The following is a 72,089-nucleotide window of genomic DNA, read 5'->3' as shown; positions in this document are numbered from 1 at the left end:
TGTTTGAAATTAAAATTACTCTTCCTGGTGCCAGAACAGAAAGAAAGGTGAATGGCAATTTTAATTATGGGAGCCTGTCACTTGCACAAACGATCAATTGCTTACTTCTTCATGAACTGGATAGTGAAGTATCCAGTTCGTGAAGATAAAAATATGCCATCACTTGCAGTCACGAACCTCTGAAAGAGTCAGAATTCAGTAGAGAATAAAACCACTGCAATCTGATTAACAGTAAGTACATATTGTACAGATTTCCAAATTTTTGAGCTACAGTATGATCCAGATGATGTTGGTGATTGTTTCATAGGGGGGGGTGTGCTGGGAAAAGTTGACCTTCATCGGTAAATGCAGGGCTGTGGCTATTTCTGAGTTGTATGTTCTGTAGTTACACAATGGAATGAAAAAAGTACTTCAGCTCTTTCAGAGTGGCTCAAAACAATCACTGAACATCTGAAGATGAGGACACCGTGCTAGCTGGTGCAAGCTGCTCAGAACTGGAAAGCAATGTTATTTAGAGAATTCCTTAAACACCATTGAGCAGCAGCCTCTGAAAATGTCATCTGGTACAGTGGTGCCTCGACTTACGAATGTCCCGACTTAGGACCATTTTGAGTTGCGACCAGCTCCGGTTGCAAAATTTTGCTTCGACTTGCAGCCAGAGCTTTGAGTTGCAACAGGAAAAAGGCAGGGAAAAAAGGCGGGGAATCGAAATTTGCTAACCATTGGTAGGTGAAAAGGCTGATTTTTTGTAGCTCTTTCACCCCAACGGTTAGAGTGAGCGTGACTGGAGGAGGCTTCGGACTGCCTGGTGCTGCTTTCTGCTCCTGAGTAAGTACATTTACTTTGTTTTCCAGGGTGGGTTTGGGTTTTGGGGGGCTTATGTTTCTGTGCTGTAATTTGTGTGTGTGTTTTTCTCAGCCCCATCACATTTGGGCTGGCTGTGTGTGTGTGTGTGTGTGTGTGTGTGTGTGTGTGTGTGTGTGTGTGTGTGTGTGTGTGTGTGTGTGTGTGTGTGTGTGTGTGTGTGTGTGTGTGTGTGTAGGGGTGTTTTTGCCCCCCCGACAGCCCCATGGCATTCCTCTGGGGCTGGCTTTGTGTGTGTGTGATTTGTAGTTTTTCCCCCAGCCCCATAGTGTTCTGCTGGGGCTGGCTGTTTGTGTGTGTGTGTGTCTGTGTGTGTGTTTTGGCCCCAGCGCGTTCCTATGGGGCTTGCAGTGTTTTGTTTTGTTTTTAATTCCTCAGGCCGGAACGGAATAATGGGCTTTCAATGTATTCTGTGGGAAATGGTGCTTCAATTTACGACCATTTCGAGTCACACCCGTCTTCTGGAACAGATTATGGTCGTAAATCGGGGCACCACTGTACTCACGGAAGATATGGGTACTGTGGCTACATATGGCTGTTCAAGGAAGAAAGGGAAAACAACATGTGCACCATTACTTTATGCTTTCCAGGAAGAACTAAGCAGTGATTCTAGTGTCATGTGAGGCCTGGATGACACAATATGGTACAGACGTCCAGAGTCCATGATAGTATAGGTGGACACATCACCTGGTGGTGTCTGTGTCTGAAGAAGGATGCAGAAAAAGACATAGTACTGGAGATGTTTGAACTGCTTCTCAGGGAAAGCATTCTTTGCTATAAAATCCACTAAACAAAAAGAGAGGCGCTGCTTGGTTCCAGATTGCAGGCTGGCCACAATGTGGTGAGAATATGAGTTGAATTATATTCCCCTTCTGGACAATATATGGTGGGAGACAATTTTGTCACCAGGTTAGAATGGGCAAAGAACTAACATAGATTGGCACCATTCAACAGCAACAAAAGCATACACCCCACCCCACCCATATAACACTTTTGTGCAGTACATAGAAGAACCAACGCAGTGCTCCCTGTGAAGGAAATTTGCTTTCAACAACGATCAAAATAATATGCCCTGATTTTCTCCAGGAGACCTGGTGCAAAAAAACAGGCCTCCATTGGGAAACCTTACCCTCAGAAGGCACTACTTTGTTACTGGGGTAGAAAATCATCCTACATGACTATCAAAATAAGTTGTCTTGGAAATGAATAAAAACAGCTATTTTGTTTTTTCCTGAATTGTGTTTTTTATTATTTTGAACTGGAAAGACCATTAGCAGCATTTTTAAGACACACAATTTGTCTTGGTTGCATTTTGGACAGATATACAGTATTTTAACTGGGATTCCTGCACTGAACAGGGGTTTGGACCCGAAAGCCTTATCAGCTCCTTCTAACTCTATGATTCTGTGAACATCTTCTCCCTCATCTTCTCTCTCTGAATGACAGGAGCAATTTAAACAGTGAGCTTACAATACTGAATTCCATCTCTATGCTGAGTTTCCTACTTTGGCCGTATGAGTTTCCTACTTGGGCCGTCTGTGGGTCACTGCTGTCACCAGAAAAACACCACTGACATGGACTGAGCCAGCAATCTATGGGTGAGGGTCCTCATTTGTATTGTGAATTGCAAAACCAGTTCAGTTGGAGCAGTGAAAGGGGCACTTGTCCTGAGTCTCCTTTTCATAGGAAGAAAAACTTCTGGACCAGTGTTACGTGAGCCATAAAATCCTTTGCTTAACTAAGGAAAGAATTCCTGCAATGCTGGATTTATGCACAACAGAAGCAACCGACAGCTTTGGAACACAGAGTAGAAGGTCGTTCTAAATAATAATTTCACCAAAATACACAAAAGACCTTAATAGAAGAAAAGAAATAAGAGCAAGACTAATATTTTGTTGTTGTTGTTGTTGATCTAGAGAATACTCTGGGACTCTTAAATCTGACATACTGCAAAGCTTAAGTATCCTACCCATTTTGAAGGTCATGCATTTATTATGCCTCAAGACATGGCATGAACATTGAGACATTCATTCATGTTACATATGGGTGATTTGGAACGCATTCCAGGTGATGCGCCTGCCATGCATCCTTTCTCTGCTATGCGGCATTCCTTCTGCATGTGCAGCACATATTTCTCATTTATACCCCAGAACCCTGTTGCTGGTTTTTGCTTGCCCAAGATGCAGCAGTAAATGGCACTCATTAACGAGGGGCATGTGCTTAATCAGACATGTGTCCAGGAGCAGCAGTTCATTCATAAATGGCAATTTGCCACCATGACTTATGGAATGTCCCTTAAATAAGTGTAAACTGCTAATAGGATTCTGGGCACAGTGACATAAAACCTTGGCCTAAAGCAAATCTTTATTCCTGCTATTTTTGCTTGCACAAGTGGTATCCAATGAGGAGTTTTCATGTATACGTAAGTTTCTGACACATGCACATTCTGTGCTGGCGGAAGGATTTACACTATGAATGATTCCATAGGATTTCTAAATAACAACGTTATGTGTGTTGTTACTTTAGTGCCATATTAATTTCACACTTCTGTTGGATAAATTACAGTTCCTTCCACATAACACTGAATTCCACAAAGATATATATATATGAATGATGTGTGTTCTGCGAAGCAAAAGGGCCTTTTCATAAACATATATATATATTGTTTATGAAAAGGCCCTTTTGCTTCGCAGAACACACATCATTTCTGCATGTGGAAATTAAGCTCACATTATAGTCTGGTATGCATTTGAAGATTTCAATGTTAATATTATTTAAACTTGCCCACTCTCCACCTCCTCTGTGCAGGTTATTTACTTAACATAAATCAAATGTATCATATCCACTGTTTTCTTTAGATTGGCAGCCACACAGAAAAATACAGTGAGGCTCTAAAAATCTGGAGAAAATTTATTAAATATGATTTTCACTGTAATAGAATATTAATGGAACCCAATGCTCATTCCCCATTAAGCTGATCTCTTTTTAATACACACATGCTTTTTATTATTTTGCACTCATGCAAAAATTCCACATTCAAAGCATTTCCATCTACTTAGGAATGTCTCAGGCGAAGGGAGAGGAGGAAACACTGAGCTGAGGGGTGAGGTGGGAGGTGGAAGGGACACAAACCAAATGATAAGAGGTGGTACACCATAGATAAAACAGCCCGAGAAGCAGCAGCCAATAACATACGAGTAAAAAGCATTCAGAGCAAGAAGGGAAGCTCTAGAAACAATTATATTTTAAATCCTTCTTTTTTTACTCTGCGACTGCATAGATGAAAATGTTTGATTTGCAACATAAAAGATTCATTAATTACCACTTCAATATTTAAAGCTATTTTGCCGACTAACAGGAGCAGATAAAGCACTGAATTAAACTGCTAATAAAATGGTAAAATACTTCTGTAAAGTTTACCAAGACTATAAATTCCTTGATCAAAACGGCTCTCAATTTCCAACACCCCCCCCAAACACCAAGACTTTTACCATGCATTGGAAATTCTCCAATTACAAATAAACACAAATTTTAAGGGGAAACAATGCCGTCTCTTTTTAAAAAGTTTGCTGCTGTTGGTTTATTGTCTGTTGAAGGCTGACTCTTGTCGGGTTGAGGCTGTGCACAGCTTTTGGTTAACTTAAGTGATTTATTAAGAGGGTTCTACTTGGCTTCCGACCAAGGTTCTTTTCAACACAGACTTGCAACAGGATTTCTCCCAGCCCTACAGGATACTGGTTCTGAAGGCTGAGCTGAGGTGCACTTCATTTCAAAATTGTTCATGATATTTTCAAGCCACTGTTTTATTGAGACACTATATAAAGAAGCCGGCAGCAGTAGTTCTAACCTATAAATAAAACCTTTGAAACTTAAAAGCAGAAAGGATGGATAAAAATCATATGAAAATAATCTGAAATCAGTAAATCACCAACTTAACATGATAACCAGAGTCCCTGCCCTGACTCAGCACAGCTGAGCCTTTGCTTTTTAGTCAATTTGGGATTACCTTACAGGAAAGCCTTCGAGATCTGTTCATATGTGCTTTGGGAAAGGTTCAGTCAAGTCTGGCCTTAACCAGGAATCCTACTTTTAAAAAGTAATTCATTCCCCTGATTCACTGCAGTGCTTGAAGTGTAATTCATTGCTCTCATGCATTATGGTGTGGAATAAAATAATTCACTACTTTACTTGTTCTCGGGCTTCCTGTTTTTCTGTTAATTTCTTCAGTTTCTGGGAAGGTAGAATTTAGGATAACTAAAATAGCAGGATTGTAAAATTCCTGTAAAGAAGGTATTTAAAATTCACTTAAAAAAACCCCTTTGAAAGCGGTAGAAAACACTGCTCATTATACCAATGAAATAATTTCTGTCTTCTCACATTATTTTTGAAATGTCACTGTCACAGCAGTCTCCTTCTCTCATCTTGTCAGTGTTCAGCCTTTAGCAGTATAGCAATTAGCAAGGTGCTACCAGAGGACATGAAGAAGGAGGAAAAAGGGGAGCAGAGAGTTGAGAGGTTGTTTCAGAATTTCAAGGTCAAAAATATGACACTTGAAGAAAATCTTCAGAGCACTATAGAACTTTATAACATACTATGGTAGTCTGAGTCTGTTGTAGTCTGTCACAGCTAACATTTATCCCTCAAAGGGAGTAAATACCAGTGTGAACCAGATAGTCATGACAACTTCACCAAAGTTCAACAAGTTGTAAGGCATTTACTTGATTCTTCCTGGTTCACCAGAAATCTATCTTCCAAACATGGTCCATTTTTCTTCAAAGGGTGAGAATCAACCACCGTTTTCACCCATAGTGAAGTAAACAGAGAAAAATGGGCCAGGAAACAGTAGCTTGTCCGCTGGCTACTACTCACATTGGCTATATATTTCCCTCAGTATCAGCGAAGTCATACAAATTCAGTACAGCCTACAAAAGACTTATGTCCTGCTTTTTTTGGCTTTTGTGTGTAATTGGTAAGAAACATGACCCTGAAGTAGAAAGGTCTTTGGTCTAATCCAACAGGACTCACTAACCAAATATATAAAAATATATTGTACCTAATTATATGCTGATATATTGTACCCTTTCAGGCTAGCCTTCAATGTACGTAGTATTAAACAGGAATGAATCTTAGTAATCATTTAATATGATATTTTAAAAGAAGAAAAGAAAGAACAGAATAGGGAAGGCTATGCAGATCCTGAAGCTGAGGCTCCAATACTTTGGCCATCTCATGAGAAGAGAAGACTCCCTGGAAAAGACCTTGATGTTGGGAAAGTGTGAGGGCAAGAGGAGAAGGGGACGACAGAGGACGAGATGGTTGGACAGTGTCATCGAAGCTACCAACATGAATTTGACCAAACTCTGGGAGGCAGTAGAAGACAGGAGGGCCTGGCGTGCTCTGATCCATGGGGTCACAAAGAGTTGGACAGGACTAAATGACTAAACAACAGCAATCTTATACTGACTTAACTCCCTGGCCTGTCAAGCTCTGAACTCTCATCTCTGAACGGTAATGCTATTTAAGCAAAAGTGATGAGCAAATGGTAGGTAGCTATGTAGTTGAAGCCTATCCAAGTGCAGGGGGAAAACGAAGCACCACGTAGCAGCTCCTCCCTCCCAATCTACACTCAGTCAACCCAATCACAACCTTCTGGGATCCTAGAAAAATAATAATAAAAAAAGAACAAATCTCCAGCTGCACGTGGACAAAAGGTACCTGCGATACTTCATGGCTTTACCTTGTCTGTTGGTTTCAAGGAAAGTTTCTGAGAAGCAAGATCTCTTGGGAAGGGTAGTTTCAGATCTCATCTGTTTCAGAAACGACCCTTCCCACCAAACATTGCTTCTTGGAGCCTCCCTTGGAAACCAGCACTCAGAGAATAGTGAGGTGCTCGGGAAGAAAGTGATTCTCTCGGGAAGAAAATGATTCTCTCTCTCTGTCTGTCTCTCTCTCCCTCTCTCTCCCTCTCCCCAGATGCATGCAAGGAGGATGGTTGAGAATAACCGGAGAGAAGGTAACACATGGGACTTTATTTCTTGTTGCAGAGGGACAGGTTTAGGCTATGTGGCTGCTGAGCTTGGAACTGATGTGTTTCCACATTGACCACAGTTTGTCAGGTTTGGGCAAAGCAGCAAAATGAAGTGAAAACAAAACAGAAACAAAAGCTTCTAAAACTCTTCACTGTGTGTGGGCAGGGGGAGAATCCAAACTTGAAACCCAGTACAGTCTATTCTTGTCATTCAAGCTACGGATAAAATGCAGTCACTTTAGACAATATCAAGTTTTTCTACTTTGGCCTTGTTTTCTAGCAAAGTGCCTTGTTTCTAGCTGAAGTCTTTCTCCACTCAACATCCAGCCTTTGGCACACGGTTTTATTTCCAGGAAACCTGGGACATTCCATGTGTCTGGCCAAACATCGAGAATCTGGAAGGTACTGCGGCTATTTCATGAACCAGAATTATCCCCACGAATGTCTGGGCTCCATATAGAAGTTGAAAACAGTCTTTCACCCCTGTTTCACCTACTACTCCTATTCTCATATGCATTAAGCGATAACCCCCTGTCTGTCTGCGCAGTCATGCATATGGGAGTCATAGTCCAGCACCTCTGGAGAAGTGCCAGGCTGAGGAAAGGTGGGTTAGACCTCCCAGAGAGTATGGAGGGTGGGAGGAGGAACCTTCTGCTCATGGTTAGGATATAAAGATGTAAGCAATCTTGTGCTGATATTGTAAAAATTAAACAGAGAAGGGAATATGGTCCTTGGTATTTGAAAAAGATGTGCTTTTAGGTGGAAATGTTGACTTCAGGCTTGTTGTTTTTCCCTGCACATTTTCCCCCCACTCACTTTTAAAGTGAAGGAAGACATAGCGTGTGTTTGTGAATCCGTTTGCTCACATGTTAACCCGTTTATGGCTGCTTTGTAAAGTTTTAAGGGTACTACTTAGAAACCCTACCATTAAGTCAGCCCGTGCCAGTTATGACGGCTTGATCGCAGCGTTAGTATTTCCATATTGCTGAAATGAGAATCCTAATCGTTCAACAAAACAAAAACACATAGTAAAAAAAATAAAATAAGGTGATAGATGGCTTACTGCAAATTTCATTTCCCCTCCAAAGTCCTTCTTTAATTATGAAAGCCGCAGAATCCATTTCCTTTGGTGTGCAAAAAGGTGTGTAATTAAACCATCAGTATAATACCTTTCTACATGTAAAACCTGCACTTATGAACTTTAACTGCTGAATAAAAACTCCTATTACATGACCATTAAGTATTATGAATAAAGCGAGTCATTGTAGTACTTGATTAATTTTTATGCACTAAGCTTTGTGTTCAGCAGAAATTTGATTTCCATTGGTATCTGTACTCCTGAGGCTCATGGGGCTTTGAGGATCAGTCTCCCATCCTTTCTCATTTCCTCTCAGTACAGGATGACTTCACGTAGATCCTAACCCTAACTTAGGAATTGTGATCACCCAGTCACTTGCACTTTACTTTTCTGATGTATTTCAACCTTCCCACAGGCCCATTCTGGCCAAAAATAAAGACAAGACAAACTCTTGTGTCTAGATAGAAGTGCAAACAAAACAGACTGCTCAAGCAGAGACACTATGGCAGAACAAGCCTGCCTTTTCTCTCAGGCTACATCATTCTCAGTGACTTGTGGTCTGAGCAGAGGGGCACGTTCCACCATTTGAGGGATAGACTGTCTTTCTCTTCTCAGACTGCAGGCTGACTGCTCCTACACAATGTTGTTGCTTAGTAAATATAAGAAATAATGGGGTTTTCTTGCGTGGCTTCTACTTCCCTCTTATCTTACAGCCTTGCTCCCATATCTTGGAGTTGCCAAAAAGCCAAAACAAAAAACAAGCAATCTTGTTGTCAGTTCCTGTAGAAACAGGAATGGATTTGGACCATAAACCATCGTCATTCATCTGATGTTGGGTTCACAATTCTTTTTTAAAAAAATCTTTATCAAGGTAAATCAGTAAAGCAATTTACTGATTTATCTGCTTAGCCAGAGAAGGTGATCTTTAAAGTGAAGCAGGGTTGTGCCATTGCATCAAAAACTGGAAGTATTAATTAACGTTTGGATCTACATCCAAATGCTGAAGTCATTTATTACTATAAATGAGACTTATTCTTCACTGCACATTCCCAGGTATATTTGGATAGTAGTGCTAAATCTGATTCATGTCCCGTCCTTTTCTTAGGAACCCAATGTGGTCAACAGTTAATCTAAAATGTGTGCACACCTATATCACATTTATCTATAAAGAAAAATTGCAAATACAAGTAAACTCAAGCAGCAGTCCTCTTATACAAGTTGTTTCAAAGAAAAATCTTTTTAACAAGTGCCCAAATGATGGGAGAACCATGTGGGTGGGTAGGTGGGTGGAGTAACCAAACATCTTCTAGAAGAAAGTTCCATAGCCGGATTGCCATTGCCAAGAAGGTGTTACTGTTTCTGGGAGCCCCACAAACCACACAACGTCTGGGCCCCACAAGTACCACCCCCCCCATGCATCTAATGTTCCAGGTAGGCTGATACTGGCAAAGGTTTTCCTCTAAGGGTCTGCGCTTGTTAGAATTTTGTTCCTCAATTCTCAAACAGGTAGATGTGAGCATTTTCATTTACATCCAATAGCAGGAGGAATCACCTGTCCCTGATAACCTCCCACATTCAATTTATGTCAACTCTTCCTTGCAAGCTTGTCATGGGTGTGCAAGAATTAAAGTTTCTTCTGAGCGTTGCTGCTCCAGACCAAGATATTTTGATTCTTTATCAAGTCTGATTAGAAAACTGGCCACCAAGAGAACCATGCTTTCATCTCTGCCTTGATATCTTGTTCCTTTTAATAATGCATGTTAATTCAGACGCATAAGGGTATCCTTTTGAATGTATGGCAGCATAGAGAATTGTGTTTGTATTCACTGTAAAAATCTTCTCCATTTCTGTCTCTAGCAATCTACGCTTAAGGGAGGATGCAGGTAAAAAAGGGAGTGCCACCACTCCACCCTCTGCCATCATGTGTCCTATGGATCAGCTTCGAGATAAATGCTTTGTTCAAAAGTCCTGATGAAATTACCAATCAAGCTGCCTCTCAGCTTCTCTCTGTCGTTATGTTTGCCTTAATCAGGTGGCTGGGGGAGCAATTTTTCATTTGCAGCAGGTGGTTGTTTACACATTAGATAAACTCCCCTCCTCAGCAGGGCTTGGCAGGGGTGTCTGCATTTTGCTTTCAACATCTGCTGCTCCTTCTCTCCGTAGCGCACAGCCCAAGGAATCCTCCCCCTCCCGCCCCTTGATAGAAATTATTCCTAGTTTGGATGAGCTGAAACACAAATGTCATGCTTAGCGGTAAACATTTGCATTGGAAAGTTAGGCGATGGTGGTAATTAATTTTATCCTAGCCTCCTGTCCTCCCCTCCTCCCCAAGCTTACGCTGTTATTGCTTGAGCTTGCTGTAGCAGGAGATGCTAATGGCAACAAAGCTAGATCATTTCTCATGCGCTTTCAAAACTCTCCTTACCTACCACCCTCTGAAAACACAGGGAGATGCTCAAACATTATGCTCCCATTGTGGGCTTGGCAGCTGCTGTTTCAAGAAATTGGTTTTCCTATTGTAATAGAGACGGGACATTCGAGTCTGTTGTTACCCTTGGTTTTTTGTTTTTTGTTTTTTTTGTTCATGATAAGAGAAGGCTCCTTGCACTGAATGGGGGCTCTAACCTTTCCCCAGGCGTGGTTTGTGAGGCTGCAGCTCATAGGCGCAAACTCTCTTCTGTTGCAGCACCAAGTTGAGTAGAATGATGTGCAACCCAATTGTAAGTTATCAACAAACAAAGAATGATGGACACAGTCTGTGGTGTATGGGAACCCCTACCTGCTGTCATTTTAAACCATGCCTAGTTACAAGCTATTGAAAGGGAAGGAAAAGTAGTAATGATTAACAACTGCTGGAGTGCTCTTTTTTTTTAAATCCAGTACATTTCATAGAAATGTAACGACACAGGCATGAGAAAATTCTCAATGTTGTCAATAAATATCATTGGATGGAAAAGACTTTGGGCCCCAAAGTCCCTGAATTTCCTTCCCAGAACTTCAAAAGTCTGTCATGATTACTTCATAGTTTCTCTTGGCTGTGTCATTTGTTCCCACGTGGATGAGAAGAAAGATAGATGCACCCATGGGTTTTATGAGTGGTGGCAATCCCTTCATCACCTCCCCTAATCTGTCCTCCAGGGAAACTGCAAACCTCGTGGGTCCAAGGATCTTCCTGGCACAGAGTGACAATGTGAGCTCATTTGTTCACGTAATCACATTTATATCCTGTCATTTCTTCCAGTGAAAGGACAGGATATAAATGTGAGTATGTGAATAAATGTGGAACAAACACAACATATAAAGGTCTCATCCTCCCCATTTTATCATTACAACAAACTTGTGAGGTAGGTCGGACTGACAGAGTGTGATCGGCACAAGGTTCCATGTCAGGTTCGATGGATGTCTAGAGACTAAATGCCGGATTTCGCCAAGTTTCAGGCCGACATGGTAAACACAGCCCATACCAGTTCTCTTTGCCTCCACAAATGTGCCATTTTTATATTTACACATGAAGTAAATATTAGAAATGTACAGTCATATTTCAATTATGCTTACCAGACACTGATGCCCCTAGAGGTTTTTTTTTTTTACAAATCAAATGATTAAAGAAAATAGAAAAGAAAATGGAACTGAGATTTCTCAGATTCTATCCAGATACTCTAACCAGTACCAGATACACACGGAGGGAGGCTACGTCCTTTTCAAAATCAACTGCACTGAGGATTATAGCCATTTTGAACAACGCAATGCAAGAGAGGTTTTTGCTCATTGGCTTTTGCAAAAATCCTACTTGGAAAAACAAACTGGGTTTATCTTATACTTACATTCTTTTTCTACAGCAATTTTACTGTAAAGCAAAACTACATCTTATTACCGCAGCAGTTTTGGAAAATGGCAATGCAAGCAAGCAAGGTGGAAGAGCAAAATTTCTTTCCCCCTCCCCTTCCCAGGGCAATCCTATGTGTATCTTTTCAGAAGAAAATGCCACTGTAATCAATGAGGCTTTACAACATGTCATATAGGAGTACAGCCTTAAAGCTACTAGGGTGGTAAATATCCTGGGCATAAGACCCCATGAATTTAAGAGGGCTTATTTTTCTGTTGACATGATCAGGATTGTTCGATTAATATTAAGAAGAATTGCAAATTAATTAAACATTGCGAGACAAAGGATTGCAAGTGAGAGAACTACGCCTAGTGGAACCTAAATGATTTAATTCACACCAAAACAGAAAGGAACAGCACTCAGAGATGCTTATTTTAGGCGGTTTATGTCCCACCACAGCTGATTGTTTCCAAGCACACCGTGGCCTCCCACATTCTCCACAGAGCAACAAATTCATGCTTTGCTGCCTCAGGCATCCCAACTCTACTCCTCTGCCCCACACCCTTGTCCTTAACCCTCTGCTGTCACATCCAGCTGAGCTTTGCCCCACACAAACCCTGCTGCCCTCCTTTAGTTACAAAAAGTTCATTGTCACCTGCTACATTTGCTCACTTGCTCTTTCCTCACATTCTGCCACAACCGTTGTAGCGTTCTCTCCCCTGTCAGCAGGCAGGACAGACTTCCCCCACAACTGCAACATTACTTCTGGAATTGCTGGAATGTCTGCGATTCCTGGCTAAAGAGACTGAAAGGCAAGAGAAAGTTGTAAGGGTGGTGGGACAGAGAGAAAAGCCTCCACCGGTTGATCTCAGTACCTGGGAAGTCCCCTAAAGAGAGATACGGTGTTTTAGATAGCTGGGAAGCAAGCTCTTTAGGGCTTTGTGGGTTAAAAACAGCACTTTGAATTGTGCCCAGAAATGGATTGGCAGCCAGGGGAGCTGCTATAACTGTGGGGTTATGTGATCCCTGCGGTCAGTCCCAGTTGACCCACTTAAATGTCTGAACACTTTCCAAAGGCAGCCCCAAATAGGGCATGTTGCAGTAATCTAGCTAGAATGGAACTAAGGCATGTGTCTGTGGCCAGATCAGACCCCTCCGGACTGGACGCAGCTGGCACACTAGTTTTAAGTGTGCAAAAGCAGTCCTGGTCACTGCTGAAACGTGGGTAACAAGGCTCAGAGACAAATCCAGGAGAACATCCGAACTGTGCACCTGTGTTTTCAGAGGGAATGTAATATTATTCAGTGTATAGGCTGCAGCCTTATCCCCTGCCTTGCCTTTCTATATGACTACTGACTAGGAGCATTTCTTTCTTGTCTGGACTACGTTTTTGTTTATTTGTTCATTATTCAGTCCATTACTGACATCAGACACTGATCTAGAACTGAAATAGTTCTATCCATTCCCACCCTGTGTAATCAGAGTCCTCATAAGAACGCACAGCCATAGATCAGACTCAATAAGTGGCAAGTTATCCCACGGTAAAGACCTCCCTCTCTTGTCTGAGAACAGGTGAAGCTCGCCTTCCAGAAGACTGAAATTTGAAGTGGCAAAGAGATCCCTTAGATTAGAACAAGCGGTCCTAACGCTTGCAGTCAACAGCTTTGCGGTGGCGACGTTCCTCATTTGCTCTGGGTAGGAAGCTGGAAGGAAGATTTTCTTTCTTTCTTTCTTTCTGTGTCCTCCTCAACCTTTGCTTTATGTAACAAATACTATCCTATTCCCCCGTGATCTGTGTGCATCATTCTGAGTGGGCACTGTTTCACCCTAACAGATGGGCCCGAGCATTTGCATGCCAGGAAACCATTCCATGCATCAAGTTTATTAGAAGACAGCTTGTCACACAAGAGTGTTGAAACGGTCCCTTTGCATACGGCAGCCGCATGAAATACGGAGAACAGAATCTTGTGGCCTCCTCCCTCCCACTCAACAACGTCCTCTTCAATCTACACAATACTCTAGCTTTTTGTCTGGTCTCGCTCTAGAAGACCATGCCAACTCTTTATGTGAATTTCTTCAGGAAGCTGTTAGGCAGACTAACTTAAGACTGGAGCAGATGTGATATTATCCATGCAGAGCTCAGTGAAAAATGATCTCTCTGTGCTAAACAATCTCCCCCCTTTCCCTGCTGTAATGCTTAGAATTAGGGCCTTCTTGGGAGTTCCTCCTGTACCTCTCACCTAACCTTTGGATATCCTTTCTGGGGTATGGAGACTTTGAAATTCAAAGCTCCAAACTGACACAGTACTTTCAAACACTGAGGTCAAGAGAAGAAGTATGATGAGAGACCAGTATTGATAGCATTCGCACAGTAAGCATAAATGTAATAGATTGTATTTATCCCTGCATTTATTTATTTATTTAGGACACTTTTAAACCATTCACTAACTAAAGCTCTCTGGATAGCATGTAATCTGGGTGGTAAAGAAGCCCTTTTAAAATACAACAATAATTCAATAAAACAAGTGCAAAAGTGAAGTGTGCTGCTTATATAAACCCCATAGTGCTTGTTACAGTTTTCGATGGGCTCTTAACTTAATTATACATGCCCCCTTCCTGTGAGCTGGGTACTAAATTTACCAACTTCCAAAGGATGAAAGACTGAATCAGCCTCAAGCTAGCTACCAGAGCCCCTTTGGGACTGAAATCAGGTTGTGAGCAGAGTTTTCACTGCAGTATTGCAGTTTAACTACTGCTCAACAAGATGAACATCCTGTTGCATTGTTCTGCCTGTGCAATGAGAGCAACATCAACAGTAATGTCAGATTGCCACTAATTAAAGAGTCCCCTTTTCAATTTGGGGGTACATGTCACTTGTGTGCAATGATACAAAGTCATGAGTACACTGAAATTTTTAACGAGCCGCTATCTGCCATTACTGTTGATGTTGTCCCCTTGGAGGAGCAGAGAGATACTCACCATTAACTGAAGGAATAGGACATAAAACCACGTCAAAACCAGCAACAGATATTAAACATTGCCACCAAATAAAGACCACCAGGAGAACAAAAGTGCAGTCAATGGTTGACATCATAATTTTCAGCTGTATGTGTTTCCGTGTATTTTAATATCAATCATGTTTCTTCAGGAATGACTTGCATTTCTTTGGGGTAAAAGTTCTCACAGAGATTGCCTTTCGTGAATAAAAGCCACTGTTCAATTTCCCAGTCACAGGAGCAGCCGGGCCTTTAGGTGAATTTGGTTCTAATACTGCTGATATCTTGGTAGAAATGTCATACCAATATTGTCTGGTGAGCATAAATCTCTTTATGAATTGTTTCTTTTTTTATTGACTCTAACGCAAACGTAGCCAGGACTGTTATACTGTAATATGTTTTTATACTTGCTAATGGTTTGATGGGCTCCCATGCCCAGCATTGACAGAAATGATCTTTAGATTGTTAAGGACGGAAAATACATTTTATCACTTGGAAATGAAACCCCTTCTTAGGAAGGAAAACTATGGGTAGCTCATTGATTTTAAAAGGTCAGGCTTAAAAAGCTGATTAACAATGATTTTACTCTGATGTTCAGAGCATTCAGACAAGTAAGAATCAAGCAGCAGGGTAGTGTTTCCTCACAGATGCCCGTCTAGCACAGAACAGAAATTTCAAGCAGAACGGGGCATTTTTCTGCTCCCCAAAGTCTCCCAGAGTGGCAGGTTTTGGTGGGGGAGATTTGCAGCTCCCTCAACTGAAAGCCATCCTTAACCCAAGTTTAACTATTTCCAGGCCTCTTGTGGCTCTCCAGAGCCTGCTGGAGTCAAAACCTTGATCTGCGCTGCTCTCTAAATAAGCAATTAGCTTATTTCACTGGGTGTGCTTATTCAAGAGCAAATCAGTGGCTGGGAATACAAAGCTGCTGGTTGTAGTTTAAAGAACATCTGCACTGACCTTCAGTGATATGCAGCAGGAACTTGACCAACAATGGTGTGTTCACCTGCATAAACACTTGTGTCCATCCTGCGTGTTCACCTTCTTGTACTTAACCTGTTGAAGGTCCCTGCTTGATCAAACTGTTTAGTTGCTTTCTCTCGGTCTCCCTCTCCCCGCTGCTTCTAGAAATCATAGAGGTGCTTTCTTCACTTCCTTGAAATATTGCACATAGCAGAAGGTAATCCTGGACAGGTCACTACCCATCATGGTTTCCTCAGCTTTGTTTGTACTTCTGCCAGGGCTTCCACCTCAAAAGAATTCATAATTTTCAGTGGATTAGAAGTATTTCCATACGGTATGCAGCCCATCACTATGTTTAGCACTGGGGGTAAATCCAGCTGTGTCTCTGGTGAAGCTAAACCCAAGATGATCTTTCCTTAAGAAAGGGGCTCATTCAAGCCACGAGGGCTGAATATGATCTTGTTTTCTATCTTTCCCCTCCCACTTTCCCTTGCTGAGCTTTCCAAAGCAAACACTTCATTAAAAGCTAACTGAATATCAACATTTATGTTAGAGTTTAAACTTTAGGAGCATAAAGAAAAGATTAACAATAATAACAAAGCATTCCAGAAAACAAAGGCACCTGGCAGATGGTTGATGCAATCTTGAAATGTTTCCAAGGAGGGGGGGGAAGGGGTTGGTCTCATGAGAATTGGGTCCCTTAGGCTTGTTTGGAGAGGGGGTGTTATTGTTCTAATGGCTCTGACAATAAGGTAGGCACCTGGGCTTGAGGGCGGATGCAATTAGCTCATTTCACAGTTCAGAGGGTGTGTTTCCTCCACTCAGATAGGTTTGTGGAAAAAAGTTTGGAAATGCAGCAACAAATCAAGACAGTGCCTCTATGTGGACCAAAAGCAGCCATTTTTGCCCCCCCCCAACCTTTTTGGGCCTCCATGGCCATTAGCAGTATGGATGAAATATGGGCTTAATCAGGATTGTATACATTGCATAAAGAACCTCATAAGGTGGTGTGTGAAGACTTGTGGTTCCCTTCAAATCAGCCATGGACAATATAACCCCCTCTTGAGAATGTCTGGACAAGAGCATATAGCCCAGAATTATAAGATCCCGGGTTTAATATCTAAAGTTTATTAAAATCCAGTAGCAGATGGTCTGACCCAAGTAGTAATTCTGTTACGTGTCACATTGTTGCCTTATTCTTAAATTAGAAGAGTTCCTACATTCCCTCTCTAGATTTGTCTCAATTTTCATATCCAGGAAAAGAGCATAAAATATGGCTGGTACACGTGTGTGCGCATGCACGCACAGATGCACGCATGCATGCACGCACGCACGCGCATGCATGCACGCATGCGCGCGCGCACACACACACACACACACACCTCTGCTTCTAGTCCCTGGAACACCCAGTCCCTTTTGCCAGGCATTCTCTCTGCCCTGTGCAAGACCTGCATGGGAAACAGGCACAGCTGGCAGGCAAATAAGCAGCTGTGCTTGTTCTTGTCCACCTCAGGACACCCTTGCATCCCTGGCCCATCCCCCCTCCTCCTCTTGCTAGGTGTGTAAATACAGGATAACCCACACCAAAGTAGAAGTACGTGATCAGGTAAAGATTTATGTGTCTTCTCAATTTTGGCACCCGGGTCAAAGCCCTGTTACCCTGCCTAAAGCTAGTTTTCCTTTCTCCTGCATCCCTCTCTGTTGATCTGAATTGCACCCAGGAAATCCTGGACTTGCATTGTCTTTTTACCTTTCGTTCATATCACCTCTTTTCGTGCATTGTGATGTTGTCTCCTGTTAATCCTTTGTCTACAACTAAATATTTGGTGCTCTTTGTGTATTGATAGCTAACAGTCAATAAAATAAAAAAGCTATTTTACATGAAAGATAGATTCAGTGGTTGAAATCTTCTTGCTTTGTTACAGCTGCAGAAAGCAAGCACCATAATATTCAAATATTTATAACTGACAATTAGCAAGTCACTGCTAGGCTTGGCATCTACTCAAGAATTCCAGAGGCGCTCATTAATTGCCAGCTAGAAGCAGCTGAATGTTATTCAGCCATTTCCCTTCCTCGTAACAAAGTAACAGGATTTTAGTCAATGTGTATTTAGCTGAATGAATGAGTGAATATAACCTAATGAAATTGAAGGCCAAAAGAATATTCTGCTTCGAATTCTGAAGAGCCGCTGCCAATTAGATTGAACAGTACTAAGCTAAACGAACAGAGGTATTACAAGAGATGTAAACAGCTGTGGCTGTCCAGATTTTTGCTTCATTTTGCTTAGAAGCCCCAGAGACTCTAGCTGAAAATGCCAATGGTGAAAGATTATAGACACAATGATTCAGAAACACCTCAAGGAGCACTGTTACTTATACCTGCTTTCAAACAACATTCTTTATTGAGAAGTGGAACCAAATTACATCTAATATGAATTGTGAACTGGATTTGGGGGGGTGTTCCTTAGGAGAAAAGTCGTAAGTATTTGGGGGAAAATAAAAATGTTTGTGAACTTTAGTGACATTACTCTCTCTCCCTCTCTCTCTCTTCTCTCTATCTCTCTGTCTGTCTGTCTCCCTCTCTCTCTCTGTATCTCAATACATCTGTATCACAGTACCCAATTCTTTCAGAGAACTATGATGATTTGAAGTCTGCTGCTTTGTATTGCACTAGCTTATATGGTTTTAAAATGATTAGACAGATTAATGGAGGATAAAGCTGTCAACAGCAATTAACTGGGTTTCAATGGAAATTCAGTGTTTGGAGACAAGATAAACCTGAGCATCTGTCAGCTGAACATTGTTTTCTTCTCTGGACCCTGTCAACAAGAGAATGCAAACTAAAGATAATGGCCATCAGGAGGAGCAGGGTCAAGGCTAGGTCATGGATACATGGCCAACTTTGCACCCAAGATATTCCCCCCCCCTCACTGGCAGCTTGTTCTGTCAGTGTAGATGGACACTCTGTACATGTTGCTCCCTAAAGATGTTTGTATTGTTCATCCGTTTGGCACATTGTAATTACAACCTCAGGGGCTCTTTCTTTCCTGGCCCCTTGTTCGGCCTTTTACATTCCTTCTGACACCATGAAGTATAGCATCCATTGTTTCCCCTTCCTGTATGACCACTAGGTGTTCTGTATGCTGGATCTTCCTCAAGTTCATTTGGCAGCAATCTATGACTGACGTGCATTCCTGTAAACCATGTTCTGTTTGTAAGAGTGAACTTTCTTAATAAAATCTAATAATTTTCCCTTAAGCAAGCGAGAAGAGGTGATTTCTGGCCTATAAATAAATTAGGCTTAAGATCACAATATCTTTTGCCAGGTTCGATTCCATCATTGCCACAACCGATCTGACACTTCATCTCAAGAGAAGCATTCATCTGTGCAAGCTGTAGTGGATCTCGGCAACGCACAGTGATGACACTTGGCCTCGCGGCTTCAAAGGCCAGATATAATCCACAACCAACTCCACCGAGTGTTGTTAAATCTACAGTCGTTTCCCCCCACCGCTCTCAAGTGACTCTCCCCTGCTAGGAGATGAATTCTCTGATATCTGACCAAGATTCAATCTTCTTCCCCTTATCAAATTTAATAGAAAATGCTGTAGTTACAAAATTACAAGTGTGCCTTCTAGATAAATGTCAGTCTCTTTTTAAATGCAAGATCGGCGCTGAAGCTTCCGCTGCAATGATGTGTCGTTCCAAGTCTACATGGGGCCCGTTCATTGCTTATTGTACCTGACTCTAACAGCCTTCATTTTGATAGTGTCAGCCCAGCTGTGGGATGCTCAAATATTGCCATGAAGATTTTCATCCACTTTCTGGAATCATGGTATTTGGCAGAGAGCCGCTCAGGATAAACCTTTGAACTTTCTAACTTGATGCAACTGTATGACTTCCGAGTCAATATCTCTGCTTCCTCTTTGTGTTCCTTTCAGCTGGAAAAGAAAGAATTGCAGGAGCTACATGAAATTTGAGAACCCTAAACCCAACTTTTTTTCTTCCTCCAGCATCTCTCACCTTGATATTTGTTTCCCCATATAGAGATCCAGGGGGCTCCTGCAGGACTTAGCTGATTTTAGTCAGCCATCCCTCTATAAGATGTGTAGGATCTACTAGTCCAGTTGGATTTTGTGATATCACAAGACTCCTCTATAGAAGCTTTGATAGAAGTGTACTGTATAACAGACAAATGAGAGTCAATTGATTGGCATTAAATCCAAGGAAATTAAAGTAGAATCTCATCAGATCTTGGAATGGATTAATAGAAAGCCCATGTTTGCCAGGAATGAAATCAGTTACAGTGGTGCCTCACATAGCGACGATAATCGGTGCAGCAAAAATCGCTGCAAAGTGATTTTGTCGCTATGCGATATTAAAAAGCCCATAGGAATGCATTGAAACCCCTTCAATGCGTTCCTATGGGCTTCAGACTCACCTTTAAATGACAATCCTCCATATGGTGGCCATTTTTGCTGCCCAGTAAGCGAGGAATCCGTCCCAGAAAACAGCGGGCTGCCATTTTTTTAACCCGGTGGCAATTTTGGACCCCCCGATCAGCTGTTAAAAAATCATTGGTTTGCGATGATCGGTAAGTGAAAAAGGGTACTGATCATCGCAAAGCGATTTTTCCCTATTTAAACATCGCAATGCGATCGCAAAAGCGATCACAAAATCTTCGTTGCTATGCAATTTCATTATTAAACGGGGCACCCGTTAAGCAAGGCACCGCTGTATTTATTCATTTTTATATATGTATTTACCTTATTTCTATTCCGCCTTTCTCCTAAAAAGGGAATCAAGGCATATATTTCTGAGTTTTTAAAAATATTTTTTTATTTTCCAGTCAGAAATCATTCAGTTAGCTATGCAAACCAACCAAAGGATCTAGAAAACAATTATTTGCCTCTAATCAAATTAAGAATGGTAGCAACAGGTTATCCCCATCTTCCTCAAGGCCAATTGAATTCCCAGCGTCAAGTTCTCCCATTGATTGTGGGGAGACCGTGATTACTGAGACTCAGAGGAGCTGGAACAGCAGAGAGATGGAAATGAACTACGTGAAGAGGAAAAGTTGTGAATGGAAGATTCTGAGGAGGGTAAAAGATAGAAGAGGAGGAAAAAAGCTAGAAAGCTGTAATGAGTGAACAGGGCATTTAAACCCAACTGAGGGAGGTGTTGACCTTGTCTAGTATAGGGGTAGAGGAGCCTGTGAAAGAGTGTAAAGAAGACTGAAAAGGAAGACCTCATGGACAGGAAAGATAGCCACTTTCAGAGTACTGAAGGCCAAGACGTTGAAGTTGAGGAACACACAATCTCCCCACAAACCCTCTGACTGGAGAGAATGGGAGAAATGGGAAAGGAGACGCTGGGCACAAGAGCAGTTCTCAACAGGTGGGACTGTCAACCCAGGCAGTATCCTGGTCCAAGGAATGAGATTGCCAGATGCCTCTAGCATGAGAAACCTCAATAGAATGGAGGGAGGAATTGTCCACCTATATGAAGTGGGGCTGTACAAGGCACCTCTGTTGATGAATCCCACTTGCTTGTCTTCATAAGACCACTTCATCCAGAAAGGGGAAGAGGGCATTGATGCTAGGCACTGGATGGAGCTCTTGGGTACTGGGACAAAGCCAAGATTTTGAGTTGATCAGAAGTGGTCATCATAGGCAGCATTAATAGAAGGATAGTTTCCAAATCCCGCGAGGTGCTAGTCCTCATCTATTCAGCACTTCAAGAAGGATGCTAACAAATTGGAACAGGTTCAGAGGAAGGTGACAAGGATGATCAAGGGGCTAGAAACCAAGCCTTATGAGGAAATGCTGAAAGAACTGGGCATGTTTAGCCTTGAAAAAAGAAGAGTGAGGGGTGATATGATAACACTTCAAATATTTGAAAGGCTGTCATACAGAGGAGGGGCAAGATCTGTTCTCGATCATCCCAGAGTGCAGGACACACAACAATGGGCTGAAGTAGTTAAAGGAAGCCAGATTTTGGTTGAATATCAGGAAAAATGTCCTAACTGTTAGAGCACTATGACAGTGGAACCAGTTACCTCGGGGGTAGGTGAGTGCTCCAACACTGGAGGCATTCAAGAAAAACATAGATAATCACCAGCCAGATATGCTTTGATTGTATTCCTGCATTGAGCATGGGGTTAGACTTGATGGCCTTGCAAAATCTATAAAAATACTTTTTAAAAAAGAAACAGATATGCATGAAAGGGAAGTGAATGCGGGTGATGGAGGCTTAGGGACAATGGTCATTGGCAGGGGGAATCACACCCAGCTCATTCCCTAACAGAGGTGGTAAGACTGTTGGTGACCTTGATACAGATAATGGGAGAGTGCTGATATGAATTAGAACCTCCACATAAGAGAAGGGATGTGTGGCAGTTACAATTTCTGCAATGGCAGCATTTTGTAAAAATAGTAGAAACATTTTTTTTAAAAAAACTGTTTTATCATATGCCCAGCTACTTGAATTGATCTCAACCCCTTATATTAAATACACAGCTTTCTCCACCTGACTTTAAAGTGTAAGAGCAAAGAAGAAGGAATACACATGTTTGTCCCACATAAATTCTAAAAAGACCATTCAGGAAAATCTTTTCTGTCACATGGGTATCTGCTTAACACTTCATTATTTTTTCTTTTTGCATTTTCTTTCTTGAATAAATAATATTGCTTTAAGGCAGCAAAATCCTTCCTGTTTTTTTTTTTCAGTTTCCTAATTTTAATTCAGCACCACATCTTTGTTTAAAGGTTTATGTAGATAAATCTCAGTTTTGCCAATCCTTGTTATATATAAGTAGGACGATCACCTTCTAGTTTCTCATGTTAAATTCTGGATGAGGCAACTCCAATAATCATTTGCTCACAGGGGCCGCTGGGATAGTATAACGCCTTCTGTCAAATGCAGAAACATTTGAGACTTCAGGCTAATGCTCAAAACAAATCAGGAGGAATAGAAAAAATATATAAGCATTGTTGTAAATATATAAACACATTTCTCCAAGTTGATTATATCCACCATTGCAGAAGCAGTTGATTTGATGAGCTTTATTTGAGTGTAAAACTAGTCATTTTCTGCCTGAAAAAGGCCACTTACAGCAAAGGATTTGAACTAGAACCATACCCACTGAGAAGCTAACTTAGTAGGTGGGGGAAAATGACTGGTTTGGATCTTGTTTTATCTACTTAGTTATTTTTTATATACTAGACCCTTCTTCCAAACCAGAATCAAAGGAAACTCACAATATGAATTAATAACATAGTATGGTAAGCTAATTAGAACACAATTAGATATATTTTTAAAAATCAACGAATGAATTTTTTTTAAAGTACAAAAAGAAGGAAAATAAAATTGCTGACCATTAAGAAGATTCTTTTCCATCAGCTAGTGAGTGGCCAAAGGCTTTTCTATATGGAAAAAGAGAGAAGATGTTTGTTTGCCAGCATAAGAGATGGCTGGATATGTCGGTGACTTTATTATCTCTGTGGGGCCAGAAGTTAAGACTTTGATTTGCCTCTCTGCCGCTGGGGAGGTGAAGCAGCCAGTACAGCCCTGCCAGGTTGCACAACCCCAGAGCACTCCTAGAAAGAGGGAGTGGTGAATCACTTCTGAATGCTCTGTACCTAGAAAACCTATAAATTGGAACCAACTTGATGACATGTAATTATTATTTTCCAGTGTAAGGGCAGTAGAGAAAGGGCCAATTTCCTATTCCTCAAAAGGGAGTTCCACAGTGTGTTGAAGATCTTTCATTTGGAGGGTAGACTCGTTCATCAGCATACTGTCTCACAGCAACACCCACAGAAAACTCCTAAGATTGTTGCTACTGCAATGATTCTCAGGCATCTTGCACTCTTCCCACCATGAACTGGTAAGATAACAGCATAACTGTATATACTCTGAGCAGCCACAGCTTAGAATGTGACTCCTGCAGACCCACCAGAGATCTCCCCCCATCCTATCACTCCTCTTCACTAGCAGTCTTCTATCTATAGGAACAAATCTTGGAAGAAATAAATCCTCACTGTACATATTTGTACAGAGGCTGGACAGTTATCTTCTCAGGAAGTTCTGACCCTGAGTTTCCTGCACTGAGTTCGAGTTCAGTTAGATGGTCAATACAATTCTGTGACCAGGATCCACTTAGATTTTATCATGCACAGAGCTAATATCACAGAACTGGCTGCAGCTGTTTGTGCTACACTTTACCAAACAGCCACAGCCACTACTACAACTTTAGCTCTGTGCGTTGTAAAACCCAAGAGAATACTGTCTTATTATTCAAGACTCTATACCAACAAAAGACAGGTACAGTTGAATTGGACTATGATGTCATGTTCATGATTTCACAGCTCCACATTCCAAGGCTAAGTAGATTTTCATAAGAACTGTGCCTTCACACCTTCAGTTGACATGACCTAGTGTACCATAGTATATCTTTCCCAGTTCCTTTTATATATTGTGAGATCAGCAAGAGGTGGAAAGTGCTCTATTGTACATTTTGGGATGGGGTATAGTGGTTGCATGCAAAGAGGAGGAACCACAAAATTATTCCACTCGCCCTATGACAAAACGAAGTGGAAAACAGAAGAGAGGAACAATTATTTTGCACAAAGTACACAAAATTGTGCAAATAACATTTTAGGGGACAGAATGCAAATTGTGCAAAATGATGATGGCTGCTGCTTTGTGGCAACAATCTTTTAATTTTTTAATTTAGAAGCTTCTTTTCCGGGTGTGCTCTGTAGGTGTGCTTTGTTTCTTGAAGTGAAAGTCCATTGGTTTTATGCAAGCTATGGAGACAGTTATGTGGGAGAAAAATGCCGCCTTCTCTCACTTTAGTCTGAATGGAAGGATTTCATGGGGCTTGAAAATTCCCCAGTGATATGTCCTGGTAAGCCAAGACAGACTACATCAATGGGAATAAAGAAGTTAGTAAGTATTCTCCCCATTCCTCTGGAAGGATTTGCACCAACAGATGGACACCCCTTTGTCTGAAAATGCCCTTCCCTTTTGTTGGAAAAGGGCATTTAGATGAAATCCTGCATCCTTTACCTGGGTTTCCCAAAGCACAACTTCATCTGCATTGAAGGTGCAGGGTGAAAACGTCACCCTTTATGTCTGGCCTGTGCATCTCTCTGTAGAAACCAGCATTTTTCATCAGTGTTGCAAGTGCCTTCCCAGGCTACTTTTTCAACCACGACTCCATCAATCATGATACCGTAATTGATAAAGTTGACACAGTTCTGTCTTAGTCATGATCACAACATCAGTATTCACTCAACCTTCAGTCAATTCTTGACAGACCAGTTTCCACTGCCAGCTCTGGGTCAATCTGTGTCAGAGGAATATAACGAGGGAAGTCAAAGTGAAACTACTGTCCTTTCAGGAGTAACCTCACAGGAACAAGGAGAGGAAACTGGGCAATAAAGTACCTTCAGCAGATTTTTCAGCAATACTACCTACCACTCTCAAGGCTTTGGTACTACAGTGGGGTCTCTACTTAAGAACTCAATCCGTATTGGAAGGTGGTTCTCAAGTTGAAAAGTTTTTATGTTGAATCTGCATTTCCCATAGGAATGCATTGAAAACCATTTAATCCGTATCTGCTCTTTTCCGTCCATAGAAACTACAGTGGAACCTCTATTTAAGAACTTAATCTGTTTTGGAATGGTGTTCTTAAGTTGAAACGTTCTTAAGTTGAAGCAAAATTTCCCATAGGAATGGACTGAAAACCAATTAATCTGTTCTGGCTGTTTTTTTGTTATGTAGAGGTGCGTTCGTACATTGAAGCATTAGTTCCCATAGGAACTAATGCAAAGCTGGTTAATAGTACTCTACCACTAGGGAGAGATTTTTTTTTTTAACCTAAGATGACCTAAGGTTAAAAAAAAGAGCAGGAAAGGTTTTTTTCCTGTTCTTATCTTGGATTTCTGTTCTCAAGTAGAAGCAAAATTTAGCAAATGGAGCTGTTCTTAAGTTGGATTGTTCTTAAGTAGAGACGTTCTTAAGTAGAGACCCCACTGTAGAAGCCTTGGTACCAACACCTTCTGCAAGCCTTCTGCCCACTGAGGTTGGGCCTGTCAGACCACCGTCCGTTCTACCTCTCCTACAGTTCTATGGTGCTTTGAAATTGCCACATTTTGGCACTCATTGGGTGATGTTGGGTGTAGGATCTTAATTTGAAGGCAGTGTTCTGCTCCCTCAGTAGTCTAGGTACCTGTCACATAGCGAAGTTTCTTCTCACTTGTTTTCCTCAGAGCAACTTGCTATATTTTGCAGGGAGCTATCCTGTAGGGGCTCTTCATGTCTGTGCTACTCAGGATCTCTGTACACTCATAGCAAACATTAATATCAACAGCGAGACCAATTAGATGTCAAGACTTATGCAATATTGGGTTACCATTACCTGCCATATTCTTACTCACACTATCTGTATCTAAGCCATTCACTATCTTCTCACATATGTTATCAGTTTTACTGTTTGTATCCAAAACCAACCGTCTACAGAAAGTGTCTGTCTGATCTCTGCTATGCTACCTGTGGCCTCAGTCTTGGTTGCAACGTCCTATATCACCCAGCATGCCTGTGTTACCTCACCAGATGAGCTAGCTCATCAGCTGATTCTGTTTAACTCTGCTGGTTATCCAAAATGTCTGCATATGTTTCCTTGTTTCTTTCTCCAGTTTTTATATATAATTCTGTCCCTTGATGTTTCTCTGATTTTAATACCATGCATCAACTTTTGGCTTTCAATGTGTTATAACTCTTTCCCCTAAGATGTAATAATGCTTAGTTCTTCCATCAATATAATCCACACATCCACCATCCATCTCCTTGGTTCATGGGACCAGTGGCTGCCCGTTTAAAGAAGGGGCAAGCAATCCCTTAAAGCTCGGTGTTCTTTTGGTTTTCCTTTTTAAAATTGTGTTTCCCAAACCCAGGGAAGGGGACAGACAAACATCCCTCACCCGTTGAGTAAACAGGAGTTTCCTTCATCTTGGACGGTGAAGTAGGGCAGGTAAAATTCAAGGTGATATAACAGTTGGCCTCCACTCCCTTCAGCTTTTCATAGTGGACATCTGGGAAAAGAAGTGAAGCATGTTGATGCTTTCAAGGTAAAAACTGGCACTAGGAATGTGCAGAAACCACTCACTCCAGGGCCAAATAAAGGATAAGCAAATCAGGGCTAACAGCCCTTCTGCAGATCTTCTGCCTCAGTCTTTCTCATGGTCCATGGTGCAGTTCTATGTGTAATCTGCAAATGCCTGCAAATGGAGAAACACAAAATGCAAAGGCAGAAGGAATGAACGAAGTCTGCAGGCACAATGGAAGTGTATCTGGACAAGGGGAGCAACAGTTGTGGAGCTAGGCACTCTGTCTTATTTTTGTTCCTCCCACCCACTTCAGAAACACCCAGACAGCTTGTGAAGGCAGTTACTATAAAGAGACTGAGTGCATGACATTAAAAGGCCAATGAGCATGCTCCTGTTTGGAGCACAAACTTCATCTTTGTGTTTGTGTCTGTTTTCACTGCCCTTGCTTTTTCCTGATCCCTGGGTCTAAATGCAGTGGATCCGTGGATACAAGTGCACCACAAGTCTTCCATTGATCCCAAAGAAAGATGGCAGTCTTCAGTACTTTCTGGACTTGAGTGGTCTAATCACATATGATCAGCCTTGCATCTGCTTGACATCTTGTGTATGAAAACAACTTTAAGGATGTGTACTTCCCTCCATCAATCCATCATCAACGTCAGCATCACTTCTGCTGGAATAGTTCACAGCGGGCTAACTACACTAACAGTTTGAATTAGCAATAGCCTGTCTCATCTTCAAAACAAATAAAATAATTCAGCACTGATTTTTTTTGTTAGGAGGAAGAGAACAAGAAAAAGATATATCCAGAATTTACACAAAATAATATTATCATTTGAACTTCTATCTGCTTAAATCAACCGGATTCTTCCAGACATAAGACAATAGCTTCGTCCTTCAAGATAATATGAGAAAAATATGTTAAAAATCCCGTTATTCTGCACAGTTTGTTGAATCATTTCTGCTTTTAAATTCTTCTTGCCTCAGGCTATTAGATCAATCTATTTTTTTCCCTGTGACTAGTTTGCATCCAAGATACAGAGAACAAAGAAATGACTGGTATGATCTGTGTTTAAAGCAGTAAGTCATGGATGTCACACTTGTAGTCGCACGGTAGTTAACATTCAAATGATATTTTAGAAATAAAGGGGATTTTCCTGTATTTTAACATCAGAGACCTTTCACACATACTTTTCTTGTCTGGGAAAAAAACCCTACAGTCGAAACATGCAAATATTGATAGTTCTAGCAGAGGTGCATCTGTATGTGCACATGTAATCACCAGACATATTTTGGGACATGTACTCCCGTTTGTAAACAAAGTCCTATTTTTGTGCTATTGATCACCTTTTAGATTCAAAGCATCAGTATAATTTCTTGTGTCCTTCTGTTTACTGCTACCACCATCAAGCTTTATAAGCAGACAGCCTAATTAGAAGATTCCCTTATAATTACATTTATATGAATAATGCTTCTTTCTTCCATTTGAGTTTTATCTTTTTGCTATAAACTGAAGTGTTTGCTTCAGACTACTCTGTATGCACTTCTGATTCATGGAAGATGGAAAAAGGGGAAAGCCAAAACAATATTATCCAAGGGTAATCTGAGATCAGCATGCAAAGAAATGTCATGGAAAGGCCTGTTGGTGACTCTTAGTTGTGATAGTGTAGAGCCTTGGAAATTTACTTTTTTGACATGAAATTCCCCACCCAACATAGCAACAAAAGTAAATGAGCCTTCATCTTGATGTGAAAGGATGACTTCCATGTGTGTGTTCTCAGAACTGAAGAGCTGAATAAAATCAGTTTAATTGATTTTTGTTTTGTTTTGTTTTATTCAACCCTTTTGATTTAGCAGCTGTAACCAAACAAGGGGGTTATCACATTCATTGCTGTTGTCTATTTATTTATAACTCATTTTTTCTTATTTGATCATAATTTTGCTGCTTTCAGTAAGAAGAAAAATTGTTTACCCTTCTGTAACTATAGTTCATAGCCCTTTTAGTACTGTACCTATCTCTTTCTTGTATTTGACACAAATCTTTCAACACTTCTCCTTTTGTTTTCCTTTCAGATAAATGCTGTATAATATGTTGAGGTCCAGCCTCAGCCTCCCCTATTTTTCCTCCAGAGACAATTGATCTTGTTTCTTTGACTTTTTTAAATAACTTACCTAATTCATTGAGGCTGGCGTCTGTCAAACTTTTCCTTTCTTTTGATTTTTTTTTCACTAGGCAAGTTTTGCTCTTTAGATAACAAGGAGCCCAGAATTTAGTGCACTCCCTTCAAATGTAAACCACTTGATTTTTTTCTTTCTCTTTCATAATTGTCTGACTTGTGCATCAAAAACACTGAGTCCTAATGGTGCTCCCTGTGACATTTTCTGCTGAGATCCTTGACCTTATGATAAAATCACATTCTTGAAGGGAATAAAATACTGTATAATACATTGGACTACAACTCCCTCATCCATGTTGTCTGAGAATGATGAGAGCTGTAGTCCATCAGCTGTGGAGGGCACTGGGTTATTGAAAGATTACAGCCTGGGCAGTTTCTATTAACCAGATGTCAAAATGTGTGAGTGGCTTTGGCACACTAGCAGATTTAAAACATTTATGTATTACCTGAATATTTGCCCTTTTATTTTCATTCAGTTCTGAGTAAATATTCTCTTCATTTCCTTCAATTTTCTTTCCATGTGTATGTAATTTTTAGTGTATTCTCTGACTGGATTTGTGAATTCATAGAAGGCTCATTATGTTGTTATATTTGCTGTACAGCAGGGGTCTCAAACTCAATTTACCTGGGGGCTGCTGGAGGCAGAGGCTCCATCAGATTTTCTGCCAAGTGGAGCAAGAGCCTGAGGAAGCTGCCCAGGAGTTTCCTTGGCCTGGCTGGGGCTCCGAGGAGGAGGGGTGCGCGAGCCCTCGTCGCTGGCCATGACCCCCTCCGGGTCCTTCTTCACTATTACCACCACTACCAGCAGCAGGATGAAGAAGGAGAGAAGAAAGGGAGCACAGTGGGGGGGGGGGAAACGACATAAATTTTTTAAAAAAACTCACAGAATTACCTTGCTAAAGGAGAAAAGGCCCCATCGGTACCCACAAAATTAAACAGAATGGGTTGGGGCCCCCCAAAGGCACGTGTGCATGCACACACACATACATGGATGTCCGGCAACCTTCCTCTGAGGGCCCCCACAAAAAGGCGCACTCAGCAGCAGCAGCTACCCCCACCATGACAGAGGAGAAAACTTTGCGAGCCGAGCCCAGGCAGCCTCCAGAGCCAAGGTGGCTGAAGCAGGATGAAGAGGAGGAGGAGAAGGACCACCGGGTGCTGAGGCGGCCACTGGCCGGGCTGGTGGTGCAGAGAGAGAAAGAAAGCCAGAGAGCCGCTTCCCTCGAAGAGGCAGTGGCAGCAAATGTTGTTGGCGGCTTGGAGGTGCTCTTCGAGGACGGGCCAGGAGCGAGCTCCTCTCTCAGGCAACACTCGAGGAGTGCTCAGGGGAAAAGGGCTGGCAGAGCACCTCACTCGCCAGCTCTCCCCCAAGACAGTGCCTTTTGCACCCTCCATCCAGAACTGCAGCCTGCCAGCCAGCAGACAGACAGGCGGGCTGGCTGGCAGGCTGCAGTTCCGGATGGAGGGTGCAAGAGTTGCTGTCTTGGGGGAGACCCGGTAAGCGAGGCGAGGCTTTTTGTGACTCTAGACAGCAGAGGACACATGGGCGCTTCAGGGGGGGCAGGCAAGGCAGGGGCCACAAACTATCATCTGGCGGGCCGCAAATGGCCCCCAGGCTGCATGTTTGAGACCCCTGCTCTACAGTATACTTATTTTGGTAATTTCCTTTCCTTAGTTGGTCTGTAATCTCCCTGAGTTGTTGAAAACTTTGAGGAAGAAACAACCTGGAAGTAGCACATCAATTTAGGTCCTTCCGAGAGCTGTTACTTGATTTACAATGAATAGGAAACATAAACTGGCATGTAAAACCTATGGGCCTAAGCGCAACCAATTATCTTGCCTCCTCTTCTATTTTTAGTAAACAGTATCATTATCTGGGGAAGAAGCACAAGGTGATCTAAAGTTTAACCAAGCCAATATCCAGCAATCTCACATTCACAAACACAGCTGGCAAGAATCCTTTTGGGTTTTCCCCCCGGCCTTCTAAATGAACAGCTGTTAACTATTTTATATGAACTTGCTGAGTCATATTCAGAATCATGTTGTATACCCTGAACTGTTGGTACATATATTTTACCAGTGTATTTGGTTGATCAGTACTGTCTAAGCCAAACTAGAAATGAATTATAAATCCTCTTTTGCTTACCACACATGGCTTTCTTCACTGCCATGTCTAGAAAACATGGTATCCCTTCCCAGGGTTGAACACATTTCAAAGTCGGGTTGAGAGGTGGGGGGAAAAGAATAATGGAGCAATCCTCCCATGAAAAACACACTGCACTCAGAAGAAAACTGTCATTTCACATCCTTTCTCTGTGACATAGTGATTTTCTATGTGAAGGGAATATTTTAGTGCATGGCCATTCAGTCATATGAATTCCTTCCTCGATCTTGAAGAGGCTTTATCCCAGGAGGGCTGTACCATATACTCCCCCCCCAACATGCAAATTAAACCTGAATCTGTCTAGGTGTATGACCTTCAGACAGAAATGAATATCGCAGTGGAGCACTGAGAACATTATTAACAGCATAGTTTATTATAACTGTAGCATTCATTAATTTGTTTTACTTTTCTAGAATACTCTGATTTACCTTATCTTTTACTTACTCTATTTTTGTGTGTGTGTGTGGATAGAGGTGGATGGCAAGTGCCATGGAAGTTTATCAGACAGAGGCATGAACTTTGCCAGGCTACTTTCTGAAAGAAATGTTTAAGGCACCTTAAAGATCACATTTATTATTGGTTCTTTTCTCTTCGAAGCTCAGGATATGCTCCACAAGTCACTCTTTTATAGAGATATATTATCTCTGTGAGAATTTCTTGCCAATCTACGTTAAGTAAATAAAAGAAAAGTGAAATATCAGCAACAAAGCTAACAAATGGAACCAAATGTTACACTTGAAAGAACAGATCCAACTATTTACCATACTAATTCAAAATGAAACGAAGATGTGTGCTTTTCATCTTTTCAGTTGTGGGATCTTTAGTACCGGCAGGTGAGGGCCCTAACACTTTCTGCTTATTTAATGCAGTTATGTGTGTATACAGATGGAACAATGTCACCTGTAAAAAGAAAAGATTTTCATTTTGTGTTCTGACAAATCTGTGGTATCATCAGGGACTACTCTGATACTCAAGGTTTGACAGTCTTCAAAATCACTAAGGCCTACATTTAAAACTGAGAGAGGCAGTACTGTCCTGTACATCTCATAGCATTTTATCTTGAATATCACAAACCAACTAGAGAGGTGATCATAATTGCCAGTCCATAGCACCTTAATGTTTCTCAGAAGTTACACCAGATTGAGAAATTAATTTAGGCCTCATAGATTAGCCTAAGATTTTAATGTTTACTCATGTGCACTGAAGGAAAAGGAATTGGGAATACAGTACTAACCTGCATAGAGCTATCCATTCAAGATATGGTGGTAGCATAAATCTGACGGATTCCAGTTATAATGGACACACCGGCTGAAATCCTGTTTCTTAACATCAGAAAATTCATAATTTTCAGCCCATTCCTAACCAGCAAAGAAAAGGTCCTTGACATAATTTTTGGGAGCCCCTCCCCCAAAGCAGGTGGGTAAATATCCATAAGAATTGCAGCAGGTTTTTTTTTTACTTTGAATCTAGGAACATATTTGTCTTTTCAGCCAATATTACCGTGATTATGGGAAGCTGCAGTGGCGGTGAGGGTGCGTATCATATTTTTATTTTATTTCCTTTGGGTTTAGTGCTGGATCACCTCTGTACATAACAAAAATTGTTTTTAAAAGGGAATAGAAAATGAAGCCAGTAAGGTGAAATGAAAGATGATGGAGTGTGTGTATTTGAAAACCAAGCTGCTTTAGAACAAACCATAAAAGGAAAACCAGAAGTGGGACTAGAGGAAGGAAGGAAGGAAGGAAGGAAGGAAGGAAGGAAGGAAGGAAGGAAGGAAGGAAGGAAGGACACTTACAAGCACACATACCCATCTTGTACATCAGACTGCAAGGAGCGGGGGAATGATATCCATCCAGAATGAAATGAATCCTTCTGGATTGAAAAAGTGGAAGGCAGCAAGTGGGGGGTGGGAAAGCTGAGTTGGAAGAAAAAAGTCCCGGACAGATTCAAATGAGCCTTTGCATCATGTGGTCAGAAAAAAAGTATTTCAAATCAACTAATTTTTAAGCACAGCAAATCCTGTGGTATTTGATGGTTTAGTCACACAATTGTTCTCCTCTGCCTTGAATTGAGGACTAAGGCATTTTATCTCACTATATGTGTTAATCTACAGAGATGTACAGGATGTCTTTATTAATTCCCACATTTCTATTCTGTCTGGGCTGTTACTATCCCCCTCTCATAAGAGTTTCTCTAAATCTTTCTCTTACTCTGGTTGAACAGAGGCTTTTCATCACTACACACGTATGAAACTCATCAATACTAGAGTAACCTGTTGACTTTCCCACAGCCATTCCCAACTGCTGGGTGATTTTCCACTCCTGTCTGTGAGTGAAAACATCTGTGTTTTCTTTGTCAGAAGTAGCATTCACAATAAAGGATTGTGTGTATGTGTGAGTTTCACAAAACGTTTGTTTTGCAGTTTCAAAAAGCATGTATTTTGTGCAAAATACAAGAATTTAGTGCAATATGTGCATGAGTGGGGATCCCAAAAGGGAAAAATCATCCAAAAACTCCTATCTTCCTTGCTGAGAAAATATCTAAAAAAAATTGATCTTGAGCAAAGATGTCCGTCCTTAATCCATGAAAGCTTTTGCCAAGGAATAGTTTGTGGTCTTTAAGGTGCCATAAGACTCTTTGCTGTTCTTTTGCAGTCACAGTTGGAGTGTGATCCGTAGGTTCGGTCTGAATCTGAAAAGGAGTATTGTAAAGCTGGAAAAGGTGAAGCAAATAAAATGCTCAGGAGACTCCAGTAACTTTCCTGGGAGGAGAAATTACAGCTTTGGGGACTGGGAACATTTTGGGCTGTTCAGAACATTAGGCAAATCTGTGGAGCGTAAATCTATCAAGGCATGTTAGTCACGATGGCTGTATATACGTCCTCCAGTATTAGAGGCTATCCTAGAAGAGGAGAAATAAGAAGCTGATGTTACAGGAATGTCCTGCTTGTGGCCTTCCCAGAATTGTCCACTTGCAGAAAAGGGATGCTGGAATAAATAGGCCATTGGTTTAATTGAGCATAGCTTTCGTTAGGTGTTAATTATTTAATAAAAACAGTTTTTTAAAGGTTAGTCATTGTTGCTTTGAATGGTTAACAATCTCATATGTAAACATGAGCATTTAGACTGGAGGCAGGCGGTGCATCATGGCCTCTCCCAATTTGAAGAGACCCTTGTCCAGCAGGCCGAGGCAAGAGGCAGTCCCAAAAGCAGCAAAATCAGGGAGCTGGACAGGGAACAGATTGTATTTGTCTTCAGTGTGGAAGGGATTGTCACTCTCGAATTGGCCTTCTCAGCCACACTAGACGCTGTTCCCAGTCCTCCATGCAGAGCATGACACCATAGTCTCTCAAGACTGAAGGATGCCTAATCTAATCTTAATGTACACATGTTAAAACTACATGTTAAAACTCCTAACCAGATGAAATATCAGCCTGCTTCTTTTTTGCCAGCTTATCAAGCCATAACTTGATTGAGGACCACAGTTATTATTTCCACTTTATCTAGAATCACGATAGCGATTTCTAAGAGACTTCTTCTCAAAAAAGAAGAAAAAAATATGTAGCCCCTCTGTTGACTGTAAGAAGAATTCTAAGCTTGTAAGCAAATAAGAAATGCCTTGTGCACGGTATTTAACATAGTTCTCCCCCGTATTATTTGGAATGCACTAATAGTGTGCCATGACATGCCAATGCTGGGCTTCTGAAAACATCTGCATTTCCTGACAGCTTGTTATGGAGCAGAGGCTAAATGCTCACTCAATGGTCCCATTAATTTTCAGCCTCACTGGGTGGGGCTTTGTCCCTTGCATGTGTGACTTTGCCCACGTGCACGCACGATTCCCCCCCCCCCATGCAGGGTTCCACTGTGACTGGTCAAAGGCGCCAAAAACGATCGCTGTTGGTGCATGGAAGAGGAGGAAGACTGCACAGAGGCGGGTAGAATTGCACACGCGGACACAGACACACACCTTAGACGGAACCTTGACCAGTTTTCAGACTAGCATGATTGGAAAGTATACTGGTAAAACAGAAATTGAAATGGATTTTTTTAAAAAAGTTGCTGCTTTATTGTCCTCTCTCTGAGTGATACATTACTCATTATTTTAAGACTCATATATTCCTTTTCCATCCCACAGCAACATTATTTAGTCCCCCAGCTTGTATATTCCCCACCCCATTCTAGAAAACTGAAATGCCTCTTCTAAGGCTCAGTTTTATAAGAGCTTCCAGTTAAAATATGCCAGTATTTTTGACTCCCTGCTCTTTTATCTTTGGCCCCAGCAACCTCCAGAAGAGGCTCCTGGGGGGCTTCTCACAAATTGAATTTGGTTCTCTCTCTGAAAGAGCCCTCCCCCAACTCTTGCCTTAGGTAAGGCAATCCAATCTAATGCTCATCTTGAGAAATTCCTGGCTATAAGGCTAAAGTTTCCAGACACCATTGAAGCAAGGAGCAATTGCGTGGGTAGCTTTTTAGAAAGAAACAGCTTCTCTCTCTCTCTCTCTCTCTCTCTCTCTCTCTCTCTCTCTGTGTGTGTGTGTGTGTGTGTGTGTGTGTGAGAGAGAGTATTTGAGCCTCTAGGTGTGAGAGATTTGGTGGGGGAGGAAAAGGAGGTCTTAACGCTTTGTTTTGCACTGAAACATTGTTCAGATATAATTGATCAGGCATAAAGCCAGGTATAGATTTGCACCAAAGAAGTTGCTGAAGCCACTTGCACCATTGCCCCTCACATAGTGCAGAGGGTATCTTGTCGTATCGGGCACTCAGTAGGCTTGCGTTGCATATGACTACAAATTTTGGGATGGGACGCAGGAGCCGGCTATAATAAATGCCTATTTTGCACACATATCAGTGCAAAAGCATCCACAACAGCTGTGTGACAGTGTTTTTTTTTTTGTTAAAAAAAGAGAGGAGAAAAAGGCAGTGACATGATTTGTTTTTCTAGGGCCCTTTTCCAGGCAAACAGATCGACTGACAAAAAAAAGTAGGAGGCGTTGATAGGATGGGATTTTTGTGTGTGCTTAAAAGAGACAATTTACATTGTTAATCCATGATGTCCTCCTGGCTCATCCACCACCACTGCTTCTGCTCCAGATTTTCTCCTCTGCACCACTGCACTAAATAAATTAACAAGCTAGCAACAGGACTACAAACACACCCATGCAGCATCCTTGTTACACAGTCTGTCACTGGCACTCAAGTATCTGCTGGAATGTGACAACTTCACAGCAGAAGGTCATTTTCCCCCCAGTCACTTTTTTCTGCGCTGCTTGGAGGCCACTATTCTGAGGAACAATTCATTATGGAGAGGAAAAGGCATATTTGTTAGCTAATTTTATTTGAGGGGGGGAGTGTGTGTGTGTGTGTGTGTGTGTAGCCCCCAGTGGGTTGAAAAAGAAGCCCAGATCTGACAAGTGGCATTTAATGATACCTTAGCTGAAAATTTGTATTACATATTTATGCTGCTTGGAGGTGTAAATGGAGGCAAACCCCTTTTCTTTGTCACTTTTCCTTGGTGAGCTCAAGTAGGGAGTGGCTGAAGGCCATTCCCACTGTTCCATCCTCAGTCCATCAGCTCTCCAGTGAAATTGGGCCACATGAGTAGAGGTATGGTTAACTCATGTCACAAAGCCAGGAAACTGGAAGCTGAGGCTAATGGCTTAGTAGACTCATTGTATGACCAAGGGAGATAATGCACAGTGTCATGAATTGTGCTAGCTTTCAACCTAATCTCCATATGCCCACTCTTTGCTCTGCTCTCTCAGACATCACTCCAGATAAGGAGGATGGAGTGCTAGCAACCACCAAATATGCCCCCACCTTGCCCTGATCCTCTTTTGCAGTGGTTCTCAACCTTGGGTCCCCAGATGTTCTTGGACTTCTGCTCCCAGAAATCCTGGCCAGCACAGCCAGAGGTGACGGCTTCTGGGAATTTTGGTCCAAGAATATCTGGTCCCAAGGTTGGGAACCACTGCTCTATTGCTTTAAGCCTCTAAAGGATCTAAGCCTTACTGTATTGTTAAATAAATCCTCTGCACTACTATCACCAGCTGCCTACCTCTCTCAGTTTAAAGGCATATAGAGAGATTGTGCAGCCTGCAACGGTTTACAAAGGGTAGGAGGGCTGCACAATTAGGTGAGGCGGAGAACAGGTTGGGATGGAACTTGGTGATGGCAGCATGCCAAGGAAGATGGATGGCGATCAAGTAGCAATAGTGGAAGCTCTTCAAGAAAGAGGTGAAATAAGCAACACCTGGTTTCCTGATGTAGCCACCTCTCAATACCTGAGACTTAATACCTTTAGAATGGGCATCTACGAAAGCTATCCCAAACCATGATCAAAATACTTTCTAGTGGTACTGCTCCATGCTGGGGGAAAAGGCCAAAGCATCCTTCCTTCCTTTCCATGAAAAATTACTTTATAGAAACATCTCATTCCTGTCACTCATTACTGCATATGAAAAGTAGCCCACTGTTGTTACGACTTGCCATGTTGGAAAAAAAATGTAACTTGTTAAGTTGCACCACTTGCTCATTTTTGAAGCTTTCTGAAAAGTGGGGAAACAGAGGATTGATAAAGGAGTGGCACAGCACATGAAAAAAAATGCTTTGAAATGCTTCTGAAAATACCTTAAAATGCACTTAAAAAGTAACTTTTGAAAGTAACTTGGAAACATTACTTTTTACACCTGTAAAATCATTCCAATCCTACTCATTATGCTATTTCTAAAATCTAGATTTCTTACACCTTTATAACCGCCAAAGTAACTATGTATACTTGTGAGTGATCATTTCCTAGCTTTCCTCCTTTGCTTGCGAAAAAGGAAAATACCAGAATTCAATGTTTCCAGGAAGGCCACCTCTCTGACCAGGAAGGCCACCTCTCCCCTCAGTCTTCTTTTCTCGTGTTCAGATCTTCCCTCATAGGGCTTGGTTTCTAGTTAGATATTATGTACTCACTTCTGTCCTTGAAAACACACACACACACACACACACACACACACACACACACACACACACACACACACACACACACACACACACACACACACACACACACACACACACACAAGCATCATGTCCATCTATCTGCTTTACAGTGCTTTGGGCCCAGCCAGCATATTTGACTACACTACCGCTCTCTGCTTATTAGAACAGGTGAAATTACAGCACACAAAGAAGCAAGAAAGTTGGACTTTTGAGTATGGAGATCCAGGTTCACAGTCCCATTCATATGTAAAGCTTCTTTGAGGATTGTAGGCCAATCACTGTGTGACTTTAAGAGCTGAAACATTACTTTTACGAAGGGGGTATCACATGAGGACTGGCAAAATGGGCTCCATCTATGGTTTTTGCACAGGCAAGCTTGAAAAGTTTTTCAAGATGACAACTCCAAGAATATTTTTCTAGCATCACCATTGACTGCACAGGCTGGGGAAGGTTTGGGTTGCAGTCCGGAAAACCATTTTCCCAAGGTCTGCTGTGCCCTGATGTACATGCACTGAATGCAGATGTGCAATGAGAAAAATCATCCCCATGCCTCCATATAGGCACCAGAATCTGGTCCATTAAGGTCAATGAAGCACCAGAATCCGGTCCATTAAGGTCAGGCTCAGTCTACCCTCAGTAATCCCATCCTTGCCTGTCAGAAGCAGAAGATTTTTGTGTTCATTGAATTAACATTTTTATTGTAATACTTGTTTAACTAAAAAAATTATTTATATACTTATTGTTATTAGCTTTTAAATTTTGTCTTTTCAATGATGTTAGCCACCCTAGATACTTTTAAATGAGAAAGATGGGATAAATGAGTGTTTGCTCTCTCTGTCTCTCTCTCTCTTTCTCTGTATGAATCTCCCTTTCCCTCGCTTGCTGTCTCTTCTGCTCCACCAACCACAAAGGCCACCAATGCTTTTAGATGATCAGCAGTAACCACACTGGGAGCCACATCATTGGAATCCTCTTGTGCAAGGACCATCATTAATTATAGCTTGGAAGAAACATCAAGATTGTAACCTCTGCACTAAATCATGGAGCTCCTTGGCTAATATTGTCTGCTAATCTGGAGATTGGAGAAGTCCCTTTTATGGACTACAATTCCTGGAATTTGAACTGTAACTAGCTGATTAAGTTTGTGTTCAAGAGACTGGCACACAGGGATAGGACAGAGGAATAGGCAAGAATTGCTTGGAGATATAGGTTCCTTGATGATTCTGCCTGTTTTGTGTCTCCTTCTGTTTGTGGAGGAATGGCTGGAAAAGCAGGATACATGCTTCCTGAAGGTGTCTGAACACTTCTGGTGGAAAATACCAACAAGAGACTTCGTCCAAGCTGAAGTCACCCAACCAAAGTTACAGATATGCCCAGAATCCTACAGCAATAGGATTCTGAACAATTGTACACCAAAAAGGGAACTTTTCCTTTCTCTGCTGGGGCTACTAAACCTTGTCTTTTCTCAATTAATTTATTGTCTTTGCCTCAACCGTCTTCCATCCCCATTAACCAACTTTTCCCCAAGGATTCCGCTCACCACCCACCCCTCTTTTGGTCTCCAGAGTCACGTTCCGCTACCTAACTTGGCTCATTGCTGCAGCATCTTCCTCTGTTTTTTCCACAGCTCTCCAAAGCATGATCCTCCTCCTTTTCCTCTTCCTTTATGGAGAAGAAAGACTTCCAGGAAGGAAAAGTCTGCTCCATGTTCAGCTGAAGCAAGAGCTCCCTTCAAAGGACTCTCTTATGCAACTATTTGAGGTGATCTGGTGGCAACCGCTATCCTTTAAGACAGAGATGGGATCTTTTAGATTTCAGTTCCCATTAGCCTCAGCTAGCTTGGCCAGTGGTGAGGGATTGTGGGAGTTGTAGTTCAAAATATCTGAGAGATAGCAAAGGTCCCTTAGCCCTGAACCACTCTTACGGGAATCTTCAGATTCATTAATTTTACTTCTTCTTCTTGTTCCTGTATCTGAGGTCAAAAGCCAGGTTGGAGCCCTCTCTCTCCTCCCTCTGCTGGCAGGCAATGACCTTCCTTTTTTGAAGCAGATGTTTAATTGACTTGGAAAACTAGAGGCACTGTGGGATGCTATATTTACGTTATTCAGTATGTCCGGGTTTTAAATTCCTGTGTAGTAGCCCTTCTTGTTTCCCATCACATTCAGAGGCCTGTCTTTTAGCAGTTTCGGAAAGGGACTTCTCAGCATCCATGCCCAGTCTCTGAAACCCCTTGCCTTAAAAGGCCAGATTTGCCTCCTCCACTCTGCTACCTTTCCGGTGGCAGGCGAATATGTTTTTATTCAGGCAGGCCGTCAGAAATTAAGTACTGCCAATGGTAAGCCTTTACCCAGTGTGCTGGTTTTCTTTTTAAAAGCAAAATAGTGTTAACATTTTTAATCAAATAAAGTGTTTGCATTTTAATTTCATTTTTTAATAATGCTGTTCATTTAATAATCTTTTAAAGATGTCAACTGAGTTTTAAGTTTATTTTGCAGTGTTTTTAAGGGTGTTGACTATGTTGTTTTAATTGATTGTGGACCCGCTTTAGGTCCAGCCTCTCTTTTCTGTGTTTGCCAATGGGCACGCTTCCTTTCTCTTTTTGACAACACAGTCCTGTCTAGGCCCTTGGGACCCTCCTGGCCTTCTCTTCTCTTGGCCCGTTGCCATCAACACGTGCCAGGTAGCCTCAGAGCTTTTGTTTTCTGGACGAGGGAGAGGAATTTCCATCTGATCTCCTCATTTGGAGCAGGAGCAGATATTAGATTTGTTGGCACTGAAGTTCTTTTATCGGAATTCTGCAACAGAGATGCAAGGAAACGATTGCAGCTGTTCAGTTGCAGCATTCGGTCCTATTACAGGGATATCACACTCACCTCAGTGACAGTCCTACTCACCTTGACAGCTGTGCCCCTCTTTGCTGGCTAAGGTGTTCGGCTCTTCCGCTCACTTTGCATGCCATGAATAGCTTGGAGTAAAACAAGCCGCTTTTGATTAGCTTGACAACCATAGCACAGCCGACAGTTACAAGCCTACATGGTGGTCCTTTATCTTTACTCCTCGCTAAGTCTCTTAGATTCTCTCCACAGAGCATGTGGCATTTTTGAACGGAGGTTATTTGAAGATGTAACATTTACAAAGGACCCAGTCCCTGCATCAGACTTTCAGTGCCAAGTAACCCCCTGCTTGAGATTTATTGAGGTGGCAACATCCTCTGCCTCCCTCCCCTCCATCAGTGATTTGGCTTGAGAATTTGTGTGCCTAGAGTATATTGCTGATTGGAATGGGATATGTTTATGTTCCTTTAAAAATCTCTTTTTTGCACTACCGGCCTCCCTGTGGCATTAGGAATGTGAGGAGACCCTGTTCTCTCATCATGGCACATTGTAATTGGGATGACACAAACTGATAGAGGTAGAGGCTGTTTAGCGCACAGGAGTCTGTCTTTGGGTTAGAGAGTGCCAGAATGGAGGACCTCTGGAGTTTTGCAGAAACTGCTCTTCTAAACATTTTTCATGAGGCAAGATGGTTAGAGATCACATTGTTAGGCTAAGTGTTTCCACAAAGCCGTTGATAAACATTTATTTTGAAGAAACAGGCACTGGAGGCTTAGAGCACAATCTGGACTAGCCAAGATGGCTGAGGGCCAGCTGAGCTGACGTTAAGCCATCTGAAGCTGTGGTGAATCAAGACCCATTCCAGTCTAGGCATGCTGGAAACTACTCGGGACTGGCCTCAATTAGGCTTATCTTTCTGCAGCTACAGCAGACACTTGCATGCCAATCATTTAGATTGTTCAGCCTATAAGACGCACTTGTAGTCCTTTCAGATGAATGAAATCAGCATGGATTAAGGATTTAGCAGTTGAGTAAAAGCAGGGGGTAAATTAAATAATAAAGTGAAATTTTATTAATGTGTTTCCTTGTGTATATCTTGGTCTTATGGAAGCTATCATAATGATGTTTGGAAGCACTAACATTTGCTTTTGTTTCCTTAAGGTTCAAATGATAGAGTGATTGCTATTCATTCTTAAGCATGGTTCTTGTTAACATTGTTTTGATTGTGATATTGGCTGAAATGGTATTGCATGACTCTGTCTCTGCTGCAGGGTGTCTTTGGCCGTGATGGGTTGCTGCTGAGCAAAGGCTTCCTTTTGCAATTTCATGGTGTGTACAGCTTGCATATTATGAGATGAAGTCGTGTGCACACTGAGACCACTAAAGGAAGTCTCTAATCAGCAAAATCTACCACTTTCAATTGTGTCATTCATTATACACAGGAATTTGGCTGTTATATTGTTCTTGTGTTTGCATAGGGATAGCTATTGGCTTATGTGATCTTAAGACAAACCAATTCGGTATGCTCAGGCTCCACATCTCACATGCAGCACTTTGGTTTGGGCTGTGTAGACAGTGGGTTTACATACTGCAGCAAGTGCGACTACTGACTGAAGTCACTCAAGGGACATCCTCCTTAGCCCCCCCCCCCACATTTTCCCTGATCACACTTTTCATATGGGCAGAAGAAAGTATGAGAGCTGGCAAGAGTTGGCCAACAATCCGAAGCTCCATTGCATTTCCCAGATTGATGTCCCTGCATACTGTTGGAGTTTTTCATCCTTGCATGCTGCCTCTAGTGGTTTTAGCCGGGAGAGACCTTTCTGGGCTGGGATGACTGTCAATCTAGAACAGCACTTACTAATAGTTCCTTTCTTGGTTCTGATTTCAAAGAGGGCCAGGCTTTTCTCTTAGGAATTTCCCCCCACTTCTCCTTTGTTTGTTGGAATCAGTCAATCTGTTGAAAGCAATTTGTCTATTGAGAACTGTTGCTAAAAGCCAGTCAACCATATTTGTCAGTTTGCTGTTTGATATGTTCCACTGAAAGTAAAATGGAATGTTTTTAGTCTTTCTACTTCAAATTCTCAGAGTGAGTTATTGAGACTCTTAAGTGTCAGTTGATGACAAAAAGGGGTGGACTCTGGGGAACAAGTCAATTTTGCTCTGGGAGTCCCTACAGTTCTGCCGCGCGGCGAGCAGAATTTAACCAAAATCCAAAACATTGTGCCCCCAAACCCAGGTCATAGCCTTTTATTGTTTCAACACTTTCAGTTTTTTCTCTCTCTGATCCAGAAACATGCAAATATTTTCACAAAGTTGATAATGAATTAGCTCATGTTACCTCCAGATCAACATGGTTTGAACCAATCTTGATTTGTATAGCAAATATTTGGATACAAGTTGGGTTGGACGGCATTCTTACATCCTTACTGTCCATGAATGTGTGCTTGCGGAGCCCCAAATTGCATCTAGCCAAAAGATCATTCAGAAAGTATGAACCAGACCAAGTTTTCAAAAAGCAGCTGCAAGAGTTGATTCCTTGCACTTCACTAATAAGTAATAAGTCAGGATGTTGTAATCAGCAAAACATTATGTGGAGTAGCAGCCTCTTTTTCACTGCCTTGCAACAGAAAAAAATTCATCAGTTCCCAAAGAAATGTTTTGACAGGTTTCAATTTAGCTTTACAGATTTTATAAGAAATCTCCGAAAATATTATTTTCCAATTCATCAATTTCATGCTTTGTTCTTTTCCTAGAAATCAGTGTATCCTGTCCAACATCTCTCTATTTTTTACAGTTTCGGAGGAAATCTTGGGGCTGTGTTGACAAATGGCCAATGCTGAGCCTGTTGCTTAGAAACTGACTAGGTTTCTTCTGTTGTTGCCTCATGTAATAGTTATATTGCCCACTTGCATCTGTTAACAAGCAATACAACACAATCCACAGGTACTTATAAAGAAATAAATCTGGCATTCATTACTTGGGTTGAAAATTTATAAATGTGCTTTTTTCACTTGGCAGTGTGGGGGGGCATTTTGTTCAGGTGCTAGTTAATAAATTGAGACTATATCGACCCTGAACATATCTCTCCTATTTACCTAAATCTATTTATTATGCTTCAGGGAAAATACATTGTAGGGAAAATACAGTATATTATTATAATTACAGTTTTATGGCATTGTTAGCAAGCCTGAAATTGTTGGATAGAGGTTGGGCATGTGTATAAAGCATAGTTGGTTAACAAAACCCTGATGAAAAACACATTCTCTCTCTCTCTCTCTCTCTCTCTCTCTCTCTCTCTCTCTCACACACACACACACACACACACACACACACACACACACACACACACACACACACACACACACAAGGATTAGATTTCTTCATCTCTCAGCACAGTAGGACAGGACTGTTCAAGTAAGTAAGCCATTTTTTTAGATTGCAGCAATCAACAGTCAAGCAACCAAGTAAAATTACATCACCTTGAAAATCAGAACTATTTTCACTGCTTGACTTGGTGGTGATGATCCGTCAAGTCCAAGAGAATGAACCGAGGATCCTGAGCTCCAAGCTGCCTAACACAACAATCCGCCCTATCAGATTGGTGTAAAGTGTTATGGTGATGTCTTGTCAGGCAAAATGGGACCCCCAAATTTGTTTATCACAAACCAAAAGAACTTCTACAGCTTCTCATATTTCATTTAATGTGTGCCAAGCTGCTATTTATACTGTAATTCTCTTTCTGAATTTTTTCCTAAGTAGTCAGTTTTTCTATATTTTTATTTTGGGCCAAGTAGCTGGGGTGGGGTGGGTATGCATTGATTAGGATGATGCTACAGCTGGCATTCCTTCAACATGATGATCCCAATGTGATCGACCCTGTCCACCTTGTCGAAAGGAAGGCATACTTTGCAATAATTTTTTTAAAATAAGAATAGGAAAAAGCTGGATGTCGATTCCCCACAATTTATTTGTTTATTTGTTTGATTTGCTGTATATACCACCCATCTGGCATCAAAGATCTGGGCGGTTTACAACAAAATAAGAACAATAATAAACAGCATTAAATTATAATAGAATAAACATCAAAATAATGAAAATAATAGACATATACTAACATCACTTTTAAAAATGCAACAGAAAACATTTAATAAAAGCAGTCAAGATGGCGGAATCACTAATTTTGGTGTTGACAATTACTGAAGATGGAATTTTCTGGAAGGCCTGTCTGAATCTCATAAAGGCAGCCAGTGAAGTGGCCAGGTGAATATTGAGCGGGAGTTGACTCCAAAGGCATAGTGCAATCGCTGAGAAGGCCTGATTCCTAGTCCTCTCCTTCAGGGCCTCTCTCGGGGTCAATGTCCTCAAACACTCAGCCTGGGATGTGTGAGTCAGGTGGGCAGATCTCATTCGAAGAAGAAGACGTTCTGCCAGGTATAGAGGCTCCAAACAATTCTACATCTTTTGGCTAAGATTCAGAGAGCCTCTTGGATTTACACCCTGGGTTGTACATAAAGAGTAAGAGTTTTCATCTGATTTTCCTAGTAACTATCCTACAAGTCAGAGCAGTACACTTTATTTATACCATTAAACCCTAAGGTTATTAGGTGACCTTGGACCAGTCATTATCTCTCAACCTAATTCCTAGAAAGCTGGGGGAGGGGAGCGAATGCTCTCCTGCAAGCTCCTTGGAGGAAATATAGCAGAAAACAGAATCTCCTGCATGAGTATTACCACATCTGTATGACTGTGTGTATGTGTTTATAACCAAGCTGGGAGAAGTCTATAGCACTAAGATATTCCAATCACAAAGCCTACCTGCTCTGATTTCCAAGTTGTGGTCCAAAGGTTGCGCTCTCTTCCAGAAACTCCAAATTTTGTGTAGCCCATTTTTCCAAATTAGAGGGGAGGGAAGGAATTCAAATGCAAATCTTGTCTGTGCTGTAGAAATGGAAGAGCTGTGCTGCCATCTTGCATCTCATTCCATGGAGATTGATGGATGCAACTCACACTAATCTTAAAGGAAACTACATATGGAAGTCTCTGCCCTTCAACAAGATACAGTAATGCATAAAATACCCCTTAATTTTTTAATTCACCTGGGTCTCAATTTTAGAGAATTTTCATATAGTTTGTCCTAATTACAGTCATTTTAATGACAGCTTAAACATTTCATGACTGTCTTTTCAGATACTACTTAATTTCTCATGTGAACAGTTTTATTGTAAACTGGGAATTTGGGTACTAAAAATACTTTGCAAATTGGATAACAAAATTAAAAGTTAGGCTTCCTGTTCTTTGACATGTGATCTAGTCTTGAGAATTGTCAGAAGGATAAGGAAATATTGCATTTGCATGCTTCCTTGCACGTTTCTTCTCAGTTACATCTTCATTTATTCTTCTCTGACAACTTTCAAATGTGATTAGAAGACCACTGGTGAATGATTCTTTATGTGGTTGCCTCAGTGCCTGGAATCCTGCTATGAAAATATGCCTGGCTCCACAAGAAGCAGTCTTGATAACGTAAAGGGATGTCTGCAGAAAAGGGAAGATGGTATGAACTGAGTTCTAGCCAGTTATGTATCATATTAATTGGGGAGCATCAAGCACTTTTATGTGTGACTGTTTTCAGTGGGAGAGACTGAAAGTATGCTAGCTTTCTCACTAAAACGGAGGGATTTAAGAATAAAATCCAAAATGACATGGAAAGCTCTTTCCTTTTTTCCCTTGTTTTAAAACAAAAGTAAAAATCATTGAAAGAAGGCTGCAGACCTTTCCCGCTACTGCTGTTCCTCTGCTGAAAAATCACTTCTGAGATTTGCCTCTGTTCATCTAAGGTGTGGGAGGGACAAGGCAAAGTTGAAAGGGAGGCTGCAGTTAAGATGGCTGTGAATGTGGCAAGAGGTTAGCAGTGAAGGCTCTGTGGGAAATGTTTAGAACACTTATGGAAGAAAGGCAAGAGGAAACAATGGCTCCCATTAAGTTTCCTTTCTACAGAAGATCTTTTTAGAGGTTTTCTCCCTATGGCCGTGAAAGCAATTGGGTTGGGTAGTTTTTAAGTAGGAAATGGTGGTGACTAGAGATGGGCATGAACTACCAAAATGGTGGTCCACAAACCATGACTTAATGAATTTTCCCCACACAAATCACAAATCTCATTGGTTCATTTGGGATATTTTGTTTTTTGGACAGACAGGTGTCTTTAAAAAAAGAAAAAGAAAAATGGCTGCTGCGCCACCCACACAGCCTGCCCCTCCTTCCCACTGTCCCTGTTGCCTCCCTATCTTTCGCTGACATTGCCTCTTCCTCCACCACTGCTGCAGCTGCCATCTTGAGAGGCTGATGACTCCACAGGCTAGCTGGTCTCCGTGCATATTCCCACCTCTCGACTGATAGGCAGGGACATACGTAGAGGCCACTGGCGTGTGGCAGGCCTGTCAAGATGACGGAGGCAGAGGAAGGAAGAGGAGGCAGAAGTGGCAAAAGGTTGGGAGGCAATGGGGACAGTGGCAAGGGGGTAAGTACAGTGGGCAGGCCCGGGGGGGGGGTCAATGAACCAGGAGATTCAGAAATCACAAAAAATGCATTCGGTTTGGGAAAGTTTGGGTTCTCCAGCTTTGACTAACTTGAACCGAACTGAATCAATATACAGTATTAGCGATTTTGATGAATTTCCTGGTTCATTGTTTATGTAGTGCCCTTCTCTAATGGTGAGGCAGCTTCTCACCCACTGCCTTCCTGTTGTAGATCACAAACTCTCAATCCAGCTTTTCAGCAAAGGGCCTTGACCATAAGCAGAAAGAACAGAGAGAACAAAGCAATTGTATGCTCTGGATTGAAGAACCGTATACTTCTGTCTGCTGGCTACTAATTCTGAGCCATTCTAAGTTGGAATAGAGTTGACAAAACTTTACTATTACTATTATACTCCTACTTGGGCTGGTGGTTTTCTTTTACCAAGCAGTAGCTTCAGAATATGTACCCAGTGCTGTGTAGTGGATAGAGCAGTGGAGTAGGACTCAGAAGACCTGGGTTCAATTCCTTGTCTCCACCATAGAAATTCACTGGGGGAGAGGTGATGGAACTACTACTTAAATTCACTTACCTTGGAAATCCTATTTGGGTTACTATAAATTAGTTCTGACTTTGTGGCATATAACAATAATAAGCTTCAGGATGGGCACACATTGGGGAAGAATGATGGCATTTAACTGGCCAGCCAGATCAGTCATATTCATGCTACCAATCAATGGGGTGAAAAATGAGCACCCTCATAGCCTTACATTTAATATGTAGGATTAGTTGTGTTTTGACCTAATCTGTTCATTGGGATAAATGCTGTTTTGTCTTAATCTGTTCACTGGGATAAATGCTTAACAAAACAGGGGAGGGGATGGTTAGAATCAGCCTGGGTCAGATTCCAGAGAGAAGAATTTGGGATATCTAAAATGTGTGTCAAGTCAGTGTAATGTATACAGTATTGGCTTTAATTACTGCTCAGCTAAAGTTACAGTGAGGGAAAGTATTCTGCTAGATTATATCTCTTCAAATTCTTACTTTTGATGAAGAATAGAGGTTTTAAAGTATTTTGCCAGTTTGTTATATTAATGGTTTTCAAATAAATACTTTTGTGTCTGGACTCCAGTTGGTGGTATTGTTTTTGTTCCAGAAAATAAATAAATAAAAATTGTCCATCAGTTTCACTATAAAATTAAACCCCAGGGGATTTTTTTTTGGTCTCCTTTGTAAAGGCATATAGAAAATAAAAGTTTAGAAAGTGTACAGCCACGGACAAATCATTTATAAAAGCCTGCATTGTGCTTTTATGAAAGCACTACAGGAAAAAGTACTTTAAAAAATAGAAGAGGAAATGCAACACTACAAGAGCTAAGCTGAGCTAATTATTTTTTAAACAAATAGATGGAGGTCATATAAAACCATGAATACATCAGAGACCTTTTCCCTCTATGTGAATTGTCAAATTCTTGTTGCAATAGGCAGCCAAGCATGTACTTGCTTTGTAACTCTCCTCCCATATGAGAAGAGTTTAAATGTATTCGAGTAATGTGCCATAAAAAACAACAACATATTTTTCCCCCTGAATGCCTTCAGGTTTCTAACATGAGTGGGGAAAGATAACCAAATGGGGTGGGATTTTGAAGTACTTCAAGACTTGTGTTTCTTCAATTCAGAAGGTTTATACAGTTTCTTAAATGCAGAATATTCACGCAGTAGATTCCGGCCTGGTCCAGCGAACATCAGTGGTCCACAATGGTCTCTCTGAGATGCATGTTGGGATATTTTTGGCTTCAAACATGCAGAATCCAGTGGTTTCTGTGCTGAGTTTGGTGCAAAGGAAGAGAAAGAATAAATATGAAATTAGACCCATAGCTGCCAGTCTAATGGCGGTGGACATGGCTAAAGCTGGTCTAATTTGGGCTGGACAATATAAATTTGTCAGCTAGCTGAGGTCTTGAGAGACATTCATTTGAACATTTGCTTCTTCTTTCTTTCCCCCTAGGGGCAGCTGTTTTTATGAACAATGGGATGGCTTGAAAAATGACTCCGTGCCAGGACAGGGCTTCGGAATGGAAACACAGTCAGTTGTTAACTTTGGAGAAACATAACGAAAACCTCTTCCATTTCTCACAACAGTGTTGTTTCCATTACTGTATGACAAACAGAACTTACAGCCATTCCACCCTTGTCCCAGGTCCAGTGGAAAACTGAGCGCTGGTGATTAGACTGCTGAAACACAGGGAGGAACAATACATGCCTTTTCCGAACTTTAAAACAGGGTGTGAAAGACATTTTCATAACAGGGGCAATCTATGTGTATAAAGCAGTTATTCAGGGATAGGCAGGGCTGAAATGAGCAACCAGAACTGAAAATAGATTGATCCATTCATTTTCTCTCTCCCTCTCTCTCTTTTCTTGCCAGCTCCTCTGTGGAAGCATCTTGCCAAAGCTGACAAGAAGTTCTTGAAGACAAAGAACACATCAATGAAGGAAAGGCAAGAACTTTAATTAGACTGCAGGACAGAAAACATAAACAACAAAGTAACAAAGTAAAAAAATTAAGCTGGTATCAAAGTGAACAAAAACATTGGTCTCCTGCTCCTTTTGCTTGCTGAGAACTGCTGGAGAGTGGTTGGCAGGTGACTACGGCAATCGGTAGATACTCCGCATCTTCCTGAGATCTAAACCTATGCTAAGGCTCCCCAAACAAAGGTACCCAGCTTTTATATACTTTTTTGATGGCATAGTAATTAGGTGCATCTATTCTATGTTTACATTACATCTCATTAACGAGTAAAGTGATAACAGAACCAGACATCAAGGCATAAACACATTCTAGAACCACCGGGCTTGGGCACTCTTATCAGATGGTTGATTTTGAGCATCTAGGGTAAACAAGTTGTACATTTGAAGTGACCTCTGGTCATGAAGATAACACAGCCAGAGATCTTGAGCAGAGTGCCTTGGTATCACCTGCTATTTGACCTTTTGTGTCCAAAGTACATTTTCTGCCACTAGAGGTGGGGGTATTCATAGAGGAATACGAACTGCTTCCAGAATGCTGCTCTCTTCCTGCTCAGCTGGTCACTCCAGGCAGGGGGCGGGAGGACAAGTCTACCTCCATGGCTGCCGAGTGGCCAGCTGAACGAGAAGAGAGTGGTGCTTTGGGAGCGATTTGAAGGATGAGCGGGGATGCCACACACATACATACACATATACCAGTGGTTCCCAGATGTCCTTACACTAAAACTCCCATTAGCATTCACCACTTTCTAGGACTTGTTGTCTGAGAACATCTGGGGACCCAAGGGAAGTATTAGAAGTAGTAGTCAGCTGTAGCACTAAGTGCCACTAAGAACTAACTAACTAACTAACTAACTAACTAACTAACTAACTAACTAACTAACTAACTAACTAACTAACTAACTAACTAACTAACTAACTAACTAACTTACTTACTTACTTACTTACTTACTTACTTACTTACTTACTTACTTACTTACTTACTTACTTACTTACTTACTTACTTACTTACCAATCATCTCATTAGTGGAAGACACTATTTTGGGCAGTTTGCAACAAGCTAAAAACAAGCATGCCATCAAGTTAAAATAAAACACATAGACAATAGCAGAAGCTCAAAGATGTGTAAGAACGTGAGGCATATTGAAAAATGAGGGCGGTAACTGAGAAAGGCCTCTCTGATAAGGAGCTAATGCATGAGTTCGTTTTTAGACATTTGTACTTCTTTGACAACGTGCAAACGAAACTTCATTGCTCATTTCACGAAATTACAGAGATACATATTTGAATGAAAGCATGTGCTTCATTTCTAGTCTTCTTAGATCATTGGCATGTTGCTAGCAGAGCTGTTTTTGTCTTTTCTTGCCATAGATGTACCTAAAAGAACATGTCGGAGAGAAGCAGGATGCCTGATGGTGAGTAGAAATGTAAGAACTTTGGATGGCCAATAGGCACAGAGGACAGGAGAAACAGCCTTGTGAATTAGCCCTCAGTTCAAAGGGAACTATGCAGAATTCAGATGATGTTTTTCAAACTTGGCAAGCTTGCATTCTAGAATATCTGATATCATCTTTACCTCCATCACTATCCCACAAAGCTTGTCCCCACCATTATTTTATTAGACAGCAGAGCTTTGGAAGATCAGAAAAAAAATGTTGCTCTAAATTCTTTCTCTGACATAGATCAATGTGTTACAATGTGTTTCATTTATAAATGTACATATATGGGAACTTGGAATGAACATTCTATACATATGTAAATTGTCTGTCAGATTGGACAGGCAGCATACATTATGGGCTATGTTGACAGCCTGCAGCAAGTCATTCTTAGTTCAAACATGATCTATATTTTTAAAGAAACCTAGTTGCTTTTGTTCTTATAAAAATATGATTGTTCCAGATAGAAATGGCTGGAATTATAAGGCTCACACAACCTTGTTCTTTTGCCACAAGATGCGTTTTTTGGCAAATACCTCCTGATAGACATATCCCCATGCCCTCTATCAGGAAAGGTTAGGTGCAACAGGAGATGACAGTCTGGCTGTGCTTCAGCAATGTGATGCAATGGCACAAAAAGTCATTTCCCCCTTGTGTCGTCTTAATGATATTGGCTGCCAGTGAGAAATACAAGCAGTGGCCGGTTAACTAGCAACAGTTCACTGTTTCAATTAACGCCATTGCACTTACACTGGCATAAATAACCAGCAGGATTCTGGCCATTATTTCTGAGTTTTGGATAAAAGCTCTGTTAGTGAGAAGTCGTATAGAGTCCTAGTATCTTTCAGATCAGACATGTACCGTGCTGCTCTTCTCTCCTTCAGAAGTTGATTTTTTTTATGGAGAAAGATCAGACAGAATTGTTACATTCTTAATTGTTGCTTATTTACCCTCCTTTTAAAGAAATTGAGGCTGTGGTCACACAAGAGAAATGCCCCCCTTCTTTCTCACATTTTCTGCTTCCTGTTGTGGTCACATGGCATATATCTTGTGATAGTGGTTCATACTTTTTTAACTGTTCCACTTTTGGGGGGTGAATTAGATGTGGTATGTTTGTCTACACCGTCCGAGTGGGACATACCCCCTTGCTTTTCCTGTGCCTTCCTCTGCCCCCTTTCCTACCCTTTTTAAAAAAATCTGTGTGGATACATTGCTGTGCCATCAAAACACCCTTGCTGACCACATACTGACCTGGGCCATTTCTTCCTATTTCCATGCTTCATTACCCTCTATGGAAGAGAACCCACAGCACACTGCAGTGGTGGTCAAAAGACAGTAGGGGGACATTCCTGTTTGAAATTAATTTAAAAAATTAAGGGAGTTGAGTGACAGCAAATGAGGAAGGTGGGACTGTGCACCAGATGCATGGGAAATGAATTGGTTTTGGAGTACACACTCAGTGGGATGTTGATTGTATTGTGTGATGAAACATGGAATAAATATAGCAGTAATCTCCAGTTGGCTAGATTTGAGGTGGAGGTACTGGCATTGCATTGTCTGAACCCATAAAGAGAGTCGAAATTCATGAGGAGTAACTCAGAAACATTTTGCTGGTGTGACTGCAACCTAACATTTAAAAGAAAAAAAATCTTAAAGAGAAAAGGACAGAATAGCCATGCAGGGCTTTTGACTGAGGAAACTCTGAGTTGTCTGTCTGGAGGCACCCCTAGATGTAGTTCTGAACTCCAGAATTGTGAAAGAATGTTGGAAAGCTAGAATTCAGAAAACCATTTTGATGACATCTATTAAGGTTTTTTTTTTTAAAAAAAAAACAGTGAGTTAGTTTAAGGATTATGGGGAAACAGAAAACAATCTACAAAACAAAATAAACCATCTCCACCCTCTTCTTAATAATCATCATTATGGGAAATTTCTGCTTAAAGTTGTAGCTGCATTCGGTTCCAGTGACGTGCATACACTCCTGGCAGGATGCAGCAGCTGCTTGCCGGCGGGGTAACCCCTTATTCTGCCCTTTCACTTAGAGGCAGAGCACAAGATCAAAGCATTATTTTAGCCAATCTTAGTTGTGGTTAGATAACTAGTATCCTATCTGTTTCTCTCACAACACACTATGTAAATCATGCTAAATAAATAAAAAAGCTCTTAAGGTATTGCTGGTAGGCTCCGCTGGTTTGGACATCCGTGCTGTCGACTCCTTTGTTCTAAGGCAATTAGCATTCCTTTGTTCCGTGATCACCCACACACCATCATTTTAGAGCTGCAGAGCGGCTAGGTACCCTAGAGATCATCAGTCCAGTCCTGTTAAGGAGGCACAGTGGGGAATCAAACTCCCTACCCAGATACCTAAACCACTGAGCTATCCAACAGAAAGAAAGTAGTCTTGTTCATGAAAGGACGATATGAAAACTAATTTCTACAGGGGATGAGGCTACAAAGTGGATTACCTTTGGTTGATTTAAAATATAGGAAACTGTGGTTGATTTACATTTTAAGAATAATTCAGGAGTGTGATTAATGGTATTTATGCCAATGATCATTGTTAATGCTATTTGTATTATTGTGTGCATTTAAGATAAAAACAAATTAAAATGAAGAAAATGAGAAGCTATTTCTCAAGATGGACGCATTTTAAATTCTGCTTGAGAGTAGAACTACCATTATTCTAAAATTGTTCCACTGGTTTTAGTAGATTGCTCCATAGGAAGTAGATTGAAGACTGAAAAGTCAACGGATCAACCAGAATGCAATTGATAGTCAAACAGTGGCATACTGATCTAGCTCATGGAGTTACTTGACATTTTGGTCCATTCTAGCTGCTTACCTCCAAGTGGTTCTTCAGGTAAACTCTAGATTATGGGCTAGTATCCTGTTGCCTGCATTGGAGGCTAGTATCCTGTTGCCCAGAGTAGACTTTGGTCTAGATGGGCAGGGTATAAATTTAATAAATAAATAAATATATCAATTGCCTACAAACACACAACAGAACAGTCTGGTTACTCCTTCAACAATCCTTGCATAAGTGCAGTGATCTTTGAAAGCAACAGGGTAATCACCCGTACGTGTAGCCACAGACTAGAGCCTGGCTTGGAATGGTTGGGGCAGAGTGTTCTGCCCAAAGGGATTTTCAGATAATTGGAACAGAACACTAGCCATAGTATACTAGAGGGGAAGAAGAGGGTATTGTTCAAGATTAGCTACACCTATGTGTGTCTCAAGTCTTATAAATCAAGGACAACTGGACAACTGGAGCCCTCCTGTTCTACTGGATTGCACCTGCCCTGGTTAGTATAAGCCAGTGATCAGGGATCATAGGAACTGGCTGTTTGAACTACATGTTCCTCATCCCAGTTACAAAGAAGGTGTAGTTGTCAGGCATGTGAAAGGTAATGTAGAAAGGATGGTGGAATGGTGTGATAGTACAAAACAAATATTTAAAACATAATTTTGCAGCTGTATTTTCTGAAGCCGTAACTGCTAGTTTAAACTGTTTGCAACAAATATTGCAAAACTGCAAGCACAACACACTCTCCTTCGAACAGTGAAACACTTCCACAAGCATAAATGCTGGGTCCGAAATCCACCAAACTGAAAACAGTAGGAGTGATTACATTGCCTGCCTGCTCGTGTTATGGAATGTTAGATCATGTTAGTTCAATCCATATTTATATAGTGCCATTAAATGCACAGTTTTCCTTTATGAGAATATATTGTTTGCCAAGAACAGCAATAAGAAAAGTGGCCCAACCACTTCATAAGAAACGTGTTCAAAGGGGCACAGTCAGCCTCCCAATCCAAATGAAAATGGTTAAGGACAGCAATTAAGTGCTGAAGTCCAGATTCCAAGAGAAACAGCATGTCGGGAGGCTCTGATTTGGCAGGTATTTATATAGAGAACCAGGTCTGGCTCATGTTAGAGGGGAATCCCCCCAAAATCCCCCCACTTGGAACAGAGGCCACCTTTATGAAGAAAAGAGTTTGCAGGAAATATCTCCAAAGCTAGTCTATATCTTGCTGTTCCATGTGGTCGTCAAGACAAGTGGTGGCAGGGGTTAAATTCATAAGGGTAGATAACTCAGCAAGAGCTATGAAATCATTTGACAGGGGCCAGATTAAGACAGCAACTGAAATATCTGTCTTTGAAGACAATCATGTTAGAAATCAAAAGGGGTCTAATGTTAGAGACTTGCTTTTTCAAATGCAACAAATCATTATACTTGTCAAGATTTATGGACAGATTTATTTATGTTGACAGTGGGACCACTAATGGTTTGACAAATGCGAAATCTTGACAGATGCAACAGATATGTTTAAGTGTATTTCTCCTGCTTGGGGAGAGGGAAGGAAATGAGCAAGCTTGACAAGCCATCGTGGTATTGCTTCCATTCGGTATAAAACCCGCTCTGTGTTGTTAAATGGCAAAAAGACAAGAAGTGGAAGGATTACCATGCTAGAAGAACTTTGCTGTCTTTCTCCAGGGAAATTGTGCATGACCCAGTTCTTGTCAGGTATGCCCAAGCCCATGGATTTCAATGCACGTAGCTGCTCCCAGTGCTGGATATTATTACTGTACTAGTTATGATGTTGCTATATATCAGGGAGCAAAGATGCATTGGTGACTTCACAATCAAGACTACAAGGGCTTTTCCATGTAATATTGTATTTGCATTAGAAATACACAACTATTACTCAGTTTTGATGTAAGAGCTGGCATATAGGCACTGGAAAAAACTGGGAACCAAGTAACATCGAAGCCAAAGATGGGGATTATACAACCCTCCAGATGTGACTGGAATGCAACTCCTGCAATGCAACTCCAGCTTTCTAGGGCTGATGGGAATTACAGTCCAACAACATCAGGAATGTCAGATGTCCCCCCATCCTGACCTATGCTTCAGAAACTTCTCCATGTAAGTTATCATTATCCAGGCCACACGTTTCTAATAATAAAAGAACATCCAAAGGGCAATGAACCCAGTAATTATTGACTGATCACACACCTTCCAACAATGTTCAAGCTCCTCACAGGAGTACTTGCAAGATCAATGTATAATTATTTAATTGAAAACTCCCTATACCAACTGAAAAGAAAGGAAACTCTAAATAGTTAAGAGACATGAAAGATCAGGTGTTTATTGATAAAATGATACTAAATAATGCAAAATGATGACAAACAAATCTTAACATGGCCTTCATATAGACCATTAAAAGGCATCTGACTTATTTTCACATAGCTGGATTAACACCTGCCTACATTTTTTTGCAATTAGTAAAAATATTCAGAAGTTCCTCAAGAAAAACATGGAAAAATTGAAAACTGTCTTAGTGGCCAATGGTGAAAAAATTGGCAAAGTTACCATTTTAAGAGGAATATTTCAACGGGATTTTATGTCACCACTGCTGTTTAACATCTCACTAATCCTTATGTCAATAATTTTAAATAAAACTGGATTGGTCTACCAAGCAGGAAAAATCATCTGTTCTACATGGATGGCCTAAAACTATATGTAAAAAGTTCCATCAAAATAAAGTCACTGAAAAACACAGATTAGATAGCTAGTAAAGATATTCAAATGAACTTGCCAGCCTCCAAAAACCCATCAGGTAGAGAAGGTGGCAAAAAACAACAAAAGTCAAGATCTTGTGGGATTTCTGGATCCAAACTGATAGACACCTTTAGTATAACACACCAGACATAGAAGTAATAGAACAAAGAAATGTTCGGATCATTGACATTGCAATTCCAGGGGATGCAAGAGTTGAAAATAAAGAATTGGAAAAACTAACAAAGTACAGAGACCTGGCAATCGAAACATCTTGCTTGTGGATAAAACACTCAATAGTCCCTGTAGTCATTGGGGCTTGGGGAACAATATCAGGAAATTTCAGTACTGTAAGTGTTCGCAGATCTCAAAAATAATACCATCAGAGCTACAAAAAATGGCAACATTAGGAACAGCATACATACTGCAAGAATATTTAACAGATACTTAGGTTTTTGGTTAAAACGTGTACCTGCTATATAACACCAGTCAATGTTTTTATAATTTTGATTGATGGTGCTGAGTATTTTATGACAACAACAACAACAACAACAACAACAACAACAACAACAACAACAACAACAACAACAACAGCAACAACAACAACAACAACAACAACAGTGTGCTGTCGAGTCAATACAGACTTATGATGACCCTTTCCAGGGTTTTCTAGGTAGAATACTCAGAAGTGGTTTGCATTCCTTTCTACTGGAGGTGCCCTGGGACTGTGCAGTTTGCCCAAGGCCACACAGGTTGGTTCTACTCACAGGAGGCACAATGGGGAAGAGAACTTCCAAGCTATGGCTCTGCAGCCAGATACCTAAGCCACTGAGCTAGGAGGGGTTATTTCTGAATGAGCTTGTCTGTCCAGGATCTGTGAAAGAGCTTCATCACCCAGAAAGAATGTTGAAGGTCATAGTGCTCGAATGCAGCAGTATCCAGATTCTTATGTACCAGGAAGGTACTGCTTAGGACAGAGGGATGTCACACAAGTAACTAGTTCTCTTCTCCAAAACAGGAAAAATTACTCTTTAGAGAAGGGGTCCCCAACCCCTGGTCTGCGGCCTGGTGCTGGTCCGTGGCCATGGCAGGACCAAGCCGCGGAAATAGATCTCCTGTCCTCCGGACACACTCCACCCATCTACCCACCCCATCCACATGCGCGGCCCGCCATATGCACGCACTGGTGCCGCTCCCCTCTGTTAGCGCGCCCTGCCCACCCACCAGTGCAGGGGTGCCCCCATGAACGGACCCCACCCACCCCAAACAGTTCGTGACTCAGAAAAGGTTGGGGACCACTGCTCTAGAGGCCATAAGGATACTTTTTCATCAAGATTTGAAAAAAGATGTTGGATGAGGGAGAATGGGAGGGTGGTGGTAGAGGGCAGGTGAATTAGTGCTATCTCATATACCCAGTCTTACCTTAAGCAAATGACTAATCAAACATTTTGTCATTTCGTTCTGTAATTGCTACACATGTGAGCTTTTTTTGGGCAAAAACCTATGAATACTTTAATAAGCACACATATAATTTGCTTGTTTCAATGTTTTATGTAAAATTGTACATACCAAAAGCTGGCCTGTGGTCGTAATAATTGTTTCAGTGTTCAAAGTACATGCCATGTTGTATCCAGAGGGCCTATTTAACTGCTGTTTGTATCAGAAACAAAGACCCCTTAATCGACCATTCTGAAACAGTCCATTGTTTGAAAGACAATGGTCCCCCTACATATGTCATATAGCTTGTTTGTTGTGTGTGTGTGTGTCTTATGTTGACAATTTTTGAGAGACATCAGCCCCACTCAGCTCCCCAAACCACTTATGCCAAGCAAAATTCGTTTCATTGCCTTTTCTGCTACCTTCTCATAGACAATCATTTGATAAATAGCTACCAGTTATGGCTGTTCTATTTTATGTCTCGTATCAGAATCAGCATGGTGCTCAGTCCCAGTTGCTGGGAAATATGAGCGGGAGGGTGCCATTTGCACTCACGCTCTGCCTGTGGGCTTCCCACCGAGACATCTGGTTGGCCACTGTGGTGACAGAGTGCAGGACCAGATGAGCCTTTGGTCTAGTTCAGCAGGGCTCCTTTTATGCTCTTGTGTTCCTGTTTGTGTGGATTCTCATATATCAAATTGTTCCAGGGGAAGTGTGTGAGGATGTTACAGTGTAATGCAAGCTGAAAGATAAACACATAAATTAATCAAATATGTGAGGGCTTTGTAAATGACATGAGCGTTTTGTACAGTTAAACTGGAAATGAGCATACAGGTGATTATTAGTGTATTTATTCATCCAATTTGGTATTATTTTGTAAAGTTATAAGGCTATTTAAGCGCTACACAAGGCGGCCATGCAAATGATGAGTTTCATCAGCTCTAAGAGGACACTAACACACTTTGGCACATGGTGCAAAGCAGCTGACTTTTGGTGGTTGGTCTTCTGAATACCACAAGCCTACTGGGGAGGGAAGAGATTGACATGTTTCATAACCATCACTGGGCAGCTGCAAGTCAGTGCTGGCTAGAAAAGAATAAATGGTGTCAATTCCTTGAAGACAATACTGACTGACTATGCTGGATGCTGTGCTTGGATGACTTAGGGCAATAGACCAAACTGAAGCATCAAGCTTTGAATGGCTTTAAAGTAAACGTACTACCCTTGATTTCAGAATGAATAGTACAAATATTGTTAAGTCTAAAACTGATTCTAGGCTCCAAAGATTAGATAAGAGTGTGGGACAGTCATGTGGTTCTTTATCCCCTAGTCTCCAAGACACCATTTTGTGCCTGTAGCATGAACGTACAGTGAAATCAGGTAGTTCTGTTCTTTTCTTTCTGTTTCCCTTCCCTTCCTTCTCTTCCCTTTCCTTTGAGAGAATTTGTGTGTGTGTGTGTGTGTGTGTGTGTGTGTGTAAGGGAGAGAGAGAGAGAGAGAGAGAAAGTGGGGTAGGGAAGAGAGAAGAGTGCACACCAGGCTTATGTCTGACATCAAAATGCATTTAGCAGAAGCACAATAGGTAATGTTGTTAATGCAAAAACATTTTGGTATTTCAAGAAACCATTAGATGGCATCAGGGGAAGGCTGGAGCTCTAAAAAGAATGAATCTTGACAGGCTGAGCTAACTATTATTTCTTCACCAGTGTGCACTTTGCCTGGAAAAGTCTAGAAGTGGAAGTAATGAGTTCAGATTTGCTCATGGTTTATTGTTAAACAGTGACGACTACCATTCTATCAGTCCAAATTTAGGAAGTGAATATTTGTCATTTCCATATATATGGGGACAAGACACATCATTCATATATGAAGTGTTGTGTCCCCACCCTGAATTACTATTAGTCAGGTAGTAACAATGTCAAAAACAGAGCTTGGGCCCAAGTAGAATATCATACTTCCTCAACCTCAATATTAACAGTGCTCACCCTTGTTAACTCAGCCAATCATTTTACATTCTGTTCTGGTTATAATTCCCCCATTCTTAGTTTTAGATGCAGATCTAGGAGTGGTTAATCTTTTAAAGCAACACTATGCCCTATAATACCAAGAGTATACTTCACTGTAGTAATCCTGCAATAATGCGAGCAATATTAACATGTTCAGGGAGAGAGAAAAATGCCAGGGGACCTGGGATTCTTCTAGGAGAAGCAAAGTGGAAAGGATTTTTTTTTTTAGTTAAAAAAAGAGAGGTTCTGCCTAATCCCACAAGTTAAAAACAAACTACATATTTATGATGGAGGAAAGAGGACTAAGAGTGATTACGGAAAATCTGAATGCAGTACCTGATCTAGACATTTAATGCAACACATTAACATGGCGAACAGTAATACAGCATTATGTGCCTTAAAAAAACACCTTGTGAATTAACTCCCTTAATTAAATATGGATATGTTCAGATCTTCATTTGACTTAATGGATCTAATAGCTGGCATTTATTTTACAGAGCATTTCCACTATGAATATCTTCCACCACTTGACCTGAAAGAACAACTCTCAAAAATATAGCTGCCCTTGGGCTGAAACCTTCCATGTATTATTAAAGATGTATTAGACAAAACTTGATGTCCAGTCTATCTTTTGCTTTTATAGTCTTCGTCTTTGTTTGCATTTTGAAGAAGATGAGCAGCCTGGGCACTGTCATATTAACAAGAGAAACCTAGTGTCATTATAATATCTGCCAACCTAGAAAGATATTTTTTTGCTTTCTTGGATTTCATATATACAAGTGTTTCTACTGGCAGTGGCTTCAACCTGGACACATTCTGGATACTGTGTTGAACTTACTGGTAGGTCAAGACTTCACAACTTTTAAAGTGCAACAGGAGAAGTATTCTAAAGCTGCTTTTTGATTTGTAAAAATGACAGCATTTTCACACTGTTTTTCATTTTACAAGAATCTCACATGGGTTTATAAGAGCAAATGCAATAAAACCCACAGCTAAAATTAATAAAATAATGAAAGTACAAATAGTCAACTGATTTAAAGCAATTAATTAAAACCCAGGGTAACTGGTAGCATTAATTATAAAGAAAATGCCTTGATAAATAGATAGGCCTTCAGTTGGTGGCAGAACCATCGGGAGCCTGCCTAACTAGTAGGGAAACCACTCCACAGGGTTGGTGCCAGGGATCTTGGCAAGTCTTTGGGTACAAGTCCCAAGTCTGAGTCTGAGTCTTTGGTATCAAGTCCCAAGTCCAAGTCTGAGTCTTTGGTACTAAGTCTTGAGCCCCAAGCCCTAAATCCCTGTCCTTATTAAAAACAAGCTTTTTTCCCTTAGCAAAAAGGTGGCTTCTGAGGTGTGAGCCGAGTTCTATTCATGGGGAGGGGAAAGACGAGTCACAAGTGCAACTTGACAGTCAGTCCCACGACTCAAGTCCCCATCTTTGATTGGTGCTGTAACCAACTACAGTATGACCATACACATTCTACCTACATGTGGCCAGATCGGCTCCTTTGTACAGCAACATTCCAAGTTATCTTTATGATGTGGAATAGTCATCTCACTGATAAAAGGTGCTGGCGGTACCACTTTAAGAAGAAACACTGCCGTTGAGGTCCTGCGTAATCTTATTTGACAAAGGATGGGATCAGTCTGTTAAGAGCGATGTTTTGCTCTTTGGAAAGTTGAGAAAGGAAACAAAGAAAGCTGGGAGATTTCACTTCTCCTTTGTTCCATGGTTACCATTCTACTGTGTTTGAGAAAAGTGTGGACATCCCAGGCTATAAACAAGCTGGCCCCTTTTGGTCTGTGGACAGCTGGGATGTTGTCATCCATTTCTTTTGGATGCAGACCTCAGAGCTGTCATCCGTCATTTTTCAACACATAACGATTACACTGTGGCAACGAGCTCTCTTACTAAAATTTATTTGGAAGCTGCAGCGGGTACAAAAGCCCTTTGCCAACTGTTCACTTTTTTTCCCCATGGTTGTGTTTGCACAGATTAAAGATATGTTACAACACACACTAGTGTCAGGCAAATTGTGGAGGGGTGCTAAAGGCTTCTTTCACAGAAGAAGGTTTGTTTGAGTAAGTGAATACTTTTGTTTCTGAAGTTATCTGAACACCACAGACAGAAGTCCAGAAGGAGAAGGACTTTGCTAAGTCATTTGTGTAATGAAAGGTAGGGAATCCAGCTCATCTTTGGTGTTTTTCCAGGCTGTATGGGTAGACCTTGTTGGAGTTATTGCAACCTCTAATGCTGCCCCTAGTAGGTATGGCTAGGAGAGATCTTTCTGGGCTGGGTGATTGTCAGTCTATCCCACCATCATTATACTTCCTCTGAGTTCAAAGAGAGCCACACCTCTCTGTCATGTATCTCTTTTCCCCCCTCTCAGCAGTTTGTTGGAAGTCGGCGAGTCTATTGTGGCTTGTTGCTCAAAGCGGTCGTGTTTTTACTTGCTATTATCTGTTCACTGTAAGTAAGTGAAACATTTTATTCTTTCTCCTAATAATGTTTGAGAGTGACTTACTGAGATTGTGAGTGCCAGTTAATGAGAGAAAGGGGTGGTCTACTCTGGGGAACTTGAAGTTAATTCTGCTCTGCGAAACTTTGCATTTCTGCTGTGCGGCTAGAAGAATTTAACCGAACTTCAAAACTCTGCAACAGATATACCATTTACTTAATATCATTTTTGCAGTTCTCTCTGCCTATGTAAAAGGAAAATGCAGTGTTTATTTCCACATACTGTGAATTTAGAAATTTATCCCAAACTGCAGGTCTTTCTGTGGAGCCATATATTACCAATAAAAGAATGAAGACCAGTTTCCTTAATTGCAAATACTTGGAACTAAGAATGTATTTAATCCTTCAAAAACCTTTCGTTTATGAATGTGGGATATTGTGCTTCTATATCCACAATTCAAAATGCCAGGAAACGGGCACAATATTGTGCAGCAATGTTTCCTGGCCATTTAAAACGGAAGTTTAAGTATACGTAAACTCATTTCACATGCTAGCAAAGTTATGCTCAAAATCCTACAAGGCAGTATGTGGACCAAGAACTCCCAGAAGTACAAGCTGGATTTCGAAGGAGCAGAGGAACTAGAGACCAAATTGCTAACATGAGCTGGATTATGGAGAAAGCCAGAGTTCCAGAAAAACATCTACTTATGCTTCATTAACTATGCAAAGACCTTTGACTGTGTGGACCACAGCAAACTATGGCAAGTATTTAAAGAAATGGAAGTGCCTGATCACCTTATCCATCTCCTGAGAAATCTATAATGTGGGACAGGAAACAACAGTTAGAACTGGATGTGGAACAACTGAGTGGTTCAAAACTGGGAAAAGTGTACAACAAGGCTGTATATTGTCTCCCTGCTTATTTAACTCATATGCAGAATACCTCATGTGAAAGGCTGGACTGGATAAATCCCAAGCCAGAATTAAGATTGCTGGAAGAAATATCAACAACCTCTGATGGCAGAAAGTGAGGAGGAATTAAAGAACCTCTTAATGAGGGTGAAAGAGGAGAGTGCCAAAAATGGTCTGAAGCTCAACATCAAAAAAACTAAGATCATGGCCACTGCCCCCATCACCTTTTGGCAAATAGAAGGTTTAGATCTGGAGGAAGTGACAGATTGTACCTTCTTAGGCTCCATGATTACTGCAGATGGAGACAGCAGCCACGAAATTAAAAGACACCTGCTTCTTGGGAGGAAAGCGATGATAAACCTAGACAGCATCTTAAAAAGCAGAGTCATCACCTCGCCAACAAAGGTCCGCATAGTCAAAGCTATTGTTTTTCCAGTAGCAATGTATGGAAGTGTGAGCTGGACCATAAAGAAGGATGACAACCAAAGAACTGGTGCTTTTGAATTGTGGTGCTGGTGGAGACTCTTGGACTGCAAAGAGAACAAACCTATCCATTCAGAAGGAAATCAATCCTGAGTGCTCACTGGATGGACAGATCCTGAAGCTGAGACTCCAATACTTTGGCCATCTCATGAGAAGAGAAGACTCCCTGGAAAAGACCCTGATGTTGGGAAAGTGTGAAGGCAAGAGGAGAAGAGGATGAGATGGTTGGACAGTGTCATCAAAGCGACCAACATGAATTTGATCCAACTCTGGGAGGCAGTAAAGACAGGAGGGCCTGATATGCTCTGGTCTATGGGGTCATGAGTAGTCGGACATGACTTAACGAATAAACAACAACAAAAACTATACATAAATTCCATCAGCATAGAATTATGCAGTGTTAGAGGATCTCAGATGAGCACATGATCTGGAATACGTTTGCTATGGGAGGGCAGAATCAAGATGGGATGTTGTTATAGTATCTCTGTGCCAAAATATTCTGAAGGGCTGTGGTGGATTTAATGAAATGTTGAAGTAAATGTTAGAGTGAATGCAGTGCTGGCAATAGAGAAACTTATACAACACACTTTAATTCCGCAGGTACTGTTGCCATGCCCTCTCCACAGATTGCAGTCTAGAAAGTTTAGTTCCAATTTTCAAAACCTTTATTTAGGGTGGGCAACCTGAAGAAGAAAAGCTGCCCAAAAGCTCTATGAACATGTTGTGTGCATGATTTCCAAAATAAGTCCTCCCACCTTTTGCTATTAAAAAAAAAGGAAGATGTTGGAATTAGGAAAGAAAGATAGTGAACAAAGAGGCAAGAATCATGAAATGTGGTGTTGGAGGAGAGTCTTATAGATACCATAGACCGCCAGAAATACAGAAAAGAGAGTGCTCAATCAAGTCAAACCTGAACTCTCACTAGAGCAAAAATGAGTCAACTGAGCTATTCTACCAACTAGATACGTATCATGGAAAAACAGAACTGACCAGAAAATATATTTCTGAGAAAGTGGCGGGGGGGGGGCGAGCAGAGGAGTAGGAAGAGAGGAAGACCTAACATGAGACAGATTGTCTCAGGAAGGAAATCACAGCTGTTAGTTTGCAAGAAAAGGCAATATTGCTAGTGGATGGGCAGTAGGGAAAGAACAATCTAAGATGAGATGCTGTTGGTTTGCAAGTTCTGAGCAAAACTGTTAATGATATGACATTTTGGAGGTCATTAACTTATACAGTCAACACACATCAGAAGTTACTTGATGGCACATAACATCTTTGGAGCTTTGTTCTTAATTACCAGACACTTGTATAGTGACAAGATGGGTGGAATGACAGAAACTCTGACATATTGTGCTCACTGCCACTTGTCAGAAAGCAGGCCTGACAATTGCTTTACGTTTGGATGAGAAGTGGTTAACGGATAAGAGAAAGATTCAGCTTCTGGTATTTTTTCCTTATTTGGTGTCACTTTGTGAATGGTAGTGGGCACAAGAGTGTATCCTGTAGAGACCATTTTGACTGCTGCCATTGGTGTTGTCAACATTCAGGCTGCCCTTTGCTATGTAAACCTTGCCATTCATTTTCCTGCTGGCAGTGTGGGCATGATATTTTACAGCAACATTGGGCCATTGTCCTGGTGTTTTAAATCTAGGATATAGAAGCACAATATCCCACATTCATGTCTGTTTAAAGAACGGGATATTAAAGTCCTTGTTACTCTTTGAGGTGCCCAGATATTCTTTACTGTTCTTGTCTTTGTTTCTCCACCCGAGAAATTAGTATCAGTGACATATCTTGCAGAAACGCTTTTGAGGGATGGATTATTTTCTTCTTGGATCAAAAAGAAAAAAAGAAGGGGGGGGAGAACCACACTTTATCTTTAAAGTACTTCCATTGATTACAGTTTAGTAACCCTGGGTGATGTTTACAACAGTACCAAATGTGACAGCTTTCAAAGTATTATGTATATTCTAAAGGTTGTACATGTATAGCTGTGACAGCATGTCAGTAATAATTCTTGTAAAAAAAACAAGATTAATTTATTATGGTTCAACTATAGCATAAATTGGGTAAATGCTTCAAAATAAAACACTTATCTTTTCATTGCTGATGGGCTGATATGCATTACAAATAAAGGTGTAGGAAATTTAATAGATGTGGGCATTCCTGTCTCCTTTATCCCTTGCCCTCTGAAATATGATTTGTTCAAGAAGTGAACCCTTTGCATACAGAGAATTTTTTTCCCTAACACAAACACAGTAATATTACCAGAAATTTTCTGGGTCAGTGGCACAGGTGGCTTGTGAGGATGCACCATCACTTTAACATTTTGGAGTGAGGTCTAACTATAAGTAGCCGTTCTGCCATGCAGGACAATGAGCACAAAATGCACCACCAGATCAGCTTCGTAATTCATGATGTAAAAATAATGCAAGAAGTAATTACAACACTGAATATCTTGCAAGCATCTCCCTTTCTCTGCAAGGGAGCAGCCATATTGTCAGTGCTATGAGAAAAAAAATCAAAGCTGTGTTTAATATGTTTATGTCTATATTGATGGCACGTAAAAATAAATATCTTCTCTATACCCATATCCTGTTTTGCTGTTATATGCTGTCAAATCACCTCTGACTTACGGTGACCCTATGTGTGAGTAACCTCCAAAATGTCTTAGCATTAGGAGACCTGCTCAGGTTTTGCAAACTCAAGATCATGCTTCCTTTATGGAGCCAATCCCTCTCATAATTGATTTTCCTTTTCTCTTGCTGCCTTCAATTTTTCCCAGAATTATTCTGTGTTTTTTCCAGTGAGTCTTCTCTTCTCATGTTGCAGAGTTTTGAATTTCTGGCCAAAATCCTCTATGCAGGGATTCACGGTGCAGAATAACTTCTACTTCTCCAGATTAGTCCACCCCTTTTTCTCTTCAACTGGCACTTACAGTCTCAATAACTTATTCTGTTGTAGAAAGAATAGAAGCGACTTTTTTTTTTACTTACAATAGAACAGATCGAACAGTAAAGTGACAAAACACGACAGACTGCCTTTCAGTAACAGTCAATTACCTACTGATGGCTTCCAACAAAGGGGTGGGTGGGAGCAGAGCAAAAAGGCATGTCTCTCTTTGAATTCAGGGGCAGGGAGGAATGATTGGTGGATACACTGACAGTCACCCCAATGCAAAAGGTCCCTCCTAGCTAAATCTACTAAAGGCACATGCAAGGTTGCAAAAACTCCAACACAGAGTGCAATAGCATATAGTCTCAATTTAGCACACAGTATATATTAATAACCAAACTTTCTGTACTTTCCAGTCCAGAATCCTGGTCACCTCAGGCCCATGTAGAATTTCCCTCTGATGGGAGACACCTGGTCTATTCACACAAGGCAGGTAGATCTCTGCCAATGCTTGGGTCTAGTATACTGAGCTCTGGGTAAACTTGCCTTACACTGCCTCAGTGACTGAAATGCCAAACACTTTCCCTGCTTTCCTGGCTTACTGTCTGATGGCCTTCTGAAAAACTGGATTCACTCTGAAGTCCTGGTCTACCACCATCTTTTCCTGTGAGGGTAGACCACACTTCCAGGTCAATCTTGAAAGACTAGGTGTAATCTATAAATTTGGTGGCCCGGGACAAAGCCTCAGTTGCCCCACATGGCTATAGTCATGAGTGGGGTGCATCGTGTCAGACCACAAGCCACCCAAAGTAAGGAGCTTTCTTAATGGGAGTAATCTTCTGTTTGGAAAATATGATTTGATTGATTAAACTAGTGAATATGAGTTCGTTGGTGACATAATTAACAATCTGTAACATTCTGGTACACTTGGTCATTTGTGTGTGCTTGTATAGCTTTCCTGGTTTGGGTAAACAATGGCACACAATTATTATTACTATTAATCTTGACACATTGTGCAGCTTTCCATATGTTTAGACTGCAACTCCTGTCAGTGCTGGTGAGAGGGATGTTGGGAAATGGGTCCAATGGTATCTAGAGGCCTCTGTCATCCACCCTTGATTTAGATATCAAAGCAATTTTTAAAGCATAGCTTGGGTCTCAGTGCTATGAGCATTTCAAGGACTTCTGTGTGCTCGGAATGACAGTAATGCACTGATGCTGGTACAATAGTAACAAGAAACCAGCCATTTTATTTAATTTAAGGGCACGGTGAGTTCTCTCCTTCCGTTTTTTTGTTTACTGAGCACAGCGTCTTTGATGGCGATTGAGTTCAGCAGCTTTCCATCACTATTTCCCAACGACTGAGCTGTTATCAAGTCTAGGGGGCAAAAGTATAAAAGCAGTGGCAGGGTTTTTGTTTTTAGGGGAGATTTGTGTGCATAGCTCACCTGGCTGCAGCACTGTATCCCTCTCTGTGTCCATTAAATATGATGGTTGAACTCAGGATTTGGAAAATAAGCAACAAGAGATGAAGAATGGACCAAATGTCAAAATCCTTGACATTTGCAGATGTTTGCTTGGAATTCTCAAGGCTTCTCACCTGAGCATCTCTTTCCCTCCTTTGTTCACAATTTTTGTTTATTTTTTTACCGGGGAAAGACTAAAGGAAAAGCTGTTCTACATGCAAAGAAATGTCAAATTCAGTGACATATTAATATTGTTGTACGCCGCCCAGAAGCCACTGGTAATGGTGCGGCTAAAAATACTGTAAATAATAAATAAATAAATAAATAAATAAATATTAACATGCATGCTTGCACACAGTCCACTTTTAAGCAATAGAAGATTTCACTTTAGCCTCTACGGGGGTAATGATATAATACCATGACCCAGCAAGACTAGGCCTTGGCTTGAGGGGGTGGGATGGGGAGATGTAATCAACTAGCCTTCCCATATGCTTTTCCTTTCTCCTACTTTAGAAATTTTTTATTACCTCCTCGCTTTTATTTGAGGTACCAATCTGGCCATTTATCGGAAACATTCAAGGCCTAATTCTTTGGAATTAAGTACAATAACCTTTCTATCTTGCAGTTTCTGGAGTCATGGGAAAATTCTGTCACACGTTTTCAAGTGCACAGACCTATTTCTGAGGTATCAAAAGCAAAGTCACAACTTAGTGTGAGGAATTTTCCAAAGAGAGGGAATGGGTTCTCAGGCAGCATGTTCATAACTGGGGAGGGAGAGGGGGATAATTCCACCACTCACTACCCCACCTTACCTTGGCCAAGAATATTCCAAGTATATATAGATTTCCTGGATGGGAGTGGCATGTAAGCTGTCTGAGCAAGGATAGATTGGATTCAGATGAGGAAAGAGTGAAGATTGGTGGAAGAAGCATAAATAATTAAAGATATGCAGACAACAGCATACTACTGGCAGGAAATAGCAAAGATGGGGAGAAATGACGATAAAGTTTGAAGAAGAAATGCAAAAGCAGAATTACAGCTGAACATGAAGAAAACAAAAATAACAACTACAAGAGAATTACATAACTTCAATGTTGACATTAAAGAAATCAAAATAGTTAAAGATTTTCTATACTTTGGTTCAGTCATTAATGGCTCATTTGAAATGTGATGTCAGAAGAGAGCTTTGTGGACACCATGGACCACCAGAAAGATGAACAAGTGGATCCTAGATCAAATAAAGCGTGAATTCCCTCTAGAAGGATATGTGATTAAACTGAGGCTATTGTACTTTGGGCATATCATGAGAAGAAAAGAGTCACAGGAAAAAGGCAATAATGTTAAGAAAAGTTGAAGGCAATAGGAAAAGAGAAAGACCAAATATGTGATGCACTGGGTTAATAGAAGAAACCATCACTTTGAGTTTGCCACATTTAAGCAAGACTACTGATGACAGCATAATTCAGAAATGACTTGACAGGATATAATGACAACAAATAATTTCCCACAAAGTCATGCTTTATATTTGTTGTTGATGTTGTTAGTGTTGCTTTGCAGGCTTTAGCTGGCTTTTACAATTCTGAAATACTTTTATGTTCATTACAGCTCTTTTATTTAAATTTTTCTGCTACAGACTCCTAGCCTGAGATACATCAAGAATGACTTGGATGGAATCATACTTTTTGCAGGCAAGAGAATTACATCTAGAGGTAAAGAATAATTGTTTTCCTTGTTGCTGTTATCTGAACACGAGGCACCTTGATAAGACATTTTCAAGCCCCATCAGATTCCTTGTCCTTTTTAAAATAATAAAAATAATAAACTAGTATCTCCAAAATTTATGCAAAACATTTTGAAAAACAAGTATCATTTCACTTTGGGAGGCAAAGCACACGCTCAGCAAGCATAGAAGGACTGGAGCATTGTTCCCAAGACACAAGCAACCCACAGAATGCTTACAGTTCGTAGAAGTTCAGTTTTCTTGATGCTGCATGGAACTTTCTGAAAGAAAATAGTAAGAAAACTGCCTCTTTGTGAAGTTTAATAAAACTAACACGTGACACAGAAGCCCTGAAAGGCATATTCGATTTATTCACTGCTCAGTCATGCTAACTCGATTTCAACAAAGTTTTAACTCTTCTTCTGTCCACTTGTTCACAGTGATCACCTGTGAGTCCTTAGACAGCCATCTTGAGCTTAAATATTTTACAAACATTTTTCAACCCTTTACTCTCTCTCTCTCTCTCTCTCTCTCTCTCTCTCTCACACACACACACACACACACACACACACACACACACACACACACACACACACACACACACACAGAGAGAGAGAGAGAGAGAGAGAGAGAGAGAGAGAGAGCAGTCTCCCTCTCTCCCCTCCCCCATTCTCAGAGGCACAGTGCAAAGATTAGAATTTGTCATGACCTGTGAATGGTGGAAAGATGTGGAGTTTAGACTGCAGGGCTTTGAAATGCGTGTTTGTCATCCTTAATTACACAATTGTCTTTGAAAAGAGAGAAAGTAAAGAAGTGCTGGCCTTCATAAAGCATCCATTTAATTCTCTCTCTCCCTCCCTCCCCCCCCCCTACTCTTGAATGGAAGAACACTGTGCTTTCCTTCAAGTTTCAAAAAGATGTCCAAAGGATGATGACAGAAATGCTCTACTGGCATGTTCTCAGAGTTGTATAGTTATTGACATTTGGTTTTGTTGTATTTAACAAGCCTTAAAATAGCAAGTTACTCGTTAACTTTCATTAAGACGGACCAACATCCTAGTTCTGAAAGTTTGTGTTTTCTCTTCAGTTGCATATAGGAGGATTAAGGAGCAACAGACATATGACAATAATTTGGTGCAGCTGGCCTGTGACTGCATTATATTGGTTGGTACAGGGAAGACTGAAGGCTTTTTTCCAATTTAACCATCACTCTCCCCTCCAAACTCTGTCCATAAAGAGTAGCATGTCAAAGGTAGAGGTCCTGGACTACCTTTTATCTTTTAAATTGCTTTTTCATACACATTTGGGTCCCTCTCCACCTGTTTTCAAACTGCTGTGATTGTATAAAGTGGAATAGGTCCTCAAGTTGGGAATGCTAATTCACAGATTGTAACAACAACAACAACAACAACAACAACAACAACAACAACAACAACAACAACAACAACAACAACAACAACGATAACAATGATGATGATGATGATGATGATAGTAATAATAATAATAATAATAATAATAATAATAATAATAATAATAATAATAATAATAATAATAATAATAATAATAATAATAATAATAATAATAATAATAGTGTGCTGTCAAGTCAATTCCAACTTATGACAACCCTTTCCAAGGTTTTCCAGG

The 72,089-nt window shown here is 41.0% G+C and overlaps 1 long non-coding RNA gene across 1 annotated transcript; it reads left to right on the top strand.

Moving 5' to 3' along the window:
- Window positions 1–40,952: 40,952 nt before the first annotated feature.
- On the top strand, window positions 40,953–71,076 carry LOC140704106 (uncharacterized). Its single transcript, XR_012083229.2, has 3 exons — window positions 40,953–50,260; window positions 51,443–51,486; window positions 61,009–71,076. It is a non-coding gene; the product is annotated as an uncharacterized LOC140704106 (long non-coding RNA).
- The last annotated feature ends 1,013 nt before the right edge of the window (window positions 71,077–72,089 follow it).

This window comes from Pogona vitticeps, chromosome 2, assembly GCF_051106095.1.
Source record: "Pogona vitticeps strain Pit_001003342236 chromosome 2, PviZW2.1, whole genome shotgun sequence".
NCBI classification, from domain to species: domain Eukaryota; kingdom Metazoa; phylum Chordata; class Lepidosauria; order Squamata; family Agamidae; genus Pogona; species Pogona vitticeps.
Note: the sequence above shows the minus strand (reverse complement) of the source record. Positions and strands in the feature narration are given on the sequence as shown.